Source organism: Schistocerca nitens, chromosome 5, assembly GCF_023898315.1.
Source record: "Schistocerca nitens isolate TAMUIC-IGC-003100 chromosome 5, iqSchNite1.1, whole genome shotgun sequence".
NCBI lineage: Eukaryota > Metazoa > Arthropoda > Insecta > Orthoptera > Acrididae > Schistocerca > Schistocerca nitens.
The window spans coordinates 623,360,319-623,432,407 of record NC_064618.1 but is presented as its reverse complement, the minus strand read 5'-3'; positions in this window follow the sequence as shown (position 1 = coordinate 623,432,407).

The window sequence follows — 72,089 nt, the reverse complement described above, 5'->3', positions numbered from 1 at the left end:
TCTGGTTGCGAGAATCTTACCTTCGAAGAATTAAAATTGTATTTCCATGATGTGACTAGTACTCCTAACGTGCCTGGTCAAAAACCACAAAGAAATGGTTTTACGAGTGCTCTAAGCGCATCTAAACTGCTTTTCGTAGTGGACACGTATTCAGAAACAGAGATTTTGGTGGAGATAGGTTCAGACCTAAGCGTGCAAGCGGTAAGTAATTTCCATTCGAAGAGTATCGTGGTTCCATTACATCTTACAGCGTCGAACAATTCAGTCATTAAGGCATGTGGCAAGAAGACCATGATATTAGACGTCGGCTTAAATAAACAATCCCAATGGAAATTTTTGATAATAGATGTTAGTAACCCCATTTTGATGACACATTTTTACACCATTTCAAATTCGTCATGGACCTCATCAGAGGAGCACTGCAAACAGCTACAGAGGTCGCAGTTGATGAGTACGGAGGAGATCTGAGTTATCTTGGACGAGTTTCCTGGCATTATATCGATACGGAGACAAAGAATAAGGTCCGACACAACACGATGCACTTCATTCGCACCTCACCAGGTCCGCCTGTGACACAGAACGATATAGACAAGCAAATTCACGACCTGATGTCATCTGGGAGCCAATGAACTTCTCCCTTACATATGGTACAAAAACGCAATTTCAGTTGGCGATTACGTAGCAACTACTGTATGCTAAACTGCAGGAAGATACCTGGCAGGTATCTGAGGCCACACATCAGGAATTTCAACAACTCCATGGCGACAGCTAAAGCTATTAGCGTCATTGACTACATATGAGCTTATGCACAAATTCGCTTGGTACCGACAAACGTTGAAAAGATGGCCCCCACAACGTCGTTTGGGTTATTCAAATACAGTTATAGGCCATACGGGTTGAAGAGTGCTGCCCAACTTCCATCAAGTGCTCAGGGACCTCGAATTCCTCTTTTGTTGTATGATTTTCTTGGAGGCCGTTAGTGAGTACCAGGTCCACTCGCGTCACGTTTATCAGCATGTACAAGGAGCGATACTCAACCAAGATAAATATGTGTTTGGAAAGTTCTGCGTCAAGTTTCAAGGCTTTTAAATTCCGTCGTTGGGAGTCACACCCTTGCTGGAATGCGTGGGTGCTGTGTGGAACGTATCTCCACCTAAAAGACACAAAGATTTGAGAAGGTGTCTGAGCATACTGATCTATTACCGTCGGCACAAACCCCACTCGCTGCACTGCTAGCGCCACTGACTGCACCCTTAAAAGGGAAATCTGTGGCCGGAACAAGGAAGATAAAACTACAAACATAGTGAGTGACGGCTGTTGACAGAAACAAAGACGATGCAGCACTTGCTGTACTGCTTGCTCATCCACACCATGAGACGCCTAAGGCACTCGTCCTAGATACTAGTCAGGTGACAAGAGGGTAGTGGTGGTGGGGGGGGGGGGGGCAGGTGGTCCTACAGCAGATGATAGATGGATCATGGCAATCATTAGCATTTTTTTTCTCAGCGTCTCACCGATGCTCAGAAGAACTGAAGCGCCATCGTCCAAGAGTTATATGGCATTTAGGTCACCATCTGGCATGTTACGCCGTCCGGTGTGGCCGTGAGGTTCTAGGCGCTACAGTCTGGAACCGCGTGACCGCTACGGCCGCAGGTTCGAATCCTTCCTCGGGCATGGATGTGTGTGCTGTCCTTCTTTGTGGTGGGACAAATCTATTAAGGATTGCCGAATGCGGGTCAACAGTGTTAACTTTGTCAGCAATGCAAAGTAGCCGGGCATATTATACAGAGAATTATTGTTAGTGGCTTCACAAGATGGTCTGAGGACATTACCGCATTTACAGTGGCAAAGACGCTGGTTAGTGGCCGTATTAGATGATTCTGGTCTGTGCAGAAAATTACCGAGATTGAGCCAAGCAATCTGAAGCACAATTATTTCAGGAGTTGCTTCGACTATGCAGTTGCTCACACATTCTCGTCACCAGTTACGATCCCGCAAGTATCTGAGTAACTCTTCTTGAAGACGGCTCTGATGCGCAGTGGTGAAGAGTGGACGGATACGTTGCCTTTGGTACTGCTCGGCTTAAGGAAAGCTCTGAAAGAAGACGTAGAATATACAGTGGCCCACTTGGTATATGGGGAAAGGTTAAGACTGCCCGCTGAACTTACTATGCCCACGCCTCTCCCGGTGGAAAACTGGTGTTTATTCATACGTATCTGTTCATATCTACACATGTCTGACAGAAAGATGATTCCGTTCAGTCACTTTTAACTCCACCATACTCTGAATACGCGGTGATATAAAGAAGACGGCAAACTTTTAAAATTTATTGGAACGGTCACGAGGAGATGGTTTCGATCGAGCACTTGTAGCGACCTGAATGTCTACCAGGAAATCAGAAGCAAAAACTGGACATGTCCGAAAGAACAGACGCCACTCATTCATATAACTGATTCGCCTCGATCGGCAATGAATCTATCACCTTTAGCGCGGATGGACAATTACGTTCGACCTCTTGCGGGATTCTCAAAGCAGCGAGCATGGAGGACATGGACAGGCACTGCAGGTAGGTGGCGCTTGGTGGTAATGTGGATCGGACGAGGAACCGACCGAGGCAGTCCCCGCAGTTGCCATAAACACTGTCTGTGGGTGGCGCAGTGATTCATGCAACTGTCTAGTAAGCAGGAGATGCCGGGTTTGGATCCCGGTCCGGCACACATTTTCACTCGCTGCCACTGACTCCATATAAAATCCCGATGCAGCTGACATCAATAGTTCCTTCCTTTTTCTTTTATTTCTCCCCCCTCTACCTTCAATTTACATCTTTCTATTCTGTTTGATGCCCTTTTTTGACCTAGCGACATTATGTTCTGTAAACTCTGACTGTATTACAAGTGCTTAATAACAAGCTACGTATGCTACCATTATTGATCAGCGCATCACTCAGAAAATCCTACATATCCAGATCTCAGTGACAGACAATACTAATTAAAGAATGTTAGTTCAATTATGCAGTTATAGTCTCCTGTGAACTTCAAATAGTTCCTCAGTTAACAGACAATGACAGAAGATATATTATATATGCATTCATATATTTTTTGTGGGAAGTTGCCCAACGAAAGGAATGTGGCAGCGATAACAATTTGCGCACAAGCCCATCTTGCCACAGCTACCTACTAAGCAGCTGCTTTGGCAGCGTTCATCGTAATATTTGTCTGATGTACCGTATTGTACCCAATGGGAGCAGAAATCTGCTATGATTCTAGTTCTACAACCTTGTGCCACAATGCCACATATTTCAAGAATTTTTATTTCATCGGTTGTAATTTTTTCTCCTGAAACTGCTGATCTGGAATCAGGATAATAAAAAGTTTTGTGATTTACATTTGTTTTACATTTGTAACCTCCCCCTCACTTATAGACCTTAATGACAGTGAAAAATTAAACCGCGTGCACCTAATGGAAATTTGGGAAAAGCAATCGTTAATTTGTCAGTAAAGAGGGAGGAAAGGGTTACGTTTAAATGAAAGGAAACATGCAAATGAAATTAGTGGAAATTAATTTTGAGAAAAGGGTAAAATTAATAAAGAAAATAAATGTGCGGTCGTTACGCCAACAATTAATTGGCGTTAATTAGATATTTGAGATTTGGGGAAAATCACGGTCGCCAGTCCTATGGACAACTACTATAATAACTGAAAATGAAAGATTAATGGACATATAATTAGCACTAAAAGCTTGTCAACCTGACACGTGTTGTGTAAAAAATGAATGTTTGTCAGAAGAAATAAATTTCGCTACACTCTGACTTAATTTAGCAAAAGAATTAATAAAACCAGAAAATTGAAAGTTAATTTAGTGACTGAAATTAATAGTGATCTTTCTTTCTGAAGTACTATGAAATTCAATAAAATAAGGTTAGTCTTGAGCTACCTCAACAATCATTTCAAAAGCTACTTGAATCTACGCAATTTAGAAATAAGAGATTTAACTTTGAACTTGAATTAAATGATTCTGAACAATTAACAATAGTAAAATTTAGTACGTACCAAGCTGAGCTGCAGTCACAGGTAAGCTACAATATGGTAACAAAACTCGCACTCTTAATTTGTGCTTGTGTAATCTAAATATTTTAGCCAGCTATGAATACTTTAACTGAACTTTGAAATTACAGCAGTGAAATGGAATGAAATTACTTTAATGCCGGCATTTGAATTTCAACGCCACTCGGGTTCATTCTGGAAAACGAAGGGACCCTGCTTGCTAATGCAACTGGGACAACGAGCAACAAAGGTTCATGCTACGTTGCTATAATTTTGTGAGGCAAATTGAACACTTTGAAAAGCTGAGGTCTGCCATACAGTTCGAAAACTTTACGTGCTTCCAGTCTTCCTTGTTTGTTGATTGAAGGTTTGAAGTCGTCGATCGATGGGGTGGCGACAGTCACTCAATGTCGGCCGTCGCTGTTACAGAAGCTGGATGTTGGCGCGCCTTCTTCTCGATACAGTCACCAGGCGAAATGGGGTCTTGATGTGCGCCAGCTAATGCTTCCCGTCTGCGACACCGTTTCAGAAACTATCATAGCAAGTCGAGCGCAGTTACATGCTGCCAAACCCCGAAAGCGCGGCAAATCGCGGGAGCGTCACACAACAAACCTGCTCCACCGCCCTATTCTGCTCGCGCTCCATGCGGCTGAGTTAACACTACCTTTCTCTTATTCCACAGAGATCGTTTGGAGTGGATTCTAATAACTAAAACTTTGTCCTCATCCACAAACTTTTCTGTCTTAGAGAGTTTCCTTTGAAAGGATCTCTCCATCAAGGTAGTGACCACTTGAATTTCATTCTTCCAAGAATCAACTTTTCGAGGGATTTGTCGGACTATATTTAGCCACTCACCTTTCTTTACCTTCCAAACCATTAACTGTGTTGGAATACAGTGGTTGGATGTATGTTTTATGTTTGTAACAATTTTTTCAAAGGGCTTTATGTAATCCACACAGGTCATCTGTCCGTTGAAATATTACTTTCAGACAAACCTGTTCATATTCCTGATCATGCACTCAAAATGTTTAGCTTCAGGATGATGGAATTAAAGACTTGATTGACCTGTTGGAATTCCAGGAAATGCTCCATTGGTAACCAGTGTAACTCTTTAAAATGTCTGACAGTAGGATGAGAGCATTTATTGGTCTTGGAGTACAGTCATTAGCAAGTTTTCTAATTATTGGTATACTTGTTGCACATTTGATAGGATCGAGCTTCACCTTTATTACTCATAAAAAGCAACATTACACTTAAGCGCTGAACATGCCATCAGAAGGAGATCACACATGCCCATAGTAACAATCTAGAGTGGTTTTATAGGTTGAACCTGGCAATTCTCCCCTGTAGCCGTCATTAATCACCTTTGCTTTTTGACAGATTGTACATAATTTATGTACCTGTTACAGGTTTCTCCGTAAGTTAGGAAAGTGGCAGTATGTTCCAATCTGCAGCGCATAATTGATGATCCCAAAGTGGCCACGTATATAGTAACTACAAATGAACACACACCCCTGCTCAAATTGTGGATTACAGCAATAAAACAGAACATTCTTGGATGGTGTATAATGTTATTTGAACATTGGATTGGAATATAAAGGAATATCAGTTGACATACACGTTCGTACAGATCTTGCACCGTCCGCCGCCACAGCCAGCATCATGATGATTATTGCCTGAAGATGTCAAAGTTACAGACCCAAACTGGATGCTAACTAAAATAAACATCTGTTGCGTTGGAGACTGTTTTACTGAATTTTAATATTTTATCAGGTGTAAGTGCAGCTTCACACTGCTCTGCCTAGGGTCTGCTACATGTAACTGTGACACGTTCTTTCGCAGCACATTCAGTATCTTCTATGGGCATCGTTCTTCATCAACAGCACCTTTACATCTACAGATTGTTCAGTTACTGCCTGCATATGATGAAATCAGCAGGCAACCTTGATAAAATTTCAGCTGTTTTATTACGCTACCCTTTCAGGTGAATAGTGTCAAAATCACAATCCTGGAATGCTAAAGCGCAGCATACTAAATGTACCTTACCTTGCAAGACATGAGGAAGCTAAATACCTGATGGTACAAATATACTTGGGTATTGGTGCCTGTCATGTGAAATGCCTAGACAACTGCAACGGCCTCCAGACCGGTGACTGAATATTCTTTTTCACAATCCTACAAGATTCTACCCTCAAAATCGATTGTACAGACTGCAGATGTACCATCTGTTACCCCCAATTTGCAATAAAGAAGCTCCAAGATCTACATATGATGCATCCATTATGAAGCTGAAACCAACTCTCATGTCAGGGTAGAATTTGTTAGAACCTTTTGATATTATCAAAATCACGCAATCCTGAGACCAGTGCCACAGCATGTTTGTCCTCAGTAAACTTAGAAGTGGTGCTGAGTTTAGCAGTTGACCTAATATAGAGTGATTCTACCAGTATGAATCCTTTTAATTGATTCCTCATACGAGGAGCAGGAAATTTATTCATAGTACTTAGTTTTGCTTTGCCTAGCAATACACCATGCAATGATAATAAATGATCGACAAATGTGAGTTTCTTGTGGGCAAATTAAAATATCTCCAGCTTGGGCGTTTCACCAGCCTGTGTAATATTACGTAAAATCTTTCTAATTAATTCAATATGAAAGTATCATGTTCAGTCACGATCAACAAACCATCTAAAAACAATGTCACCTGATGTAGAACAGTCAAGCGCAGCTGTAAGGACTTTTAGGTCATATGGTGACACCCTAAACTGGTAACTCCTTTGGCATGAATAAACGTTGTATATTTTCGTGATTCCACAGCCAGTGGCGCCTGCGAATATCACATTTGTAAGTCGAGACCAGTCAGACGTCTCACCCCGTGAAACTTTTGTATTAATTCATCGACATTTTCCAGTCTGGTGTGTTAATGCTCCTTGCGTCCGACACTAATGTAAGACTTACATAAGGCTTGGCAACTGCGAGACGTGCTTACTATAGGCGCTCTCAAATGGTTCAGTGGTACCACAAGCTAGCATCTTCGTAAATTTTTTGCCCACTGCAGCTCTTTTCGACCATGGAATGGGGTATGAACTATGACCAAAGGTTTTATTGTTTGACGTTCAGATGGCATGGGCAATCATGGAACGAGGAGATGCGTGCGAACGGCGGTCGCGAGAGAGAGTTTGGAGGAGTGCTATGGACCCGGCGGACACGGTGTGGACATCGGCTCGTAGTGAGTCAGCTGCTGCTGTCTTGGTTCGGCTGCGACTGTCTTTCGTTGAGGTGGTCCGTGGAGCTGTAAACTGGTGGCCTCGCAGCTATTGGTACCACTGTGTACACTGCCTGATGCTACCAATTCCGGCGAAGGAAAACGGTGAGCCTTGCTGCGCTTCGAACAAACTCGAGTGCAACGAATGTTCGTGAAATGCCGGTTTCGATCACAAGCTGATTGTGAAAGTTTCTCTCTAAACGAACTTAATGCTTGGAACTGTGTACGCGGGTTAAAGTGTCAACGGTGTAGTAGCCTCAGGCTTACTCTTGAACGTGACTTTCTTTAAATTAGTCATATGATAACAGAGCGGAAGCAATACTGAGTTACGAGAAATCGCTTAGGCCTATGTATGGGCTGGTCTGTTAAGATTCACGATTGTAAACGCTCTCTTGTTGCGTCGTTATTGCTGTAATTACATTCGTTGAAAGTTATTAGTGCAGATTGGCAGTAACTTGCTACATTCTGATTTCATTCTTGTCAGATAACGGCGTTTAACATTGTGTGAATGCTCTCATATGTCAAGCTTTCGGTATGACCAACTATTACTCCTTAATAATGTTATAAAAGTTCTGTGTTTCAGTGCGCTACCCCTCGGCTCCTGTAATTTATCGCTGTTCCCTCTATGTTGTTGGCAAGCAGTTCAATGTGTTATGGCTGTCAAATGGTCTGGGCCGATGAGTTGATGGAAGAGGAAATTGCCCAATGCAGTAACCCTATTTGTAATATTACTGTTGCAAAGGAGAACGGGTTAACACCTTGACTTTGATTATGAACTAAGTAATTTACACAACAGTTGTGTTAAAGTTTTTATATTTAAAGGTTTCTGTTAAAATGCCTCGCTTAATTTGCTTGCCACTAGGCAACTAGACTGTATTTAATGGTGTGGCTACCAGTATTTTCTTAGATTTTGTGCGTGTGCACTGAATTCATTTAATCACGTTTTAATCTCTGTAAATTATTACCAGCCAGTTATTGAATGCTTTTTTTTACGATTTTAGCCAGTTGTGTTTCTTGAGAAACAATTGTTTCAGAAATGAAGTGACTGACCGTCTTAACTGCGTTGGTACTCTTGGTATTATAAATTTAATCATTCAGTAATGGTTCGTTTTAAGTTTTGGCACAAATTCATGGAGTTGATAGTAGTGCAAGATGTTGATTGCCTTAATAATTCCTATATATTCAAAGCAAACACCTTACTTGAAATACGGCCATTCTGAATGTTCTTGGGGTTTATTAAGGCTATTTATGATACAGTGTTTTTTTTAAAATTACCTTTTTTTGAGAGATTGCTATTTTAAATGTATCTGAAGTTGCTCAAGATGTGGGAGATCTGAAAAAAAAATTCGCCTTAAAATTTCATTATGATAAATACACGAAATTAGTTTACGTTGATATATCAAATTAAGCTTGCCAATTGTTAAATAAATTTTCTGTTAGAATTTTTTAACTGTAAATAGTGTTGCTGTTGTTAGCTTTGGGTTAACCTTCCACACCCAAGCCCTTGTGCTGGCCTTTGTCACCCCCCTGGTGAAACCTTTTTTAGTCATTACTCATCACAGTATTTACTGTATGATTATCGTTACTTTTCCTATTTTTTGATATCGATGGAGTTGTGATATTTTGTCTGGGGCACAACTATTCTCAATTAGAGCTAATTTCTCAAAGTACCGTATGGATTACTAGAACAAATGCAATGATTTCTTGAAGCAAAAAACACACATTTGTTCCCTGCAAAAGATTTTTGATTCATGTGATTTCACCATCCATAATACTGGTTTATCATCAGAATTTCTGCTGTATCTGATTAAGACAGTTTCCGCCAGTTAGGAGAATCCTAGGAAGACTGAACGATGAGAAAGCGATCGGGAGCAGAAGAGCGGCTGAAGTGCAGCGAATTACGTGTTCGGCTTTATTTCACTCACTGTCAGGCACGAACCCACGCAGCAATCGATCCGGCGTGGGTACTGCGTCGGAACCAGTCAGCGCATCTTCCACGTACAGATGCACGTCATGTGACATATTCTGTGGAAAATCGGGACCGTTACATTAGCACAACACCAAACTAAAGTCGTACACGACGTAAATGTTACTGAAGTTGCCGGTGTTTGAGGGATTTAAGTACTTCCACCAGAAATTCACAATGTAGTATTTCACCCTCTTCCCTATTACAGCATAATTCGCTTTCTCGAGCCACGAGAATATTTGCAGTAAACCTTGACGGAGCGACGTAGTGAACTGCTAAGTTAATAGACTCACAATCTGCAGGGCAGCGGTTCAAATCTCCGTTCACCCATCGTGATTTAAGTTTTCCGTGGTTTCCCTAAATCGCTTAATGTAAACGCTGGGATGGTTCCTTTTTAAAAGAAACAGGCCGTTTTCTCCCCCATCATTTCCCGAACTGAGTGTGTGCTGCGTCTCTAATGACCTCGCCATCGACGGGGCATTTTTACAGCAAACCACTTCCCACTTACCTGTTAAGTTACATTAAGAAGCCAACAATGTTTCAAAATACTTTAAGAGGTACCAAGCAGAACGGAGATATGTGAAAAATGCGTAAACATGATTATACTCTCAAAGCTCAAAAACATAACCTCAGTTTAAAAAACTGAAAGCGCCGAAAGCGCCTGATAACAAAAAAAAAAAAAAAAGTACTGAGGTCGCGAGTGATAATGTAGGTGGAAAGCTCAGCCTGAAGCCGGGATGAAATCAAGGCCAAGCCGGTTACTCTGCCAGATCTAATCAAGCGGTGATCAATCTTCGCTAACGTTTCATCTCTGATGAATATGTTGACAATAAGACTCCATTCTAAACGGGAATTAAACAAAATGATTTAAAATAATTTGAATTTTTTTCGTTCGGTTTTGGGTAATAATGACAGCTCAACTAACATACCACGAGTACTACTTTATAAGATTCACAAGTGTTGGGACAAATAAATAATTTTGTTTCCATGTGATGACAGAGCGGAAGCAATGTTCAGTTACGAGAAAACTGTTTTCACCATCAATCACAAACTATTAGAACAAAATGTAAATCTATTTTTAAAATAAATAGTGGTATGTGGTACCGAAAATTTGACTTTTATATTTTAAGCTATTGAGTTAGCGTTTCGCAGATTTTCAACCGAACGTCACGTTTTGTTAATACACTGAAGCGTCAGAGAAACTGGTATAGACATGCTTATTCAAATACAAGAAAATGTAAAGAGGCATAATGCGGCGCTGCAGTCGGCAACGCCTCTATACGACAACTAGTGTCTTGTGCACTTGTTAGATCGGTAATTGCTGCTACAATGATAGGTCATCAAGATTTAAGTGAGTTTGAACATGGTGTTACAGTGGGTGCACCAGGGATGGGACACAGTATCTCTGAGGCAGCGCTGACGTAGGGATTTTCTCTTACGACCATTTGGCGAGTGTACTGTGATTATCAGGAATCCTGTAAAACATCAAATTTCCGACATCGCTGCAGCCGGGAAAAGATCCTGCAAGAACGGTACCAACGACGACGGAAGAGAATCGTTTTACGTGACAGAAGGCAACCCTCCAGCAAATTGCTGCAGATTTCAATGCTGGGTCATCAACAAGTGTCAGTGTGCGGACCATTCAATGAAGCATCATCGATATGGGCTTTCGGAGCCGAATGCCCACCCATGTACCCTTGATGATTGCACGACAAAAACTTTAGTCCTCGTCTGGGGCTGTCAACACTGACATTGGACTGCTGATGTCAGGAAACATATTGCTTGGTAGGACGAGTTTCATTTCAAATTGTATCTAGCGGTTGGACGTGTACGGGCATGATGACAAATTCATGGATCCACAGCACCTGCATGTCACCAGGGAACTGTTCAAGCTGGTAGAGGCTCCGTAATGTTGTGGGGAGTGTGCTGTTGGAGTAATATGGAACCCCTGATAAGTCTAGGTACGACTCTGACTGATAACACTTGCGTAAGCACCCTGTCTAATCACCTGCATCCATTCATGTTATTCCGATGAACTTGGGCAATTCCAGCTGGACAATGCGACACCCCACACGTCCAGAATTGCTACAGACTGGCTCCAGGAACACTCTTCTGAGTTGAACACTTCCGTTGGCCGTCAAACTCCCCAGACATGAACATTATTGAGCATATCTGGGATGCCTTGCAACGTGCTGTTCAGGAGAGATCTCCACCTCCTCGTACTCTTCCGTAAGAGTAGCCCTGCAGGATTCATGGTGTCAGTTCCCTCCAGCACTACTTCAGATACTAGTCGAGTCTATGCCACGTCGTGGTGTAACACTTCTGCGTGATTGCAGGGGCCTACGCGTTATTAGGCAGGTGTACCTCTTTCTTTGACTCTTCAGTGTAGACTGAAGTACTTTTATCCGAAATGAAACGACAGACGTAAAATTTACTACGCAGAAGACACGTCGGGTAAAACCACTGCAAAATTAAGCTTTATGTTTTTATATCAGTATGAAAACTGTAAGGTGACTAGTATCTGAACATAATAAATTCGCTGAATCGATCGTGCAGATGGATAATCGTTTGGCATCAAATGGAGTTGTATGTTGTAGTATTGCCTATAGTGTGGCACAAGTTATTAAAGGTTAGATCGTTGTACACACACTCAGCAAGTACTGAAGGACACTGGGCATACAATCCAGATACTTCACAGCACCTTCCACTGACTTCAAAATGTGTTTCTTGGAAAGATCCCTCTGAAGTGATGACTGCTCTAATACTTAAAAAAAGTAACGTGTGAAGCACGTTTCGAAAGCTATTTGTTACTGTGTATGCATCATTGAAATGGATAAATTCGATTACTATGCTCCCATAAGATTATTCTTGACGGATTATCATCAACGATCATTTCATATATGCTTGACATTGTCAAGTTTGGGGACGATCTAGATTAATGCAGAAACAGAAGTATAACTTCAGACAGCGAAGATCGATGTTGTACAACATTAGATGTGACGACCGGTTCCAGCAAACTACATTACCATCATCAGATCTTTTGTAGTACATGATACGACATAATAAGCATTTGGTCAAGATTCATTGAAATGTACTGCAGACTATGTTATGATGGCAACGTCGTTTGCTGAAACCAGTCATCATAATAAATGCTTTTCAATAGCTGTCTGAGCCGGCCGCGGTGGTCTCGCGGTTCTAGGCGCGCATTCCGGAACCGTGCGACTGCTACGGTCGCAGGTTCGAATCCTGCCTCGGACATGGATGTGTGTGATGTCCTTAGGTTAGGTTTAAGTCGTTCTAAGTTTTAGGGGACTGATGACCACAGCAGTTGAGTCCCATAGTGCTCAGAGCCATTTGAACCATTTGAATAGCTGTCTGAAGTTGTTCTTCTGTCTCTGCAACGATAGTTTATTCGAAGTCTTCGTGGTTTATAGGACAGCTGCCATTTCGTTTTCAACAGTTGCGATATAGGTAGATGAAATCAAACGTTGTACGCACTACTCTCGTAGCTGTTTACCCAAAACCTATAACCACAGAGGGAAAAGATCGAGTAGTCGCGATTGGTGGTGTAATAGCTGCAGCATAGTCATATCAAAAGGAAGAATGTGAAAAGTTAATCATCTTATTTTCTGCAATACTATGATTTTTTCTGTAAATGAGTCGTGTCACCACTATTCCACACGATTAATCAGATAGAAAAACAAGGTAGTGGCTGTAAGCCGATGGTCAATATTTTCTGCGACACGAGACAGTTTCTTCCCACCGATTACCGTGCAGAGTGTAAACCAATAAGTGTGAAATATCATAACATATACATTATTGACCACTTTTGGAGTCCTCCACCTTCCATCTATATTTAAAAACAATGGCAGCAGGAAAGCGTTTGGATTCAATGCATAACTTACGACGGTCACAGAAGGGACCTTACAGATTAACTCTTCAAGGATAAAATCTACCTAGTGGAAGAAGGAAGAAAAAGTGGTAGATGTATTAAAATAAAAGAGTACTATGTTTAAAAATAAGTATGTTGATGATGTAAACACTGGAGTCTTACATTAACAAGCCAACACAGTTACAGATTACCCATACGATAGTAACCAATCTAACACAGTAGAGAAATTTTGATAAGAAACTTTAATTTAATTAATTCCTACTATTTGCACGCAGTTAAAAATGGAATAGCACAAAAAATAATTACCAATACGGAAATAGCACACTCTTGTATATATTAGTATCGTTACTAACTAACATATAATAAGTAAAACATTATTGAAACTGCTAATGTCATTTGTTTGTCTGCCTTTCCTATACAGATAAAGTCAATTCCTTTTCTGAAACCACAGTTACAATCTTTTTCAGTTCAATCTTCGTGAAGGTGTGTAAAATAAAGATGTCCTGAGCTCGAAGATCGGCCCGAACATGACAGTGACTTACTCGTAAAGTTCCCGCTGGAGGCGGTGTGCCATTCATTGTCTCCCCTCTTTTAAATGACTTATACCTTCAGTTACAGGGGAACCTAAAGTTTAAGCTGGACTCCGACACTTGGTAAAATTTAGCATTATTCGCATTAACAAGTCATTGCTAGAGGCAAAAGAAGCAACAGGTGATTCTAGTACCGACTGACTATTGAACCTTTGAATTCGTAGTCTGACACTTAAGCAGCTTTCTTCTTAATTTTATTCGTTTTCATTTTTTAAAGCCATACTTCCATTCCTTAGAGCCTCTCTAATCGTCTCGCCAAAGGGGACTTCATGTGCCTGATTTCGTTGATCCTAATTTTTGATTTCAGTTACTTTGTACAAATGACGGACTCCTTATTTAGGGTAGTTGTGAGTTAATTTATATGAAAACAGACTTCTTAACTATTTCAGTTTAGTATTCCCTAAAACTCAGTAAACATACGCAGCTAAGAACAAATGAACTATTAAATTAAATATGAGTTAGAACTTTTCTACTCTCTTGGGAAATCGAAGGATGCAGTTCAACCCTTCCATTTCTAGTCTCTGGCTACTGTAGCATTTATAAACTTAATGAAACACAGGTTTTGAAGTCTTGTATAAATAACGAAGTCAAATACATTATTAAATTAAAACACCTCTGCTGGTGAACTGAAAGTGGTTAAATTTCACATATCCCTGAAGTGCACAATTAGAAATTTATGCATCAGTTGTTTCTAATTTGGATGTGAAGCGTTCTTAATTTGCTCCATGTATATAGTTTCTGCAAAATCCAACAAGGATGTCTCACTACCGGTCATCGATAATGTTTACATTGGTCCCATGAGCAGCAGATATTGCAGAGGTGGGGGTGGCTTGCGTCTTTCAACGATACAAATGGCGTACTGTAGGCGCAACCACTACAGAGGGGTATCTTTGGAGAGGTCATAAAACATGTGGCTCCTGAAAAGGTCAGCAACCTTTTTAATAGCTGCAGGGACAACAGTATATATGATCACTGGTCTGGGCTTATTACATCAGCCAAAATGGCCTTGATACTCGGAACGACTGCAAGCAAGGAGAAACTGCAAGCGTTACTTTTCCCGAGCATATGTACATCTATGAAATGATGATTTCATTCTCTTCGGTGAAATATTTCGGAGATAAAATAGTCCCCCATTCGGATCTCTTAGCGAGGACTGTTGACAAGGATGTCATCATCAGAAAGAACAAAATCGGTTTTCTGCGGATAGCAGCGTGAAACGTTAGATCTCTTAGTCGGACAGCTAGGTTAGAAGACTTGAAAACTGAAATGGGTAGGCTAAGTTAGGTACAGTGAGGATTAATGAATGTCGGGAGCAGAACGAACACACTTCTAGTCAGGTGACTACAGGGTAATAAATACAAAATGGTAGTAGGTGAATAGGTCTCATAAAGAATAAGAAAACAGAAATGCATATAAGCTACTATGGGCAGCATAGTGAACGCATTATCTTAGCCAACATAGACACGGAGCCAACACCAACCAGAGTACAAGTTTTTATGCCAACCACTGCTGCAGATGCTGAAGAGATTGAAAAAATCTGTGACTAAATACAAGAAATAATTGAGATAGTTAACAGAGAGGATAACTTCTTTGTGATGGGTGACTGCAATCAGATAGCAAGAAGAGGAAGAGAAGAAAAAATGATAGCAGGATATGGACTGGGGGGAAAGGAAGGAAAGAGGAAGCCGGTTAGTAGAATTTTGCACTGAGCACAGTTTAATCATCGCTAACACTTTGTTCACATAAAAGAAGGCTGCATACTTGGAAGAGACTTGGAGCTACAATTGTAAGACATAGATTTAGGAACCGGATTTTAAACTGTGAGCTATTTCCCTGGATAGATGTGCCCTCGACCCATAATTTATTGGTTAAGGACTGTAGGTTAAAACTGGAGAAATCGCAAAAAGCTACCAAATTAACGATCTGGGGCATGGATAAGTTGAAAGAACCAGATTTTGTTTACGTGTTTGAGAGGGAGCATTATGCAACTATTGGCTACAACAGGGCGAAGGAATATCGTAAGAGACGAAGGGGTAGCTTCGAAAGATGGAATAATGAAGGCAGATCAGGTAGGTAAAAAGACGAGGCTTAGTAAAAATCCTCGAATAACGCAGTAGATGTTGTTGTTGTGGTCTTCAGTCCAGAGACTGGTTCGACGCAGCTCTCCATGCAACTCTACCCTGTGCAAGCTTCTTCAACTCCGAGTAACTACTGCAACCTACATCCTTCTGAATCTGCTTAGTGTATTTATCTCTTGGTCTACGTCTACGATTTTTACCCTCCACGATTACCTCCAGTACTAAATTGGTGATCCCATGATGCCTCAGAACGTGTCCTACCAACCGGTCCCTTCTTTTCGTCAGGTTGTGCCACAATTTCCTCTTCTCCTCAGTTGTATTCGGTACCTCCTCATTAGTTACGTGATCTATCCATCTAATCTTCAGCCTTTAGCACAACATTTCGAAAGCTTATTTCTCTTCTTGTCTAAACTTGTATTTACCCATGCTTATGTACAATATCTGTTCTAAATATAAATGTCTCAATGATCGCTACTTTCTTATGCTCACTCAGAGGCAGGGCGCGCATGATTGAGCATGTGATTCGATCGCCGCGCCGTCTATAAAGGCTTAACTCTTCATCCGCGCGTGCGCTGTGGAGTGACAATTTTTTTTCAGATTTGCTTATCTGGGGCATTTGAGTTGTGTTGAGTTTTTATTTTGATGCTCATCGTTCATTTCTTATTAGTATTGTTTCTCTTGTGCTTAGTGTTATGACTATAAGGTTGTTGTCAGGCATAGCACTAAGTTTCTCCTACATCAGCCACCCCGTATGTATCGTTCTGAATTTGTGCTGATATCGAATGAAATTTACGATTCCATAGAATGTGATTGACGCAAATAGTAAAACGGAGGTTGTTATGGCTCTGAGCACTATGGGACTTAACATGTCTCGTCACCAGTCCCGTACAACTTAGAACTACTTAAACCTAACTAACCTAAGGACATCACACAACACCCAGTCATCACGAGGCAGAGAACAGGAGGTTCTTACTCCGCGACAGAAGTGACAAGCATTGGTATTCTACCATGGTTGAGTTAACTGCGATAAGCGTCAGGGCAATATTATCAGTTCGATTCCATCTGGGAAAAATGTTGAACATGTTGTTCCAGCGGCTAAACTGGCAGATATGGAATCATTCGCAAAAAGGAAAAAGCGTCGCTGCAGAACTCGCATAGTTCAAACGACGAATGTGGAGGAGTTAGTGTACCAACGGGTAGAAAATTATCACAAAAAAAAACTCTGCGGGGAATCATAGCTGCTGAGGGCAGATGCAGCGCCCTTCCGCGGTCTCCTGTGGATGAGCAGCTACCTCGTCCACATCACTTAGAAGCTCTTAGGCTAGAAGGTCACCATGAATGGTTATTTTCTTTGAAATGATTCTAAAACAGAGCGCTGAATGTCTGCAGTTCATAATGGGATTCCATCTACGAATGAGGCGGGATTCACACAGGATGGACTAAAAAATTTCACGGTTGCCTTCCGTGGGTTCAGAAGGTTCAAATGGTTCTGAGCACTAGGGTACTTAACATCTGAGGTCATCATTCCCCTAGAACTTAGAACTACTTAAACCTAACTAACCTAAGGACATCACACACATCCATGCCCGAGGCAGGATTCGAACCTGCGACCGTAGCAGTCGCGCGGTTCCGGATTGAAGCGCATAGAACCGCTCGACCACAGCGGCCGGCGCTCCCGTAAGCATAAGAAAACTTTCGAGTGAGCATGAAACCAAGGCATCTGATTCGCTTTGGTTCCAATGTGTTGATAGAAATGATGGATGCGAGAATCAGTCGGTGATATACTTTGGGAGACAAACTAACAAGGGCTGTTCATTAACAACTCCTGAACAACAAATTACCCGCAGAGAAACAGTTTTCGTGTCTTCTGCTTGACGTGGCATCAACCCGTTTTCTACCCTCGTGTGACAGTCATTGACAGAAGCATTTATTCAGCCTTCAATTTGTCGAGGACGTACGACTGAACACCCTCCCGGTTCGTTTAATTTTAATCCCGCAGTTTTTGGCTTTGGTTTTTCACATTTCATTTGTGAATGCTACCAAATCCCAAGTGAGTCACGTGTATCCGCAGGAATTCGTCTTTATTTCAGGAGGGCTGAGCAATATGTAAGAATAAGGGTCGTCAACAATGGCCAATTCCAACACAGATGGCTATTAGCTGACAGAATGGTCAATTTTCAATAACTATTTGAGGAGTAACTTTTGAAAACGAATAGTAGCAGGGAAAGAAAATTTCGGAGAAAGCGAAAAACTTAATGTCGTAGAAAGTAATTTACTAATTTTTTTGATTTATTCCCAAAATACTCAGGTAGTGATATAAATGAGTTTACTAAAGCGTAAGTTATCTGTTTTACTTTCAAGATATGAAGGCTTTTGGGATGGACTTAGTATTGTTTGTGTTCTGTCGGACAATGTGCCTCCTTATGTAAGCCATTTTGCACATTATGCACTCTGTTTATTAGTTTTCAGTAACGAAGAACTGGTAAATACATTTTAGTTTTTGAAGGGACTTTTAACACCAAAAGTACAAAAACGTATACATATTTGCTTCATTCCCAATGAAAGTGTTCACACAATTTTCCCAAGAATACGCTCCACTTCTAAACAATTCCAACCAGTATCTTGCGCAATAAGTTCGTTGCATGGAACTTATAATCTTGCCAAAAATCTTGAGCACTTCATTTTCTTTGCAATGTTTGCCACATCTGAGGTTTGGCGTTTTTTCTACATCCTCTTCCTTGTTTAGTTCAAGCCTGTTCAGAGATACCACCCTGAATCTATCTGCCAATTTGCTAAAGCTGCATCCGCATTATCCTAATGACAAAACAGGTTTGAAGTATCATAAGAAAAGTAGTTGATTTTCACACCAATTGCTTTTTATTCTACTACGTAATTCTTCAAATGAATCCTTTTTAGATCACTCATAGCATTTAGAAGCTTCAGTTTTTACATAGGAATCAATTATTTCCCAATTTTCCCTCAAAATCCTTGTTTCACCCACTTCTGCATAAGTTCCCGGTATGTGTTTGCATTCAGTATTTCTGAAATTTTACTGTCTTTTTTCTACTTGGCCAAAAACTCGGTCACCAGATAAAAAGTGTCCTTGAACGGGAAAGCGTAGAAGTACACGTCATACAAGCTGAAGCTCCTCTTCTAACTAAAATAGTCTAAAATCGATGAAAAATATATATTCATAATTATACTTTCCATCTTAGGAGAACGGAGTCCATACCACTTTTGACTCATGTATTTTTAATATTCAGAGTGAAAAAACATCATACACAACAATGCTGTAGCACTGAAAATGAACATCGATCAGTAACTGTTGCTCAGCTAAAAGGTTTCAATTAAGTCCACCAATATTACATTTATTTCCGTAAAATGAAGAACAAACCATCTTCAGTCACAAGTTGCGTTTATTTACTGCACTATGCATTACGAGCCCTGGAGGCTCATCTTGAAGATGAGCCTCCAGGGCTCTAAATGCATAGTGCAATAAATAAACGCAACTTGTGACTGAAGGCGATTTGTTCTTCATTTTACGAAAGTAAAACAGTCGCGAACGAAACACTGAAGAACTATGAATAAAATTAAGTTACATTTATGTACAAAGATTAAAAAACTACTTCACGTCAACGTTTAAGCACAGCTCTCCAGCATAAACAGCATAAAATAACGCCTATAACAGCTATAGATGGATATCAACGTCTTTTATGTATTTTATGCCATCAGTCGTCGCTGTGAGGAAATCTTAGAAATGACCCTTTTAGCCACGTACGGGACAAATCGATACGACATGAGCAACTGTCTGTCGTTCCGCACCACAGTCAGAAGATGGTGATATTTGCTCCACTTGTAGAGAGTGTCTGCACATCGTCCATGGTCTATTCGGATGTGGTTCAAGGTAGTCGAAATTGCCCGAGGCTCGTTGAATCCAGGGGATTTCTTCTGAATGCAAGGCAGCTTCAGACATGGTGGGGGAACAGATATGTTGCCAGCAGCGTTTCCATTCATCGATGGGATTGAATTCAGTTTCCATGAGAGTCCTGGTTGTGATGAGAGTGGGATGTCTTGATCTTAGTCTTTCTCTCCACAGGGGATACGTCACCCCTTATTGGAAGGTCGGTATTATTAGAAATCTTCTGGTATTCAGCAGTAGCACGCTCTTCCACTTGATATCAGGAAGTAGAATGTAGCTCAAGAAAGGTAGCCACTAACAATTAAAAAAGGCCTCGTTAAGTTGTCCGTTATCTATTTTACGTGTGGACTATTAAGCTAGACAGGTGTACAGTACTCTGCTGCTGAGTAAACCAAACCGAGTGCTGATACACGGAGAGTGACTGCTGACGATCCCGAACGAGAACCACAGAGTTTATGCAGAACGTTACTTACTTTCAGCTGAGTAGATGTTCGTGTCAAGTGCTCCTTAAAAGAAATTGTCCTGTCGAACCGGTCCCATGTTTTTTCGGTGCATATTATGATGAAGTTTTTCTCCTTCAAAATAGTCATCGAGGGCTCTGTGTGCCAACCTATTGGACAGGTGAAAACATGAGACTTCTGTTTTATTTGAGTTTGGTTGTAACTTCCATTTGCGGAAATAATGGCATAAGATATGTTGATCAGAAGTTAGGATTCTTCAGTTCTTTCAAAAGCTTTGTGTTGGGTAGCTATTGCCCAGTCGTATGCGTAGCTAATCGTTCTGGTCTGTGTTCAGGGATATCAGTTATACATAGATTAAACAAGAGAGGAGCAAGGTCGGGTCCCTGTGGTAACCCATTCCACAATACTTTTCCCAACTAGTGACTTCTTTTGTAGTCAGTTAATGTCCTTCCAATTAACATGTTATCAATTGTTTTGTTGTCAGTTTGCATGGGACCAATTTCAATAATTTGTAATGCAGTCCATGCCTACAAACTGTTATATGCTGCACTTAGATCGACCAGAGCAACTGATGTTTTCTACCTCGTTTGCTATCCTACTTCAATAAATGTTGTTAAAGATCTGATCAGCGCAGCTCCGTCCTGGACGGGATCCAGCTTGCTCAAGAGGTAGGTTCTGAAATATTACTCGCCTAATCCGACTGTATAGAATTCTTTCAAGAGAGCTTATAGACCTCAATAGTGCAACTGGGTGGTTTTTCTTAGACTGGTCTGGTGCCTTGCTGTTCTTGTGTATTGCTTTGATTTTTGATTGCTTCATCTTTTGTGGAACTGAACCAGAGGTCATAATGTCAGAGAAGAAATCCACCAGTCACCTTTTTGTCTAGTTCCCACTATGCAGAAGAAGTTCTGAGTAGATTCCATCACTTCTCGGTGCCTTTCCGGGTTTTACAGTTTTAAGAGCACCAGAAATTTCAGGTACAGAGGAAGCTCTTGAAAAGTCAGATTGTTCATTCGTGTTCTTTTTTAGTTTGAGTTTGCGTCTGATGTATCTTGTATGAGTTTTATCCCTTGGTGCTCTTGATGTGGACAGTAGATGTGATGCAGTCTTATTAGCTGATAAGCGTGTGTTATTCCTTACTTTGTTTCCATCCAACTTCCTTAGTAATAATCATGCTTTTCTACTTTATTTTCGAAAGTTGAGTGACTCAACAGTCTCAGTCAACCTAGTTCTTCTGGCTGTGTTGAGGTTATGAAGTAGGTTATCGGCTGTTTCCGGGTCACCGCTTTTTAGAAAGTCATCACACTATTTCTCAGTAGTTTCATCCAAACCTGGTACATATTGCTTCCACTAGCCCCTTGGGATGGCCTCTGCTGCGCTTATCATAGCTCCAACAAGCCCCTCATAGCTTTTTGCTGTTGAGGAATCCAACCAAGATATTTGTACAGATGTTAAACAAACACATCACACTTTACTTACGTGAAGTTCCATCTAGGTTATGGAAAGGATGAAACGAGTGGTATATTTTCCCCCATTCAAATTGAGATTGGACGGTGTTGGCTGTATGGGAAGTCTTATAATACCAACAGCGAACTTTGGAGAGGTAATTTATTTTCATTAGTTGCTACAAGTTTATATGCCGACTGGCTCTGCAGATGATGAAGAAATTGAAAAAATGTATGATGAGATAAAAGAAATTATTCAGGTAGCGAAGGGAGACGAAAATTTAATAGTCATGGGTGACTGGACTTCGAGAGTAGGAAAAGGGAGAGAAGACTACATAGTAGGTGAATATGGATTGGGGCTAAGAAATGAAAGAGGAAGCCGCCTGGTGGAGTCTTGCACAGAGCATAACTTAATCATAGCTAACACTTGGTTCAAGAATCATGAAAGAAGGTTGTATACATGGAAGAATCCTGGAGATACTAGAAGGTATCAGATAGTTTATGTAATGGTAAGACAGAGATTTAGGAATCAGGTTTTAAATTGTAAGACATTTCCAGGGGCAGATGTGGACTCTGACCACAATCTATTGGTTATGAACTGCAGATTAAAACTGAAGAAACAACAAAAAGGTGGGAATTTAAGAAGATGGGACCTGGATAAACTGAAAGAACCAGAGGTTGTAGAGAGTTTCAGGGTGAGCATAAGGGAACAATTGACAGGAATGGGGGAAAGAAATACAGTAGAAGAAGAATGAGTAGCTCTGAGGAATGAAGTAGTGAAGGCACCAGAGGATCAAGTAGGTAAAAAGACGAGAGCTAGTAGAACTCCTTGGATAACAGAAGAAATATTGAACTTAATTGACGAAAGGAGAAAATATAAAAATGCAGTAAATGAAGCAGGCAAAAAGGAATACAGACGTCTCAAAAATGAGATCGACAGGAAGTGCAAAACTGCTAAGCAGGGATGGCTAGAGGACAAATGTAAGGATGTAGAGGCTTATCTCACTAGGGGTAAGATAGATACTGCCTACAGGAAAATTAAAGAGACCTTTGGAGAAAAGAGAACCACTTGTATGAATATCAAGAGCTCAGATGGAAACCCAGTTCTAAGCAAAGAAGGGAAAGCAGAAAGGTGGAAGGAGTATATAGAGCGTCTATACAAGGGCGATGTATTTGAGGACAATATTATGGAAATGGAAGAGGATGTAGATGAAGATGAAATGGGAGATACGATACTGCGTGAAGAGTTTGACAGAGCACTGAAAGACCTGAGTCGAAACAAGGCCCCGGGAGTAGACAACATTCCATTAGAACTACTGATGGCCTTGGGAGAGCCAGTCCTGACAAAACTCTACCAATTGGTGAGCAAGATGTATGAGACAGGCGAAATACCCTCAGACTTCAAGAAGAATATAATAATTCCAATCCCAAAGAAAGCAGGTGTTGACAGATATGAAAATTACCGAACTATCAGTTTAATAAGTCACAGCTGCAAAATGCTAATGCGAATTCTTTACAGACGAATGGAAAAACTGGTAGAAGCCGACCTCGGGGAAGATCAGTTTGGATTCCGTAGAAATAGTGGAACACGTGAGGCAATACTGACCTCATGACTTATCTTAGAAGAAAGGTTAAGGAAAGGCAAACCTACGTTTCTAGCATTTGTAGACTTAGAGAAAGCTTTTGACAATATTAACTGGAATATTCTCTTTCAAATTCTAAAGGTGGCAGGGGTAAAATACAGGGAGCGAAAGGCTATTTACATTTTGTACAGAAACCAGATGTCAGTTATAAGAGTCGAGGGGCAGTGGTTGGGAAGGGAGTGAAACAGGGTTGTAGCCTCTTCCCGATGTTATTCAATCTGTATATTGAGCAAGCAGTAAAGGAAACAAAAGAAAAATTCGGAGTAGGTATTAAAATCCATGGAGAAGAAATAAAAACTTTGAGGTTCGTCGATGACATTGTAATTTTGTCAGAGACAGCAAAGGACTTAGAAGAGCAGTTGAACGGAATGGACAGTGTCTTGAAAGGAGGAGATAAGATGAACATCAACAAAAGCAAAACGTGGATAATGGATTGTAGTCGAATTAAGTCGGGTGGTGCTGAGGGAATTAGATTAGGAAATGAGACACTTAAAGTAGTAAAGGAGTTTTGTTATTTGGGGAGCAAAATAACTGATGATGGTCGAAGTAGAGAAGATATAAAATGTAGACTGGCCATGACAAGGAAAGCGTTTCTGAAGAAGAGAAATTTGCTAACATCGATTATAGATTTAAGTGTCAGGAAGTCCTTTCTGAAAGTATTTGTATGGAGTGTAGCCATGTATGGATCTGAAACATGGACGATAAATAATTTGGACAAGAAGAGAATAGAAGCTTTCGAAATGTGGTGCTACAGAAGAATGCTGAAGATTAGATGGGTAGATCACATAACTAATGATGAAGTATTGAATAGAATTCGGGGGGAGTATGTGGCCCAACTTGACAAAAAGAAGGGACGGTTAGTTGGACATGTTCTGAGGCATCAAGGGATCACCAATTTAGTATTGGAGGGCAGCGTGGAGGGTAAAAATCGTAGAGGGAGACCAAGAGATGAATACACTAAGCAGATTCAGAAGGATGTGGGTTGCAGTAAGTACTGGGAGATGAAGAAGCTTGCACAGGATAGGGTAGCGTGGAGAGTTACATCAAACCAGTCTCAGGACTGAAGACCACAACAACAACAACAACAGTTGTTACGGAGCATAGATCGAGGTTATGCTCCTGTCTCCAATATGCTGATACAAACTATTCTTTGCATCAAACATCAAATATAAGCAATTGTCTTCTGCCCAATTTACAATGGCTTCACCATTTGCATCACTTTCCTCATACTTCCATTGAGTATGATGGCTGTTAAAATCTCCGAGATATATGGCTGGGTGTTGCGCTGCCGGGATATCCTGAGGAGGCCAAGAGACGGCTGAGGGTTTGTATACATTAGTTAATGTTAGTTCTCCTAATTTTATTGTAGCTTCGTGTACGTCACTGAGGTCAGACACACAACATAGATGTGCATTCTTGACTGACGATCGTACGTATGTTGCCACTCTGTAAGCATGTTGGTACGTTGCTCCTAGTAATTCAAAGCCTCGAATTTTTCTTCTCTGATTCATTTGCCCTTCATTTTCAATATGAGTTACATCAATGTTGATTTGACATATCTTGATGACCAGTCCAAAGTTTATAGCTGGAGGGTCTTGAGAAGAACCATATGAGTCCATGTCTTGAGACAAATTCATTTTAGCCAGGCCATAGGATAGGTGTATTTGATTGCGTCTGCTTCTTAGCTTTAGATATTTACGTTTAAGTGACTTCTTTAGTACCACCCAGGGGACACGTGTGAGTTATGGTATGTCACGGACGCGAGCAATCATTGTCTCCCATCGTATTTCATTGTATCCATCACTGCGTAGCAAAACAAGGTGAAATAAATAGTTGGAATTCATACGTTGGATTTATTCATTTTAGAGCACAAAATGCTGTCTGCAGCATCTGATACTTTACACTCTTTTTTTTTTTGAAGGATTTAAAATGTTTTTTGACAGGATCTCATTGTAGGAGTGTTAGAGCGTAGCAGAAAATACATGAGTTCATATCTAATTCAGTTTTGCCCACTAGTGCACAGCAACCATTTCGAAAAGTTGCTCGTCATTGTTTCTGGACATATGTTCATAGGACCCATGTTTATAATTTTAATCATCTCCTGTGAGAATATGGGACATTTTAAACACCACGTATACCTTTCTTGTGGTACTTCTTGTGTGTATCGCAGCTGCGGATATATACGCACACATATCACTCTTGAGATAACGCAAAACGTCACTCACTGTTTACAGTTCTCATCTGGTGCGTGCGCCGTAATACCTTAAACGTCAGTACGTCCTGGGGAGTCGCAGTCGTCTGATGTAGGTGCCCGCAGCTGTCCCCTCCTCTGTGCTGCTGTAGCCGCCGGTCCCCAAGTTGGTGCTTAATGTCCAGCGTTTGTTGTTCTTGCCCAGCAGTTCCGAGAAGCATCCAACCTCTTGTTTCATATGATTAATTTGAGGACGTCCATCTCGTCGCTGACGTCTGGTATGTGCTGTAAAGCTGCCTACGTTTCCTGGCTGGATTGGCGTCGGCTGTCTCGACCGCTTCCTTCAGCGAAAGCTATGCGGCCAGCTCGTTCCGCCGTCAGCGGCTAACGCTAGTCCTGCCGCCATGTTGGATTTCGCTAGGTTAATATGACGATCGAGGTCGTTCCACACAGCTACATAAATTCTGGTGCTTATGGGAAATGCAGACAAATGAACGGTGCTCCAGATCGCACTCCACCATCTGTGACGTATCGGTAAATTCCGCCTATTTTTGTGGACTGCGTCTCAAACGTGAGAAGCGACAGTACCCTGCTGCTGAAAATAAAATTGCTCCTAACTATTTTCCGCGTCGAGAATATAAATATTTCTGTTTATTGTTCCAACTGTAATACTTAATTTCCAGACGCATTTCTTCTCTTATATTTAAAGGCATCTTCAATGGAAATCTTCGGTGGATTTCTTGCATTCCCGGAACCACAATTTTTAAGTCTGTTGTGAAATGCCTGTCGCTATTGTAAACATTCTAAAGCATATTATGTAAAGAAACCGAATTTCGCAAATAAAGAATTATAAATTATGTTTACGGGAACGTGAAAAATCCACGGTAGACGACTTTAATACAAATGGCGAAACGAGTCTGGAGATTAAGCATTCCTATTGCAGAAAGGAAAACGCGTTTTAATTTATACAACCAGAAAGTGTTTATGAGCTTGTTCCTTCCGAACACGTCATCAGTAGTACCTTGAAACAACATGGACACGCATATATACTGTTCCTCTCACTTTTATTCATCTGCCACAAGACATTACCTCTTCGTATGACTAGAAGACAAACCATTTTCTCACATGTGTCATTTAAATCTGATGTATCCTGCACAGCCTCTTCACATATTGCGAGAAGTATGCTATCAGTTTGGTACACAACCTTTGCACGTTTCTAACAATATCGCAAGATCTTGAATATGGATGCGCTACAGCAACTGTGCATGCAAGAGCTTCAATGCATTAGTAATAATAGCCAACCGTTTACCAAATAGAGATTTATAAAACCTTGACCATATTTTCAACAGTTTTAAAACCGTCTTCTTCAGAAGATGTAGGACCTATTAACAAGATTACGACGTTGTCTGTATAAGTAACATTAAAAAAAGCAAAATTACAAGAAATGTTACAAATTTTTTTTTTTGAAGAAGCATAATCACTTGACATCTATTACCAAAGTGGGAGTCTCTCTCTAGTACATATCATCCACCTAACGATTATGTAAATACAATATATGAAAGTAGTCCCTCTGCTGTATGACTTCTTCTTCAAACTACATTAATTTTTTTTAAAATACGAATATAACATACTGGACACAGAATTCAACAATATATACACTAAGCCACTTTGATTATTTGTATAAAACTGACATTTAAATATAAAACATGGTATTAGATCACACAGAGCGTCAACGTGTCACGTTAAGAGCTGGCGACATGCACCGACTGGCTGAAGAGTGGAGGCACTAGTCTTATACATACTAAGATGGTACCATCTTAGTATATATATAGTTAAGGCTCACCGGCCACTTTACCATCTTCTTCTTCTGTGCGAATGCACAAACAGTGCCCAAACTCTTACGGGAATCGACAACGCACCTCGAGTAATGAGTATAATGGGCGGGGGCACTACGAATGTAGTGCGGGACAATACGTTGAGAATGTGGGTTTCGCTGGAGGCGTGCCAGAGATAAATCCCTGCAGTCGCACTATCCTCTGTGTCCTCGGTGGTTCAGATGGATAGAGCGTCTGCCATGTAAGCAGGAGATCCCGGGTTCGAGTCCTGGTCGGGCACACATTTTCACCTGTCCCCGTTGACGTATGTCAACGCCTGTAAGCAGCTAAGGGTGTTCATTTCAATCTAATGGCACTAGTCTTAAGTTACCTCGGCTAGGTGGCGCACCTGTGCGTCCTGTATGAGCGTATCTGCTGTGAGCAGAGTGTGTGATTTCACCAGTACATATTATTAACATAATTAAAATATTAACCGCCGGCCGGGTTGGCCGAGCAGTTCTAGGCGCTACAGTCTGGAACCGCGCGACCGCTACGGTCGCAGGCTCGAATCCTGCCTCGGGCATGGATGTGTGTGATGTCCTTAGGTTAGTTAGGTTTAATTAGTTCTAAGTTCTAGGCGACTGATGACCTCAGAAGTTCTATACCGCTCAGAGCAATTTTTGAAAATATTAACCAAACAGCTGAGAAGAGAAAGAGAAGAGGGTGTAAAAAAATGTGTAATTTAAGTCAAGCAGGCTCATGTAAACATAGCAGACTCTTTACAAAATATGCAAACCGCACGAGAAGCACTTGTACGTGAATACCCAATCATAAAAGTGTCATTCTAAGGGAAGTGTTTGTACTGACGTCTGAGCAAATATTCTAACAGGTAGGTATTATAAAACAATCAGAATAACAATAAACGAAGCCTCACTAACCAGAGTATATGCCTAGAAATCATGCTGTTATAGGTAGACTAAATGGACACTGACAAATGAAAGGGGCAGGGGAATAGGTCTAAAATGGTACATTACTAAAATGTTGAACAGCAACCAACTGTGGATGGCAAAGTACATTGTAAAATAAGAAGAGAAGTAGTCTCACTGAACACAGAATTTGGAGAAAAAAAAGAAAAAACACTATGCGTAGGCCTGCACCGAGCGGTCAACTTGGCTACTCGGCCAGTAGTATAAGCTTAAAGCCTTCCAAGAAATGACTACTCTCAAGCTGAAGCAAATCGTTTAAAATGTAGCCATCGTGTTTCTCTAAGTTTTTGAAAATTTCAAGCTCTTTCCATGAATTTAATCTACGTCCCTTTATTTATTTGTGTAAGATTACGGTATCCTCTAAATCCTTCGGAGTATAGCAATAAATAAATGTTTTGCGAAGGTGGAATTGCGAACATTACTACCTTTCTTTTCTAATATATGTTCTCTATATCTCACCTTGATTGCTCTACCAGTTATTCCATTGTAGTAACTGGGACAGTTAATTCAGATTATTTTGTAAATGCCAGAATTTGAGTCTGGATACTCATCATTTTTGATAGTATGCACAAGATGTTTCTTTAGATTATTATTAGTAGGAAAAGTTGCTGTGCCTTTATATTTATTCACCAAAAGATGTTTAATCCTATAGCACACACTGCCTAAAAATGGGACGGAAATGAATTTGTTATTGTACTATTTACTGTAAGTGGATCTGTTATCTTGTAAAGCTGAACATTTTTTGGTAGTTTTCTTACAGGGGATACAATCTACTAAATTTTGATTGTATCCATTGTTATTAGCAGTAGACCTTATTACGTTAATTTAATTTTGTAAGTGACTAGGAGACTAGCTGACGTTGTTATGGCACGATTGATAGCGGAATGAAAAACGCCAAATTTTTTGCTCTAGAATGAGAAGAATCACGTGGGGCAATATTACCTGATTAAGATGGCATATGGAAAACATTAAATCTGATGCTGTTACATGCTACAGATACGTTAAGATCGATTCTTGCCTCTGAAGGCAATGACCAAGAATTAGAACAATTGTTCAGTACTTTCTATAGTTTCCACGAGAAAACAGGCACCACAAAAGAAATTCGGAATTAAAACGCGGAGCTAAGCTCCCTCTTCTTTGAAGAGGATACCTCAGAGGTCATGGCGGGGGTGCCATGACGTCTGCATATTATTGACACCTACATGTTCAGCATGTGATTACGGCTTTGGATGAGCGCAGGTGTCCGGAAACCGCAGTTATCATGCAAGATAGGGCAACACCTCATGTTGCTCGCCCAGTAAAAATCTGCTTAACGAAACCTTCCACGAGCATGATATGTATAGAAGTTTTCCAAATGCTTGACTTGCAATATCGGTTGATCTGAATCCATGTGACTTTGGCATACCTAATAAAATGCGTTTCCCAACGACGCGTTCGATATCTAGATGATATGAAGGACAGTATAAAGGAAGGAACACGTTGTTCAGATTCCACCGGAACTGCTGCCACCAATTGTTGATCACGTCATTTTACGGATGCGGCATTTCATCGACGTCTCCACTGCACGTATTGAATAAATTGTGTAAGTGGTGATTAATAACCAAATCAACAGTGAGCATCAAACATTTGTTTCATTTTATATGTCCACATCTCTTTGCTAATCCACTATATGTGGAACCATTTATATACGTCTTTTTTGCATTCACAGCGCCAGATTAGCATCTGGTGGCTAAAATTGGAACTAATCTTTTTCCAGTATAAAACAGTTCCCCATTAATGCATTAGATTATATACCGAGTTTCGCTGCCACACGTAATTACACCCCGCAGTGGACCTCCATGAGTACCTGCACCTTAATTATCTTTAGGAATACTGTTGGCCATAAAAATTGTAACATTATGAAAACGAAACATGAAAAACTTTAAATTGGCTTGAAGTCCAAATTGTCGGACACGTAAATGACCGGCATTTCAACGAAAGCGCAACAAGTATTTGGTATTAATATCATCTGCATTATGTACTTAGGGACAAACGTATCTGCTTGTCTGCTATTGGTAATCTCTTCACGTCGTCTGTGTGCATCAGCAAAATTATTACACAGTTGAGTTGTATGTAACAATAGGCATACTCTGCAACGCGTTCTTGCTAGTTCGCACTTTGCAGTTATCGGGCGCTGTTAGATTTTACAGACTGTGAACGTGACCTGCTCCTAGATGAGATGTAGTTAAATGTCTAGCTCCTAAATATTCTTGTTGGTTTATAGTAGCGTGGTTGCAGCATGTTAAGAACTGTGCAACACCACTAACAGAGATTTGAATTCAACATTACGAACGACGCAATGCAAGCACTGTTTCTATAACCTGAGTAACTTGGATTGCTCAACTAAGGATGAAAACTGATTTATGTAAATAATAGTGGAACAACTCTTGCATCTAATGAGAACGGTAGTGCAAATCGTTCTATGTGTAGGCAACTATACTTCACTTACATTGAAAACGAAACAACTGCGAAATATTTGTGTACTTTGTCTGAATAATACGATGTTCGACGAAAGTGAAATGAGACTGCAAGGTTTGTAAGTAGCTTATAGAAGTGGTGCATTAGTTCACAAAGGACTTACAAGCTTCAACCGTGTCAATAGGCTGCACCTAATTTCGTCAGTCATTCAACTCAGTGGCATGTGACCAGTAGTCTACTACATTCGAGTCCTAACGTATCGGTGTAAGGAAGGAGAGTAGCAGAGCTCCTTAACAGCCTGTAATTATGTAATCTCTTAGGTTTCCCAGGAATGACTGGTTGATGTTGTGCTTCTGTGTGTTTAATCGGAAGCGTACCGTTAATTAACCTGCAACTGTTCTGCTCTGGTTTCTGTCCATTTCTAATTGTGGAGGTATTTTTTATTTTGGTTCTTTTATTCGTTGCTTCTACGTGTACATAATTCTATTTCGAGGGTTGTTGATTCTGTCTGTTGCCGTTTTATAGTGCTACATATACTGTTCAATAGGTGCTACTACCTATAGAGCCGAGATGACTGGGTGTTTGTGTTCTCATCATTTCATCTTTCATGGAAGTGGCGAGATTGGGCTGAGCAACTGTTGAGAATTTGTGTGGGCGCTGATAACCGCGCAGTTGAGCGCCCCACAAACCAAACATCATCATCACTACCTATAGAGCAAAGTCCGGACATTGAACGATCAGTAACACTGAACAGTAAAGTTGTGCAGTACATTTAGCGTTGCCTCCAGACAGTGAAGTGATATTGCGCAAATTTCGTGTCAAATATCGGAGGTGCGAACATCGCAGATATGGATCCCAGCTATTATTTGGCCCTTGTGTTCGATTTGCTCTAGCGGAGAGAAAAGATCTACATCTACATCCATACTCCGCAAGCCACCCGACCGTGTGTGGCGGAGAGTACTTTGAGTACCTCCACCGTTTCTCCCTTCTATTCCAGTCTCGTATTGTTCGTGGAAAGAAAGATTGTCGGTATGCCTCTGTGTGGGCTCTAATCTCTCTGATTTTATCCTCATGGTCTCTTCGCGAGATATACGCAGGAGGGAGCAATATACTGCTTGAATCCTCGGTGAAGGTATGTTCTCGAAACTTCAACAAAAGCCCGTACCGAGCTAGTGAACGTCCCTCCAGCAGAGTCTTCTACTGAAGTTTATCTACCATCTCCGTAACGCTTTCGCGATTACTAAATGATCCTGTAACGAAGCGCGCTGCTCTCCGTTGGATCTTCTCTATCTCTTCTATCAACCCTATCTGGTACGGATTCCACACTGGTGAGCACTATTCAAGCAGTGGGCGAACAAGTGTACTGTAACCTACTTCCTATGTTTTCGGATTGCATTTTCTTAGGAGTCTTCCAATGAATCTCAGTCTGACATCTGCTTTACCGACGATAAACTTTATATGATAATTCCATTTTAAATCACTCCTAATGGCTACTCCCATACAATTTATGGAATTAACTGCTTCCAGCTGCTGACCTGCTATATTGTAGCTAAATGATAAGGGATCTTTCTTTCTATGTATTCGCAGCACATTACACTTAAAATCATGAAGGAGTGTTACAAGAAGAAGAGTGGTACAATATGAAGATTTGCGCGTGAAAATTTACGAAATTAATTGGTAATAAGGGAACAAAATGATAATCGGAACCTTCGGAGGATGGACGCTCGCTCATTTGATATACTGTACTTTCGTATGTAAGGAAGAGGACATTTTCCCGAGACATTACTCTCGTAATTCAATACCTTCCTATAGTTCTTCATCTACGAATTTAAATTCTTAACTAATTGAAGGCTACCTGCAATTGGATACATTTATTTATCAACTGGTTTTATGGGCACTGAATTGTGCTACACGATGAAACAATGTAAATTAAAACTTATCACTTTAGTGACAGGAGGCAGGCACTAATTGAAGAAATTGATACTGAATATTCATGTAGTTACGAAATATGTTCAATGAGAGACGTTCGCCCCCAAATTAGCACTAATTTGAGCACATGGTCGTCTATATCATTTCCTGCCGCTGCTTAAAACAATTCTCAATGTTGTTTTCGTGAGGCCTATAACTGTGTACGGTAACATAAATTTTGTTCATATGAACTTTTCCGCATATCTATTGAAGAAACGTGCGTCGTAATATAGATGGCCTGCTTCGTACCACTACGTTTAACATTATGACAAATTTGTCAGGAAAAAAAATATTCACAGCCACGTGTATTTGGGAAACGTGCAATGAAAGTTTGGCAATCGAACTTCGTTATATATAGGAGTCGCACGCCACCATGTGATTTCGAGACAGCTCTCAAAAATACCTAAGTAAATAAAAAAAGTAAATAATTGTAAATTACGAATCACTGCCGCTGTTTATAGACTTTACAAAACATTTAAATATTAGTATATGATTATTTGATGGGATGATATTTCGCCTTGTAACAGGGACTTTTTGTAGGCACAAGCTTAAGGGGTGAAACATCTTATGGAGTACCAGGCGGCATCTACTTCCTCGGGAGACAGCCAGAGCGGTCACAGACAGGAACAATATCAACCAACTGAAACTTAAGACAACCTTAGAGCAGATATAGGACAGAACTCCAGACGGCGGTCACTGCCAAGGAAGATTGCTGCAGCATCCGCGGACATAATATACAACTCCCACAGCAGCCCGATACCACCGGAAGCGAACCTCGCAGGCTCGCACGACAGAAAGTCGCAGAGGTAGCGTACAGCTTAAGAAACGTCTACAGCGTTACGGTTGTGCTAGGAGCGCACCTGGCGGGCGCACACCTAGCACAGAAAGCCACGGGATGACCGCCACCGGGGAAACAGCCGCAACGGGCGCCCACTTACGACTTAACGCCTGGAGACGGATACCACACCTAGAAACGGTCACAATGGGCGTGGACGGCATAGTGCACACGAGACACCAGCCAGGCATCGCCGGAAAAGGTTATGAAATTTATCACAAGTTTCCTACAGAACGAATACAGCTTCTAACACTTTCTGCCTCCCTCTGAATGCCAAGTCGTCTGAAGTCTCAATAATGTTAAATGAATTTAGCCGTAGTTTATACCACTTACAATGGAATCGCGTGTAAACTGAGGAACTGTTATATCGGTTTAGCACAGCGAGGGTAAAGTTAAAAGAGCTGAACTGATTAAAGGAACATTTTTATTTACGAAATGGAGCATTCTCCTGAACTTAAACATTGAGTACTTATAAAAATTCTAATAACATGTTTCTGTAAGGACAAACCGTACTATTTATAATTATTCAGGAGAGATTAGGCTGCATCAGGAGTGCAACATGGAGGCACATACGCGCGAACACGAAGTCTCAGATACTCACAGACTTACCAAACACGGTAGTCACCAAATTGTAGCCAAAGCTGAGTCGTTAAAACTGAATTGTGCCTCTCAGCGGATGGGAAACACGAACATACTCATGATCAAGAGGCATGAAATGATTACTTCCTGGGTAAAGAACAAGTTGCACCTCACACGAATTTTGTGAAATGATAGGAAAATTAACGCTCGCGCGGAAGCGAATGACTTTAAAGTTACAGAGTGTTCCTAACTCTAAAACCCTGAGCTATCTCCGCCCAAATCGCCATCTAAGTGGGCTCAAAATCAGCACAACATACTCTCCGCCAGCGCAGCTACTCGTCAGTGGCTCGTTAACCTCTATAACCAATCTGCCTCGTGGACCGAAAAGCCCGGAGGGCACAAAACGACCAGTCAACTACACAAAATCCTTAGTGGGCATCTCTTCTAATCAGAGGACAGGACAGACGACGCCTGTTTCTGCGTTCTAAAAATTTCCGTGGGATCAACGTCAAAAATTTGAATGAATGGGTCCCCAGAATTGTGGATCTCAAAGAGCTAATCGAAATAGAACCTGTTCCAAACCCCTCGCAGATAACGCTTCTACGGCCCGCCTGGGTTGCACCTCAAGCCAGCTTTGAAATTTCAACTTCTGTTTCCAAGGCTCTGCCGCAAAGATAAAACAATAAAGTCCACTAGAATTTATTTTGTTACGTGCTTTTGCAATTGCACGCTCATTCGTTAAATCCAGCGATCAGCTATGTTTAGGACAGGTGTTTACAAGTACATGTTGCACTGAGTGACAAATGTAACAAAATGAAAATATAACATATCAAATTTCAGATCCTAGCCTGATGTTTATCCCTGTCGTGGAGAAAATTGAAGAAGCACAGCTAGAGAGAACACACTCCGCACAACTTCATAAATCCTCAGAATTATAGAACTACAAAGTTATGTGAAACGTGGATTGATTACCTACCACGTTTCAACTGAAAATTACATTTTATTATGTTTTTCGAATGCCATGTACCTCAATTTTCAGTTGGAAACATACGAACGGAAATGACCAGGATAGGTTAGCTTACTCATGCACTACAATTTAGTTTAATAAAGAGTATTTTATATATTGTTGTTGTTGTTGTGGTCTTCAGTCCTGAGACTGGTTTGATGCAGCTCTCCATGCTACTCTATCCTGTGCAAGCTTCTTCATCTCCCAGTACTTACTGCAACCTACATCCTTCTGAATCTGCTTAGTGTATTCATCTCTTGGTCTCCCTCTACGATTTTTACCCTCCACGCTGCCCTCTAATGCTAAATTTGTGATCCCTTGATGCCTCAAAACATGTCCTACCAACCGATCCCTTCTTCTAGTCAAGTTGTGCCACAAACTTCTCTTCTCCCCAATCCTATTCAATACCTCCTCATTAGTTACGTGATCTACCCACCTTATCTTCAGCATTCTTCTGTAGCACCACATTTCGAAAGCTTCTATTCTCTTCTTGTCCAAACTGGTTATCGTCCATGTTTCACTTCCATACATGGCTACACTCCATACAAATACTTTCAGAAACGACTTCCTGACACTTAAATCTATACTCGATGTTAACAAATTTCTCTTCTTCAGAAACGATTTCCTTGCCATTGCCAGTCTACATTTTATATCCTCTCTACTTCGACCATCATCGGTTATTTTACTCCCTAAATAGCAAAACTCCTTTACTACTTTAAGTGTCTCATTTCCTAATCTAATTCCCTCAGCATCACCCGACTTAATTTGACTACATTCCATTATCCTCGTTTTGCTTTTGTTGATGTTCATCTTATATCCTCCTTTCAAGACACTGTCCATTCCATTCAACTGCTCTTCCAAGTCCTTTGCTGTCTCTGACAGAATTACAATGTCATCGGCGAACCTCATAGTTGTTACTTCTTCTCCATGAATTTTAATACCTACTCCGAATTTTTCTTTTGTTTCCTTTACTGCTTGTTCAATATACAGATTGAATAACATCGGGGAGAGGCTACAACCCTGTCTCACTCCTTTCCCAACCACTGCTTCCCTTTCATGCCCCTCGACTCTTATAACTGCCATCTGGTTTCTGTACAAATTGTAAATAGCCTTTCGCTCCCTGTATTTTACCCCCGCCACCTTCAGAATTTGAAAGAGAGTATTCCAGTTAACGTTATCAAAAGCTTTCTCTAAGTCTACAAATGCTAGAAACGTAGGTTTGCCTTTTCTTAATCTTTCTTCTAAGATAAGTCGTGAGGTTAGTATTGCCTCACGTGTTCCAACATTTCTACGGAATCCAAACTGATCTTCCCCGAGGTCCGCTTCTACCAGTTTTTCCATTCGTCTCTAAAGTATTCGCGTTAGTATTTGGAGCTGTGATTTATTAAACTGATAGTTCGGTAATTTTCACATCTGTCAACACCTGCTTTCTTTGGGATTGGAATTATTATATTCTTCTTGAAGCCTGTGGGTATTTCGCCTGTCTCATACATCTTGCTCACCAGATGGTAGAGTTTTGTCATGACTGGTTCTCCCAAGGCCATCAGTAGTTCTAATGGAATTTTGTCTATTCCCGGGGCCTTGTTTCGACTCAGGTCTTTCAGTGCTCTGTCAAACTCTTCACGCAGTATCTTATCTCCCATTTCATCTTCATCTACATCCTCTTCCATTTCCATAATGTTGTCCTCGAATACATCGCCCTTGTACAAACCCTCTATATACTCCTTCCACCTTTCTGCCTTCCCTTCTTTGCTTAGAACTGGGGTGCCATCTGAGCTCTTGATATTCATACAAGTGGTTCTCTTCTCTCCAAAGGTCTCTTTAATTTTCCTGTAGGCAGTATCTATCTTACCCCTAGTGACATAAGCCTCTACATCCTTACATTTGTCCTCTAGCCATCCCTGCTTAGCCATTTTGCACTTCCTGTCGATTTAATTTTTGAGACGTTTGTATTCCTTTTTGCCTGCTTCATTTACTGCATTTTTATATTTTCTCCTTTCATCAATTAAATTCAATATTTCTTCTGTTACCCAAGGATTTCTATTAGCCCTCGTCTTTTTACCTACTTGATCCTCTGCTGCCTTCACTACTTCATCCCTCAGAGCTACCCATTCTTCTTCTACTGTATTTCTTTGCCCCATTCCTGTCAATTGTTCCCTTATGCTCTCCCTGAAACTCTGTACAACCTCTGGTTCTTTCAGTTTATCCAGGTCCCATCTCCTTAAATTCCCACCTTTCTGCAGTTTCTTCAGTTTCAATCTGCAGTTCATAACCAATAGATTGTGGTCAGAATCCACATCTGCCCCAGGAAATGTCTTACAATTTAAAACCTGGTTCCTAAATCTCTGTGTTACCATTATATTATCTGATTCCCTTTAGTATCTCCAGGATTCTTCCATGTATACAAACTTCTTTTATGATTCTTGATCCAAGTGTTAGCTATGATTAAGTTATGCTCTGTGCAAAATTCTACAAGGCGGCTTCCTCTTTCATTTCTTCCCCCCAATCCATATTCACCTACTATGTTTCCTTCTCTCCCTTTTCCTACTGACGAATTCCAGTCACCCATGACTATTAAATTTTCGTCTCCCTTCACTACCTGAATAATTTCTTTTATCTCGTCCTACATTTCATCAATTTCTTCATCATCTGCAGAGCTAGTTGGCATATAAACTTGTACTACTGTAGTAGGCGTGGGGTTCGTGTCTATCTTGGCCACAATAATGCGTTCACTATGCTGTTTGTAGTAGCTAACCCGCACTCCTATTTTTTTATTCATTATTAAACCTACTCCTGCATTACCCCTATTTGATTTTGTATTTATAGCCCTGTAATCACCTGACCAAAAGTCTTGTTCCTCCTGCCACCGAACTTCACTAATTCCCACTATATCCAACTTTAACCTATCCATTTCCCTTTTTAAATTTTCTAACCTACCTGCCCGATTAAGGGATCTGACATTCCACGCTCCGATCCTTAGACCGCCAGTTTTCTTTCTCCTGATAACGACGTCCTCTTGAGCAGTCCCCCCCCGGAGATCCGAATGGGGGACTATTTTACCTCCGGAATATTTTACCCAAGAGGACGCCATCATCATTTAATCATACAGTAAAGCTGCATGTCCTCGGGAAAATTTACGGCTGTAGTTTCCCCTTGCTTTCAGCCGTTCGCAGTACCAGCACAGCAAGGCCGTTTTGGTTAATGTTACAAGGCCAGATCAGTCAATCATCCAGACTGTTGCCCCTGCAACTACTGAAAAGGCTGCTGCCCTCTTCAGGAACCACATGTTTGTCTGGCCTCTCAACAGATACCCCTCCATTGTGGTTGCACCTACGGCACGGCCATCTGTATCGCTGAGGCACGCAAGCCTCCCCACCAACGGCAAGGTCCATGGTTCATGGGGGGAATTTTATATATAGATAATCATTAAACTGCAGTGTTAATGCCACGTTGTTGCATCATGCCTCGCAGTATCACAGAAACATCCAAAAATGTGATCATTGTGAAACCACCAAGGATTGTTCAAAAAAATGAGTCTGAACTACTTGTGAATATGTGTGAAGCAATATAGCTTTATGATGGTAACCAATAAATTAATTAATTACGAGTAGCAGTAATCGGGAACAAGAAGTGGAAAGATTAATGATGGACACCAACAATGGATTGTTTTATAGCAAACTGCATTCAGAAGTTTGATTTCGACTCCAAAAGACGGCATAGTTACACTGAGACATTATTTAAGGCCATACCATACTTAATTATTATCGAGGCAGCAGTCATCACCTTTCATTAGTTGATATGTTCCACATTGTAACGTTTATCAAATATGTATTCAATGGAACACATAACTAATTAACTAACTACTTCTATGATGCATAGCGCCGTTTCCTTTCCCGTTTCAAAGAGATTCCTGTGTTATTTCCCCGTTTAATTCTTCGTTTTCACCATCATCTCCATTATTAGCGTGTAAGAAGGCCACATATTTCACGGCGCACGATTTTCCAACAGGTGCTCGTAAAAGTTAATACGAACAAAATTCGTATTGCAGTACATTAGTATAGCTATCACGAAAACAACGTTCTGAGATGTTTTGAGCTGCGGCGGAATGTGGACTCAAGTCGATATTTATTTAAGAGCGAGTGTTTGGCATTGAAAATATTTGATAGGTACATGAATTTGCAGTATCAATCACGTTTCACGAATTAGTGCCCGCCTACTTTCACTAAGCCTACAAGTTTTAATTCACATTGTCGCAACGTTGGAACACATTTCAACCTCGAACAACAGAGGTCCCCTTGTAAGTTACGACAGATACGTTCTTAGTAACGTCAACATTTCCTTTCTCCTCGTCCGACTTTGCGCATAGCTGGCCGTTAAAGTTGCAAATGCAGAGAGGACAGCAAATAAGGAAATTTTACTTATTGTACCTACAGAACTGACGATTCGGTGATTTGATGTTATGTAGGGTTCAAAACTTAAAACACAGTGATGCCGCCCCTAGGGATGACAGGGGCTTTAAGCCGGCTGGTTATCGAGTCGAACTTACAGTAGTTTCGATGACAAATACGTGTACATCATTCCATGCTGCTTCAAGCGGAGTTTATCAGTCGTAGATCCTAACAACTGACGGTCTCTCGACACCCATGACCGGATGTTTCCAGTGAATGAGAGACCTGGAGAACTTCCTGGCTAGGGCAGTAGTCGGAATACACTCTGTGTCGAGGTAGGTCAGTATAGCACGAGTCTTATCTCGTTGAAAGATAATGTCACGGAGACCTCGAAGACTGGGCACGTGCACCGGCTTTGACACATCAGAAACGCAACGGCTATGGTCCAAACTACCACCTGTACGAATCACGTTGCTCGCGATGTTTACCTAATGCCGCAGTATGATCATGGGTGCAATCTGCGACTTTCGTTCTCCTCGGAGCCTCGACGCACGGATATGTCCTCTGTGGTATTACACACAGAACCGTTTCTGGTAATATTTTCAAAATTCTTAAAAAATAGGTAATAAGCAATAGCGAAAGATGGCTAATGTAGAAATAATCTATTTAAAAACCTATATATCGAGGAAGCAATGGCGGAAATTAAAGTTGGGGAATGGTATAGAAATTTAGGGCGAAAGGGAAGTACGGGAGACATTAAAATCAATATAAAAGTTGATGACGTCAGCACTGAGCAGTACTATAATTACAGAGTACAATAAATGATTCATGGAAGTAAAGAGAGGAATAGCATTCGGAAAGCAGGCGTTTACGACTAAGAAAAACATTTTAACCTGCAAATATATGAATATGTTGTTGTTGTTGTGGTCTTCAGTCCTGAGACTGGTTTGATGCAGCTCTCCATGCTACTCTACCCTGTGCAAGCTTCTTCATCTCCCAGTACCTACTGCAACCTACATCCTTCTGAATCTGCTTAGTGTATTGGTCTCTTGGTCTCCCTCTACGATTTTTACCCTCCACGCTGCCCTCCAATGCTAAATTTGTAACCCCTTGATGCCTCAAAACATGTCCTACCAACCGATCCCTTCTTCTAGTCAAGTTGTGCCACAAACTTCTCTTCTCCCCAATCCCATTCAATACCTCCTCATTAGTTACGTGATCTACCCTCCTTATCTTCAGCATTCTTCTGTAGCACCACATTTCGAAAGCTTCTATTCTCTTCTTGTCCAAACTAGTTATCGTCCATGTCTCACTTCCATACATGGCTACACTCCATACAAATACTTTCAGAAACGACTTCCTGACACCTAAATCTATACTCGATGTTAACAGATTTCTCTTCTTGAGAAACGCTTTCCTTGCCATTGCCAGTCTACATTTTATATCCTCTCTACTTCGACCATCATCGGTTATTTTACTCCCTAAATAGCAAAACTCCTTTACTACTTTAAGTGTCTCATTTCCTAATCTAATTCCCTCAGCATCACCCGACTTAATTTGACTACATTCCATTATCCTCGTTTTGCTTTTGTTGATGTTCATCTTATATCCTCCTTTCAAGACACTGTCCATTCCGTTCAACTGCTCTTCCAAGTCCTTTGCTGTCTCTGACAGAATTACAATGTCATCGGCGAACCTAAAAGTTTTTACTTCTTCTCCATGAATTTTAATACCTACTCCGAATTTTTCTTTTGTTTCCTTTACTGCTTGCTCAATATACAGATTGAATAACATCGGGGAGAGGCTACAACCCTGTCTCACTCCTTTCCCAACCACTGCTTCCCTTTCATGCCCCTCGACTCTTATAACTGCCATCTGGTTTCTGTACAAATTGTAAATAGCCTTTCGCTCCCTGTATTTTACCCCTGCCACCTTCAGAATTTGAAAGAGAGTATTCCAGTCAACATAGTCAAAAGCTTTCTCTAAGTCTACAAATGCTAGAAACGTAGGTTTGCCTTTTCTTAATCTTTCTTCCAAGATAAGTCGTAAGGTCAGTATTGCCTCACGTGTTCCAACATTTCTACGGAATCCAAACTGATCTTCCCCGAGGTCCGCTTCTACCAGTTTTTCCATTCGTCTCTAAAGTATTCGCGTTAGTATTTGGAGCTGTGATTTATTAAACTGATAGTTCGGTAATTTTCACATCTGTCAACACCTGCTTTCTTTGGGATTGGAATTATTATATTCTTCTTGAAGTCTGAGGGTATTTCGCCTGTCTCATACATCGTGCTCACCAGATGGTAGAGTTTTGTCATGACTGGCTCTCCCGAGGCTATCAGTAGTTCTAGTGGAATGTTGTCTACTCCCGGGGCCTTGTTTCGACTCAGGTCTTTCAGTGCTCTGTCAAACTCTTCACGCAGTATCGTATCTCCCATTTCGTCTTCATCTACATCCTCTTCCATTTCCATAATATTGTCCTCAAGTACATCTCCCTTGTATAAACCCTCTATATACTCCTTCCACCATTCTGCCTTCCCTTCTTTGCTTAGAACTGGGTTTCCATCTGAGCTCTTGATATTCATACAAGTGGTTCTCTTCTCTCCAAAGGTCTCTTTAATTTTCCTGTAGGCAGTATCTATCTTACCCCTAGTGAGACAAGCCTCTACATCCTTACATTTGTCCTCTAGCCATCCCTGCTTAGCCATTTTGCACTTCCTGTCGATTTAATTTTTGAGACGTTTGTATTCCTTTTTGCCTGCTTCATTTACTGCATTTTTATATTTTCTCCTTTCATCAATTAAATTCAATATTTCTTCTGTTACCCAAGGATTTCTATTAGCCCTCGTCTTTTTACCTACTTGATCGTCTGCTGCCTTCACCACTTCATCCCTCAGAGCTACCCATTCTTCTTCTACTGTATTTCTTTGCCCCATTCCTGTCAATTGTTCCCTTATGCTCTCCCTGAAACTCTGTAAAACCTCTGGTTCTTTCAGTTTATCCAGGTCCCATCTCCTTAAATTCCCACCTTTTTGCAGTTTCTTCAGTTTCAATCTGCAGTTCATAACCAATAGATTGTGGTCAGAATCCACATCTGCCCCAGGAAATGTCTTACAATTTAAAACCTGGTTCCTAAATCTCTGTCTTACCATTATATAATCTATCTGAAACCTGTCAGTATCTCCTGGCTTCTTCCATGTATACAGCCTCCTTTCATGATTCTTGAACCAAGTGTTAGCTATGATTAAGTTATGCTCTGTGCAAAATTCTACAAGGCTGCTTCCTCTTTCATTTCTTCCCCCCAATCCATATTCACCTACTATGTTTCCTTCTCTCCCTTTTCCTACTGACGAATTCCAGTCACCCATGACTATTAAATTTTCGTCTCCCTTCACTACCTGAATAATTTCTTTTATCTCGTCCTACATTTCATCAATTTCTTCATCATCTGCAGAGCTAGTTGGCATATAAACTTGTACTACTGTAGTAGGCATGGGCTTTGTGTCTATCTTGGCCACAATAATGCGTTCACTATGCTGTTTGTAGTAGCTAACCCGCACTCCTATTTTTTTTATTCATTATTAAACCTACTCCTGCATTACCCCTATTTGATTTTGTATTTATAACCCTGTAATCACCTGACCAAAAGTCTTGTTCCTCCTGCCACCGAACTTCACTAATTCCCACTATATCTAACTTTAACCTATCCATTTCCCTTTTCAAATTTTCTAACCTACCTGCCCGATTAAGTGATCTGACATTCCACGCTCCGATCCGTAGAACGCCAGTTTTCTTTCTCCTGATAACGACGTCCTCTTTTGTAGTCCCCGCCCGGAGATCCGAATGGGGGACTATTTTACCTCCGGAATATTTTACCCAAGAGGACGCCATCATCATTTAATCATACAGTAGAGCTGCATGTCCTCTGGAAAAATTACGGCTGTAGTTTCCCCTTGCTTTCAGCCGTTCGCAGTACCAGCACAGCAAGGCCGTTTTGGTTAATGTTACAAGGCCAGATCAGTCAATCATCCAGACTGTTGCCCCTGCAACTACTGAAAAGGCTGCTGCCCCTCTTCAGGAACCACATGTTTGTCTGGCCTCTCAACAGATACCCCTCCGTTGTGGTTGCACCTACGGTACGGCCATCTGTATCGCTGAGGCACGCAAGCCTCCCCACCAACGGCAAGGTCCATGGTTCATGGGGGGGATATGAATATAGATCGCAGAAAATCTTTTGTCAGATCATTTGTATTGAGTATACTGCTCTATGGAAGTGAAAGCTGGGCTCTGGGTATATCAGATATCGCGGAAAATGACTATCACAAGCTGGACGGAAAGAAATGCCAACTTGGAAGGGTTGAGGAAAGTCAACGAAGACAGAAAATTACTGAAGGAAATGGAAAAGAGAGAAATAAAATGTAATGGACACGTCATCAAAAACACCTTCATAAGTAATATTTTTGAAGGGGAAGTGCTGGGAAAGAAAGGAAGAGTGTGGCCTACTATGAAATATTTGGAAGGCATCGAGAAGACGATAGGATGTGACAGTTACATGTAGCTAAGACGAACAGCTAATATGACAGAATAGTGGTTGTGTCGGCAAGGTATTAGCTTTTAGATTATGCATGTATGTAGGATATCAGATACAAGATTATAAAATGGATTTTCAAATTGCGAATGCGTATTGACATCAGCTGCACATTTTATTAATGACATATGAGTTAGAGTCCCAGTCCAGCACAGATTTTCGCTTGTCATTAATAAAATGTGCAGCTGATGTCAATACTTATTCACAATTTGCGAATCGGTCTCGTAACATTTACACAGCATGCATGCAGGCATACATGTTTCTAGAATATGGTAAAGCAATGTACAGGCACAATATAAAAAGCCCGCCTCCCTAGCTGAATGGTCAGCGCGGCAGAATGCCATGCGAGGGTCCCGGATTCGATTCCCGGCTGGGAATCCTCATCGACAAACAAGGCGCCGAAGTCACGTCCACTAAAAAAACTGGCACGAGGCGACCGGTGTACCCGACGGTAGGCCCTCGCAACACGACACGACTATACATAAACAGGCATTGTGTAAATCAGAGAGAATTAAAGAATTAAAGGATTCACTGATGTAATAAAGTATTACTGATCCTGTTGAACGGAATGGTGTAATGACCCCATCACATGCACGAAAGGAAAACGAAAATAATGAGGAATTACAGAAATGAGACCAGTGAGAAACATACCTAAGTTGCAAGTCACGTTGCAGACGAAGCGAAGGAATTCGGCTTCCTTGGATGCAAACAGCTCATAACAGATGAAGCAAGGAGGATGTAAGAAGCAGAGTAGCACGAGCATAGAGGGCTCGCTGAAGGATGTCTATTAACTATCAAACATAGGCACTGATTTGAGAAAGAAGGTCCTGAATCGGTTAGGAAATAAATAGGTGGAAAACAACGAGTAGAAGAAGAGGCAGGGTGAAAGGAGAGTTGATAAGGCGCCATGGAATAACTTCCCTGGTACTATAGGAAGCGGTATTATTAAAAATCTGCAGGAGCAGAAAAGTACTGGGATACTTTCAACACGTAATCGAGTGTAAGCGCTGAGAAACTGAACGTCATCTACAAAAGAGATTGCATACAATACACAAGCACGGCCCATTCTTGATTACTCAGGTGTATGGTATCCGTATCATGATGGGCTAACAAATGACAGTAGCCACATGTCTGTTTGACAGAGAAGACAGTGTGGAAGAGGAGAGCTGGTAAATCTTAAGTGGTAGACACTCGAAGAAAGAAGCTATACATCACGCCAGGGTATCCTCCGAGAATTTGAAGAATCATCTCTCGGAGAAAAAACTTCAAATATTTCGCAGCACCATACCTACCTATCGCGCAGACTATTCAGCTAAAATTCAGTAAATAACAGTGGGAACAGACGTACAAGCAGACATTTTTCCCACATTGTGTCTTTGAACGGAAAGTACAGAAACCTTATTATATGTTCCAATAAGAATTATCCGCACTGAATATTGATTCGCAGAGTGTAGATATAGATGTAGATGTCTGTCAGTGATTGTCCATCCAGTATATAGTGATACGTTCTTTCTGTCACTAAAGCTTCAACCAATTCACAGTTTCTGACATACATTCCAATGATCACGTTTTCTGGCAACCTGTTTTACCGGTAGTACGTCGCAATTTTAATAAGGGAGGAACATGAACCGCACACTGCTTCCTAGATTGATGGGTTTTAAATGAAAAGTGCGAACTGGTTTTTTAACACATCGATATTATTAGGTAGAAAACTGCCTCGTTCGAGATTAGTTACTACGTTTGAACATAGACCTCACCTTGTGGCAGTACAAAAATTAATACGAGCAAGGTATGGATTATAGTCTTAATCTACCTATACTATTTAGGTTCAAAACAACAAACAGAGGGTCATTAAGTTACAAGTGGAGCCGTTCTTAAAATTTCGTACACGAAAAAAAATTATAACAGTACAAAGTCGCTAAATAATCCCCTAGAAACATTATCTGATGCCGCCAGTGGTAAGAATTTGAAACTAGTTGACAGAGAGGTATGCCCCAGCAGTGGCATCCGAGGACGTTGAATGGCAGCAGAGCTTCACATGGCGCTCCACGCAAACGGCTGACAACAATGGGCGAGTCGGAGTAAATTGAGATTCCGACGCTCCCACTAAACCGAGCGACGTTCCTCGCACTGAAACACTTAACACGGCACACTGTAGCGTGTATGGCAGACAGATGCTGAGGGAAAATTGTCACACTGAGTAAACTTATCGATGGAAATGTATGACGAGCAATTATTTACATCCAGTTATAGGTGTAGGCGTCGTAACGAATAGAAAAACAAATCTGCGTTTGAAAGAGAGAGAGAGAGAGAGAGAGACAGACAGACAGAGAGAGGGAGGCAGGGTGTGAGGAGGGTAGGCGGAATTTGTGTCCAGGCCGACTTTTTAAAGGTTTGATTAAAATGAAAGCAATCGCCTACAGCATCCACACCACAACGTCTTCAATGAGAACTCTGCTAAATTCAATGCGTCACTTCAGAATTTTTATCTGACAGTGATAAATGACCGTCCCAATTCGAAATCAGGCCGACGGGTAATGGTCAGCGAAGAGAACGAAAGCTGAAAGGAAATTTTCCTCCTACTACTAGAGGTTGAATACAATATTTTAGGAGTGTACTCTACTGTCCAGAATAAAGGACTAATACAAATATTTTGCAATAGAAACAACATCTTTGTCTCACAGAGGTTCTTATCACTGGGCGCTGCATTGATACAAATACTCGTTAATGGTTTTCATATAAGATGGGATTACAATTGGTTTTAAGACATGTTTACATTGCATTAAAGAGCACAAGAGTATTTTAAAACGTATGTCTGGGTACGCTGCCGGATGAAATGAATGAAGTCAGAGATTAAAGTCTTTGGTATACTTGATATGGAATTATTGAAAGCTATCTCTCATTTCACACAAATTGCTCTGTTGGGAGACGATAGGCAGTGTATTGTGTTTACTCGATAATCGTATGCTTTTGTAGACAAGCTTTTGCAGGAGATATATCGGAAGAACGTTTTAGTGAAAATTTGGATGACCTGCTATGCTGTGCAGGGAGGTTCGAACCTATCAGTTAAAATCTGGGAAAGTCATATTGTTCAAACAGGAAAATAGTACACGGATTTATGTCATATTAAACTAAATGTCTTGCTTGAAGGTTATTGGAGCAGTTAGTTGCGTAATCATATCGTGCACATAACATCTTAGACCTGAAGTGACAAACAGATTCCAGCTGAACCAGTTAATGAAGGGAACCAGTGGCCACAAAGCTGTTGTAGAACGATGGTTACATGTGGTAAATGAATTGTAATAAAACTACAAATACATTTGTGTATAGCAAATGCGACAAGAAAACCCATCCGGACAGCCAACTCGTTAACACGCCGCTCCAGGCTACGGGGAGACATGCCTGCTCGGATCGAAGCCGCCTCACGGATTTACTACTGGGCCTGGTGAGTTAGTTGTGGTTTTCAAGAGGTCTTCCACACCCTTCGCACTGATGCCACGTCCAACCTCAGTTAGACGCTACCGAAACATTTATTCACTCAGCCCCTCTGTTGATCAGAGGCACCTAATCAACTGGTCACTGATCATATTGGCAGTAAGACATAAGACGACAGCGAAAAGGTCAAAATACTGAGACTTATATTCTAAAATTACTTAACAGCGTAACATCGAAACAATTTCCCTTCTCATTCATCACACGAACGCCAGAATAACATGGTTGGTAATAACACTTAGCATTCTAATTCTTTCATTATTATGGTTCTGATTTTAATAATAATGCTTTTCTGTTCATTTGCTGGATTGATTCTTCTTTCCTTTTTCATATTTTATGAGGCTAGCAGCATAGAATAAAAACCAATTAACATCTGTCAACAGGTATGATGGGGTACCTGTATGAATGTGTATAGGTAATGAAAAAGCTCTTTTTTCACTTTCATCAGCAGATTCTTGCAGATCATTGAAACAAAGAAATCCTCCGCGTGCCTGTAAAATATTTCGAATGTTACGAAACAGCTTCTTACTACCGCCTCTCCTATGCCAACCTCGCCATCTCATAATGAACAGTAGCCTGCGGTATGCTGCACATACTATTGAATATATGTGACTAACCAATATCATATCTGTACACGTTGTTCCCCAAATTTTTTGATGACCTGAGTGACTCTTGCTGTGGCTCTTTAGTCTGAAGGTCTTATACATTTCGTAAAGCTTACAGCTTTTCGTTACTCTATATTGTGAGCAAGTTAGCTGTATCAGCAGCAGACTAATATTTTGTTGACGTTTAACCGGATATTACTGCGGAATTTTCCATGGTTTTCCAGTATGAAAATGTGAAATAATGTTAAAAAGATGAAACTGAAATACGTGAAATCATACCTAAGCAAATGTGGAAATAGTTTTCTATAACCACCGTTCGAAGAAAGTCTTGCATAGTCTATGATAAACATCAACAAAAATCATACAGAAATCGTTTAACCAATTGTACTACGTATGGAATAAAGACTTATAGCAGTTGGTACTATTCAGTGATGACTTGTCGGAGCTATTTTCAGTAGATATTGTAGCAAGACAATTTAACTGTTGATTTGGAAGATATGTTTTCATGAACTGAAACTGAAAGTAGGTCCGATCAAGGATGCTGTCATTTTCTTTTAGAGGAAAAAGTGGAGTGCCGATACGCGGGCTTAGTAGGGTGAGAAATGTAGCTTCGTTATGTTTTCAGCTTTATGAGCCAGTATTCGTATATGAAATCAAAGTTATGCAAGAAATCTTAATTGAATTATAAACAGAATATACTAAGCAGTATGATAAAACACAAAAATAGAGTAATGGCAGCTCAAAATGAAGTAGGAAAATAAGTAATATCCTTTGGTCTGCTGGCTGCAGTGAACAGGATAAAAGGGTGGAAACGATTTACTGAGTTCAGGTTAACATTTGAACCCTTATTCATTTACTAATCGGCTGAGCCAATATCAACACAAAGGCGCAGTTTTACTGGAACAATAAATCTGTTTAAACATAAAATCAAATTGGGGACAGGAAACTGTTTTAAACACTCTGACTCAAGAAAATTGTACACCATGTAATACCACAAGACATTAAGCGTAAGCATAACCATTGATGGAACAAGTACTTCCAATTTTTAATCAGTTTGGAATGGAATACTTAAGACTAGTAAGACGCCTTATAATAATAACCAAATAAAATTTGAATTTGACTGTATTTTACATCTACATCTACTTGGATACTCTGCAAAGCACATGTAAGTGCCTGGCAGGGGGTTTAACAATTTACTAACAGAATTGAATTTACATAGAACCATGAAGACAACGGTAACTACCGTGGCATAGCTCACTGGATCCCAAGCGCTAATTCTGTATAACATGTATTACGGTATATGAACGTCAGTCACCATCAGCTCATAACAATATGAAACGTCACAGACACAACGTAGCATTAGAAACAGGAAACCATGGCTTCTTAACGCAGCCAGACAGTACAAGAGTACTATCTGCAAGTCTAACAAAGCGGTTTCTGCGTCAGCAACGTGCATTCATAAAAAGCCTATCACTATAGAACAATATTAAAATGCAATGATCAGTCACAGCCATAGAAACAGAATCAGGCAATCAGACAACTGCCTATTAGCAAAGTACTGATACAAAGTCAAACCCTAAATGGCATCAAGCTAACATAACACAGTTTAAATATACTATATCAGCGCACAGTGTGTGAATGGTAATTAGAAAATAATGGTATAGCCACAGCCAATCACAGTATCTGTTCTTATCCGAAGCATACATGCATCACAGTAAAAATTCATTCCATTCGTTCCACTTGGTTAGACATACTATTATCACTGTGCACCAGCTCCAGGATCCACAACACAGGACGCTTAAGATCGCTCAATGTGTGCCCTGCTGGCCCCATAAACAGCATTCACAACTTGCGGCAAGACTCCTCCAGAGAGAGTGAGTAACCCCCGTTCCTCGTTGCTCCGTGCTCTGACCTCTTCCGTGTTCCCACTGTGGCTAGATAAACTCTTCTGCAACCAGAGAGAGCAGACCACAAGGCACCAGGCAGTATGGTCAGCCTCTGACCCAGGCTTGATACTGACAACCAAGCACTAATACCACACATGGCACAACACAGCTGTCGATAAAAATTTCAAAATAAAGTTTTATCTTTTTGTCATGACCTGGGTAAAAAAATACGTCATAAGTGTGAGTAGTTAAACAAAAGAGACAAAGTAGTATGTCTGTCATATAAGAAAATAACATTGACATTGATCACATAAATCAAGAGAGATAAGGAAAGAAACATAACTTAAAATTCTTAGAATGACAGAAAACTTCATCAAAATCTCGATGCAGAAGAAATCTGAAGAAACGAAACAGATAAAAAGGAAATACGGATATGATTTAATGAAGATGAAAAATTGCCAAAAAAGGGAATTAAACAAAGAATAAATTCTGATTGTAGATGAAGCGTATCATATAGGGTCAAAATGAAAGTCTAAAACACTTGAAAAACTATCGTCGGAAATCTTCAAATTTTGCAGAATCATCGCTAAAATTTAAGGAGTTTAATATTACCGATAGATCAGAAGGAATGCTTTACACAAACTGTTTGAAAATTGAAAGGAAGAATAGAGAACAACTAATCAAATTGACAACCGTACAAGCTGACTCCAGATTTACGAGGAATGTGCGTTACGTACGTAAACACCAACTTGTTATGTGCGATTTCTTTCCGACATCGTATTTTGTTCACACCGTGCTTTCAGTCCTTCTCAGTTGTCTTTATTGCTTTACGTTGAATGTTAAATTTATTACTAAGCAAACGACCCCGATGCCAGAAAATATAGTCAAACCCACTGTAAGTTGAAAAAGAAGCTAGACCATTTCTCATGAATTATCTCATGCAGCTTTACAGTACGCAGGTATTGATGCCAGATGTGATTTCACTTTGGCCAGGCTCTACTTCTTTTCTTTCTATCTATTCTGTTTCTTTTCTTTTCATCTCATTTCTTACTTTTAACGTTCTCAACTTGTAACAGCAGTAATAGAGAGGTTAATGCATAATTCGTGTAAGTTATCTACTGACATTGTACACTAGTGTATCTGTTTAGTCAAGATATTTGGTTGTAGTAATTGTTTTGGCGTTTTAAGAAGTAATGTTATAACTGTACCTCTGGTTTTATGTGTAATACTCTGTGAATATAATAATTTGTAAGAATTTTGTGTACTTACTGGTCCATAACAAGAGAAGCTAAATGTAAAACCTGTAGTAAAGCCCCGCTGCTACGGAGTACTTTGGCGAGACTGGAAAAGATATTGTGCGCAAGGCACTTGAGTCCTTTATGGTTAGTGATATAGTAGAGTTCTGTGTTACTGAGTGGTCAACGGCAGGCTTGGTCAGCTATTGTGGTATAAATTGAGGCAAGAAGAGCTTGCGGGTATGTAAATTAGCCTGGGGTGGAACGTAAAGTGGAATGTCGACCATGGCATCATTACTGGCGCGGTTTGATTAAATGTGTGACGACAGGAAGAGCTATATCAGGGTGTGGCTAATATCAAGAACCATGATTGCTTTACCGGCAATTTTATAGTCACTGTAATTTTCCACAAGCTCTACCACCTTCACCAGAATTTTTATCAAAATATGTATATACAATGGGCCACGAACTGAATAGTACCTTTTTGTGGAACCTCCAAATTGCGTGAGTACGAGGTGTGGCTAGAAAAAAACCGGACTAGTACTGGTGAAACAATAAAACGAATGCAATAAGGCTGAAATTCGCGTGGCCTGTCACGTGACTCTCGCTCCGCCTACTGCTCGAGTTTCATCTGCCTCTTGCACTCAGTCTGCCCGTGGCGTCTGTTTTAAGTAGTTGACGTTTTGTCTGTGCGTCGGAAAATGTTGAGTGTACAGAAAGAACAGCGTGTTAACATCAAATTTTGTTTCAAACTAGGAAAATCTGCAAGTGAAACGTTTGTAATGTTACAACAAATGTACGGCGATGATTGTTTATCGCGAACACAAGTGTTTGAGTGGTTTAAACGATTTAAAGATGGCCGCAAAGACACCAGTGATGACACTCGCACTGGCAGACCATTGTCAGCAAAAACTGATGCAAACATTGAAAAAATCGGTAAATCGGTAATCCTTGTCAACTCCTGTTAACTCAGACACTGCTCTGATTGTTAAACGGCGATCTTGTCGAACAAGTTTACCGATTTTTTCAATGTTTTCATCAGTTTTTGCTGACAATGGTCTGGCAGTGCGAGTGTCATCACTGGTGTCTTCGCGGCTACCTTTAAATCGTTTAAACCACTCAAACACTTGTGTTCGCGATAAACAATCATCGCCGTACACTTGTTGTAACATTACAAACGTTTCACTTGCAGATTTTCCTAGTTTGAAACAAAATTTGATGTTAACACGCTGTTCTTTCTGTACACTCAACATTTTCCGACGCACAGACAAAACGTCAACTACTTAAAACAGACGCCACGGGCAGACTGAGTGCAGGAGGCAGATGAAACTCGAGCAGTAGGCGGAGCGAGAGTCACGTGACTGGCCACGCGACTTTCAGCCTTATTGCATTCGTTTTATTGTTTCACCAGTACTAGTCCGGTTTTTTTCTAGCCACACCTCGTATGCTCGTGATCATCCCAGCCACATTCATAGATAGGGTCCCTTCTGAGTGAATTAATTCTCAATATGCTGTTTTTTACTAAACTGATTATTTTGGCAGTAAAACATTTTGTAGTTTTATTAACTTTGTGGAGTGTGAAGTGTGGTTAGTTTTCTGTACGGTAGAAAATTATTTAGTCCACATAAATTTCAATCTTAGTTTTCTAAAGTGTGGTCACAAAGATGGACTGCTTTTAAAAGAATCAATGACAAAAATGAAGTACTTATAGCTATTTGTAAGTAAGAGTTGTAAAACGACAGCAGTATTATTTCAATTTGAACTGGTTTGTAAACTAGTAATTGTTTGTTAGTTTTTATACGTTCTTTTAAAGTGATTTTTTTCCAAGTTGTGCAATCTTTTACAAAGCAAGTTTGACTGAGTCCAGTTAAAGGCTAGTTCCCAGGTTCCCTTGTTAACTATTGAACTAATTTTGGTTTATTCATTATACTTAATGAACTAAAAGTATCTACCATTTTCTTAATTTTATGTGTTAACATTTACAATTGAAGATGGTTCTTCAAACCATGCCGGTTTAAAGGACCCTTTGGAAATTTGGGAAATTTGTGGTAAAGTCTTACGGGACCAAACTGCTGAGGTCATCGGTCACTAAGTTTACGCACTGCTTAATCTAACTTAAACTAACTTACGCTAAGGACAAGACACAAACTAATGCCCGAGGAAGGACTCAAACCTCCAACGGGGGGAGCCGCGAGGACCGTGACAAGACGCCTCAGAATGCGCGGCTACCACGCGCGAAAAGGCTCTTTCTGAGCAAGTGTAGCAATCAGTACAATTATTTATTCTGCACCAAAACTTGTATTATAAATAATAGCCGTATTGCCCGTTTGTACAGAGTAACTTCATGTGCTAATTTCTGAAGTCCGTAATAATCAGTACTGTTTCAAAACCATGACGTTTTATCGCGACAGTTGATTAAAATAATAGCAGTTAGTGCCCATGCCAGTCAGACTTTGTAAGTAGGTTCATATGTCCTACATTTGTTCATTATACTGCATTGTAGTTTTTGCCAATAATACGTGTTATTGTGAGACAGTGTGTATTGCTGCATTTATTCGCTGTTCTGTGTTCTGTATAATGGTTAGAAGTTGTACTGTTTGCAAGGGGAAGTTATTGTATAATATTAAGAGTAACCGTGTTAGAAGAGATTATTTAGGGTATCAAGTGAGGCTTGTTTTCTTATTTAAAGTTTATTTCCGCTTTGCCGTAAAACTAGATATCACATTGCGCAATTAGCCTGGCGACAGCAAATATATATAATTACAGTTTACTTTCGTATTAGTAGAACTTCAATTCTAAAACCCCTTACTTTGCTTTTCTTATTGTGCCACTAACTTCGTCGTTACGAAATTATAGTCAGATTCCTTGTGATTAGGTACATTCGTGGTCAGGTAAAACCCTTCGCAGAAGGTTAAAATTATCGACGATTGCCAATTACGTAAGGGAGGGTAGTGTTATAAACTTTTCTTTTTTTCTATTTCTGTTCTGTTCCTTTCGTTTCTTTTTTAGTGTATCACGGGTCTTCATATTTCCCTAGACGTGATAGTCTCTACGTGAGAGACGCTGCAGCGGAAATTTGGCTTCATCACAGACTCCAAGGAACCACTTCGTTTATTTCGCCTGCCTATAACGAGTGAATGTCTGTCGGACAGGGTTATAAACTCGGAACGTCTGCCTTTCACAGGCACATTTCTCACCGACTGAGCTGTGTGGGCAATGGATGATGAATCGCGTATGGTAAGGCAATAGGGTGCGAAAAGCAGAGGCTCCAATTTCGGGTAACTGTTTGGCACACAGTTTTAATGTGCCAGGGACTCTCAAAGCAAAGCAGATTCTTCTGTAGAGTGAAATTTTTTTCTGGTAACACAATATAGTCCCAGAATTATTAGAATACCTTTTTGCTGTCAATGCATGGGCTTATAACAGTTGCCTTTCACTTTCTCATATTCCTGAACGTCGAATCTGCGTTATTCTTGTAATTACACCGGAGTGTTTCGTTTCTTTCCCAGTCTTGCGTTTGTTGTGACCACGGGTCGCAACCCCAACAAGGTAGACTTCCCTTCAGCTAAGGAGGGTAAAAGGTATAGCTGAGACGCCCAGGAAAAGCGCCAGAAAATTCCAGCGGCTGGCTACAGAGGTCGTTAGCAAGACGGCTCCATTAGCAAGACGGCTCCGATGTTGCGGTAGCCAGGGGCTAGGTGATGGAGTGCTGAAGGGCTGGAATAGCTTGTAAACACAATACTTTAAAACATATTTATTACAACTAATATTTCCCAGAGGATAAACAGTATCTTAATTACAGCTTTAACCGATCACGTCCACATTGGACTTAAGGAAACTCAATCGTAGCTTCTCATTTAAACCTTGAAACGCGCAACTGACTTTAACTACAGATAATTACTGTGGCTACAAGCCAAAGAGTTCTTACAATGACAAAATTTACTTGTCAACAAGCTAAAATTGCAAGACACTAACAAAGATAAACCACTTAAAATTTTTTACAGCATTCACTTAAAGAATTAAATTTCACACATAAGTAACGCTACTGAAGAATTAGTTGTAGCTGACTTAGGCATCACGCTGGGACCAGTGGGAGTAGCTACTGGCACCAGGTGATTATTACATTTAGCTGTAACAAGGGACCACTAAGCCATGACATGCATAACACTCGTCAGCCATCTGTACAAGCTCTATGATTTACGAGTACAGTTACTAAGCTACCTGGACCCCATGAAAGAAATATAAGTACAGAATAAATGAACACACACAGTTCTAAATGAACACGCTCAGTCCCAAAAACGAGCAAAATGTAACTGACTTCAGCAGCTATCGTGCTAATGAAGGGAGCGACTCAGAATAACAATTAAAAGATATAGACGGCCCCGACCAGTCCATCACAAAATTAGGCAATTATTTAACCACTGCGACAGTCTGTCACTAAACTTGGCCCCGTTCAATTCACTTTAATTACTTCACAAGTATCAGGACAAATTTTATCACAGCAGAGATAACTGGACTCAACTCGTTCCTTGAATTCTTTTCCTGTTTTTGTTAAAAAAAAAAGGACGTCGGTGATAGCGCAGGTTTCTCCATAAGAATGACAACTTCCCAAAGAATTTTATCAGAGTTCACCATTAAACAAAGGAATTCTCCGCAACAAGAAGACAAATCAAGTCCGATCCACAATATATTCACGATACGGGTGAGAAGCTACCATCGCACTGCCATATCACAACAGCCATGGCTCCCAAGACGTGCAGAAGTAGTTTCCGTCTGCTATGCCTCAGGCCAGTGGACCATATCGCTACGACGAGCTTCAAAAGACCACGGCGAAACAGGCGTGGTCCATCCGTTTGCCATTGAAGTCTGTAGCAAGTGTAAAACTACCACAAGGAGCGCACCAGACCTGACGCCGTCTCAACGAATCCAACCTAACACTCTTTTCTTTGGCTTTGGCTCACCAATAGAGCACTACTGAGGATCCACTCCCCTCCATCACACCTGCTGGCCGCAACCGAGGAGTTGACCTCTATCGATATGTGAGGCAAAGGGGGTTTTAGCGCAAAGGTAAATTGAACTGCCACGCCAAGGGTCACGAATAGCGCATCTTGGGTGTTTCGGCAGATATTTGCAACATGGGTTTTTCAACGTGTAGCTGGGGCTAGCGCAAAGAAATAGTTACCATCAAGTCAGTCATTCGACAGGAAAACGTCGGTTTGTTTCCCATTACCAACGATGTTATTCTTAAAGTTTTACTTGCCCATTCGACTGAGCGAGCCTACATCAATCTAGTCTGGTGTTTTTTTAAGTCTGCATTTTAAAAGGGACAGTTAAACACTAAAAATAAAAAATAGTCTAGCAGCGACTGAGAAGCACTGCTCTACGACGGCAGTGGTAAGCGTGGGCTATGGCGGTGCTGTCCGCTGCTGCAGTAGTCGTTATGTTTCGTATTTTATAGCGCCTGTTAAGATACAGATCGATAACACGAATATCGCATTAGGCTGATTTGGGAACGTTCAATCGAGGAGACATATAATGTTTGACTTCAAGAAATCATTTTGTTTCTAATGGAGAAAAAAAAAAAAACGCGCCTTTCCCTCGTCACCGGGCGTCGCATGAAACACGAGCAGTGTTTTTCTGGGCTGACTCGAGCTACACACTGCTAAAACTAAATTGAAAATATGTGCCGAAACCCCAAATAAAATGTACCTGATGACTCACAAGGGAGACATACTGCGTAAGTCGCGCTCGTCGGCTTAATCGAAGAGCTCCTGCGGAGAGTGTGCTCCAGGGTTGCAGCCAGGTTCCAGTATTAGTTCCAGTCACAGTTACCACTACAGCTCCAGTTAAGGTTGCTTTACTGACCGGAAAGAATCCACCGGTCTTGGACAGTTCCTACGTCGAATAGAGGGCTACACTGTACCTCTCAGAACTGGAGTGTCGCAGGTTATGAATATTGTACAACGATCTCTTAGAGTTGGGTATTTGTAAGTCATTGAATAAATGTGCTTTTTGGAAACAGAATTGCAGTCACTTCAGTGATTGTGCGTATAGGTATTCGTGTCTGATGTTTGGCTGGATTGGCGCCCCTGTTTGTACTGACATCAGCGGAACAGCCATTTGTTGGTGACGAAGCTTAGCTGCAACATAATGTCGTACTAAAATTATTGCTGTTCTGGTTCGGGGTATTAACACAAAGCCGAATATCACACTAGATGGCACTACTCTGCAAGTCGTAGTTAACTTCTGCTATCTGGATCGACTATAGAATCAAACATGTCTGTTGACAAGGAAATTTATGCTCGCATCTCTCTACACGTGTTTGGAAAAACAACAAAGTCTCTTTGACCACCAAAATTCTTGTATATCAAACTTGCGTCCTCAGCATCCTTTTGTATGCATCGTAAACATGGACTACCTATGCCAAACAAGAACGTCGCCTTAATGCTTTCCACATGCGGTGCCTGAGATCCATCCTCGGAATAACGTGGAAGGACCGAGTGACCAACGAAACAGTGCTATCCAAAACTAACTGCAACAGTATTTCAGCTATCTTGAAGCAGAGACTACTCCGCTGGCTGGGACATGTCCACCGTATGGATCCTGAGAGATTACCACGTGAGGTGATGCTTGGAGAGATCTCTATAGCCAAAAGACCTGTAGCACTCCTGTAAACGAGATATGGAGAGCTTTTGAATCGACACAAACAGATGGGAGGCACGGGCTAGCATGAGACCAGAGTGGCGCGATGATATATCACCTGGAATGTCGAAACATGATGAAGGCTTGTTACACAGATTAAGGCAGAAAAAGCTTCGCAATGCTACCACTGCTCCTGCCTCAGCAGCCAGATACACTTGTGACAATTGTGGCAAGAGATGCCGTGCTGCCATTGGCTTGACAAGTCATATGAAAAAATGCATCCCATAAACACACAGACACTGCAAGAATTATCTCCCAAGATGTCGTGGCCAATATATATATATCCTCTTGTCCATTCCTCTTTCACACACCGCTTTTCTTCTCACACTAAAACATGTTGGAGGTTTCCGAAATATTCTTAAATCGTTTCGCTTTGTATGGGTGTTTACGGCGGCGTCTCCGAGACCATCATTTGTCAGCCGGTCTTTCAACCAAGCTGTTGCTTCTGCCAAGCGAAGGCCAGTGATCGTGTCTCCGTAGTCGTTATTTACTAGAGGCTGGGGATCCGCCCCTTTGAAGCTTGCAAATCCTATTTTCCAGGTCGTCGGATTCTTTTTCCGCCTCTGTGGCACCTTTGGAGCTATTTCTCAAATTCTTTTTCAAATAACAGGCAGATCGTCTGCAGAAATGTCATCTCAAGGCAATGCGGGACTGTGCATTACCGGGCTGCCTACATCCATGATCCAGGGCGGGAATAAACCTGAGTCTTCATTGTTGGAGGTGCGTAAGCTATACTGCCGTTAGTAAAATGTCGGGAGGGATCTCTTTCTTGTAAGTTATGGCTCAAAAGGCGTTCGCTATAGTGTAAAATACAAAAGATTACTTAGCTTTGGGATTTGGTTGAGTATTTTTTGACTTAAGTTTCGTTAACTTCTTTATTAGTTCACTGAACTTACAAAATTGCGCGGCGTTACTTAGCTACAATTGTAAATGGCTCTGAGCACTATGGGACTCAACTGCTGAGGTTATTAGTCCCCTAGAACTTAGAACTAGTTAAACCTAACTAACCTAAGGACATCACAAACATCCATGCCCGAGGCAGGATTCGAACCTGCGACCGTAGCGGTCTTGCGGTTCCAGACTGCAGCGCCTTTAACCGCACGGCCACTTCGGCCGGCTACAATTGTAAAGCTTCATAGCAGATAATATTTTTACAAATTTCTTTACTAGATGTAATTGCCGTACGGTATGTGATTGTGTGGGTGTTGTTTGCAAATCAGTGACTTACAAGAGATACTACACTGAGTATATTATTACGCGACCAATTTTGCCGATGCCGTAACTGATGCAGAAGAGACTCTTCTGAGTTCAGCGTCTTGATGAACGAGCACCTTCACTGCCAGATTTCACTTAGGCACTTTTCCGTCTGACTTGGACGCAGAGGCAATTTGTTGGTACAGAGCCAATGACAGATTCTGCAGCCGCTTCAGCCGCCACCTGCACATTACTATGGTGAGACCAAGCCGCAACAGCAAGACCAACTGCAGGGAAAGTACAGCCATTGTTACCAATATTCAGTAATTACAGTTTTCCGTCAGAAGATTTGTTTGCAGTTATGATTGTTTACCCAGATATGCACTGAGAGGGTACTGCTCTCCCTGCGTATCATCTAGTAGTCACACCCACCAGATAAATGTGTAAGTAGCCTGTTTATGTGTTTGTATGTTGGCAGCGCTTTAGTCTGCATTAAATGATATAGCGAGCAAGTTAACGTCGTACTCTTAATGGACCATGCGGCCAAGTGTCGTACCGTGTTCTTTTAATCATAACGTCATTGACGACCAATCACATCGATAGTAACGCCCAACGTAATTTTAACATTGTTTTAAATTTGAGCAGATGAATTTTCTATTTGACAAACTATCAATATTACGCAGTTAATTGGCCGGCCGGAGTGGCCGTGCGGTTCTAGGCGCTACAGTCTGGAGCCGAGCGACCGCTACGGTCGCAGGTTCGAAACCTGCCTCGGGCATGGATGTGTGTGATGTCCTTAGGTTAGTTAGGTTTAATTAGTTCTAAGTTCTAGGCGACTGATGACCTCAGATGTAAAGTCCCATAGTGCTCAGAGCCATTTGAACCATTTGATAGCTCCGAACCAGACGGCCTGCAGCGTGCATTCCACTGACCCCAAACTACCACCATTTCCGACTTCAGTGGTGTCATGCTAGAGTTTATTGAAGGGCAGGATGGAGGTGTGTTGTGTTTTCTGGTGGAAGCTGTATTTGCCTCGGTACCAATGAAGGCCACGTGTTGGTTAGAAGGATGCCAGTTGAGGGTCTACAACCATCCTGTCCGTATGCTAGGTACACTGGACCTACACCTGGAATTATGGTCTGGGATGCGATTTCATATGACAGCAGGAGCTCTCTCGTGGTTACCCCATGCATTTGTCCGTTAATAAGGTCACTCGACCTGTAGTGCTACCATTCATGAACAGAATTCCAGCGGGTATTTTCCAACAGGATACGCTCGCCCACATAACCGCTGTTGTAATCCATCACTCTTTACGGAATGTCGCCTGTTGCCTTGGCGTTCTCCATCAACAGATCTGTCTTCAATCGAGCACATATGGGATATCATCGGATGACAACTTTAGCGTCATCCACAAACAGCATTAACCATCCCAGAATCGACCGACCAAGTGCATGGAAGTCCAGCACCTCAAAATTGTGGCGGTTGCACAAGGTTACTGATGTACCAGCATTTCACATTTGCAGTTGCTTCTCTCACATTAACCTGTGATCTTGAAACGGTAATCACTTAAATATGTTACCTAGACGACCGTATTCCTGAAATTTCATTGCTCCAATTTTTTTCTTGGTGCTTCCGTCAGTGTCTTGATTCCTGTGTGATATCTGAAGATTAGATAATATGTCTATCGGTTGTCACCTTCGTATGAGGCAAGGGAAGAGCAAAAACGTATGCTCGGAGGCAGGTAGCCCACGGGATGCAAAGCAGTGCAGATGCAGCTGCCGACCCCTGTGGTCCGCCAGGGCGCCCACAGCCGGCTAAGAGCCGCATGCATTTGCCTGGCACACTACCTGCCGCCTCTGAATGGGGCCGTCAGCTGCAGCTGGGGCCACCGCGCCGTCCTCCTGCTGCAGGCGCACTCTGCAGCCCCAGCCGCTGGTTCCACTATCTGGCGCGCAGGTGGGCGTTCGGTAAGTAATGCAAGTCATTTTTTTCTCTGCCAGTTTCGGTTGAAAAAGAGCGGAATTTGTTGTGGGACACCGTGAAATATTTCCGCATCAACACATACAGTTTAATCAAGCTCCGACAGGTGTAAATGGTGTTTTTCCATGCAGCTGACAAATACGAACAAAAGCAGATCAGCCGCATAAGGGAAGAAATCATGAAAAAGACATTTTTATACAATAACACCTGACGCCAATTTAACCGTAACACTAAAGCGAAAACAGTCAAAATACTTTCAGAACTGCAGTCACCTTGTAGACTGATGTATTTCCCCAGTAATCCACCAATAAACCGAAATCTGATACCTGTCCTGCCCTGCCCTGGCTACCCTTGACTGGGCCTATGTTATCGTTCCATTTCATATACCTACAAAGTAGTACAACGAAGTATTTGTACGACTTCGCCGATTCCAACTGTGACTCGTTGATACTGCAGACATAGGACACTTCGCTTTTCGTTTTGTGAAGACCACAATTTTACATTTCTAAACATTTAGAGCAAGTTGCCAATGTGTGCACCGCACTGAAATTTACCAGTATCTCACTTCACAACAGATAATTACATGACCTCCAAAAACCTGAGGTTAATATAAATATTTTTCGTACGGTCACAAATGCATAACGGGAACACCAAGGGTCATCGCGTACACCCTAATTAACATCTCTCGATAAATCTCAATCTAATACAGCTTGCTGCATCTTCGCTAACAAAGACTCAATCCAGTCACAAATTTCACTTGATACCCCATACGATATAATTTTGATAATGGGCACAGGTGTGGTAAATGCTCATCGGAAATCGAGAGATACTACATCTACGTGACTTTCTTTATTTACGACTTTCAGTATGTCATCTGAGAAAAGTGTGAGTTAGGTTTCACATGAGCGATATTTTCGAAATCTGTTCTGGTTGGCGTGGAGGAGGTCATTCTCTTCGAGATACCTCTTTATGTTTGAACTCAGAATGTGTTCCAAAAATGTGTTACAAAAAAATTTACGTGAAGGGTATTGGAAAGTAGTTTTGTGGATTACTTCTGCTACCCTTCGTGTAGATGGATTTCACCTGTGCTTCCTCCCAATTACTGGACACAGTTTCTTGTTAGAGCGATCAACGACAGATTACACGTAACAGGGGGCGTAATTCAGTCGCAATATAAAATTTGATACAGATTTCCTTGCGCCCTGGAGCTTTAATCAGTTGTAACGAGTGGGTAAACTCGCTACTGACTGGAAATATTGAGGATAAAATTTCTCATAAGATAGGAGGTATTCTTTTAAATTGTTTCACAAAACAAGTTTCCGGGCGGTTCTAGGCGCTTCAGTCTGGAACCGCGTGACCGGTACGGTTGCAGGTTCGAATCCTGCCTCGGGCATGGATGTGTGTGATGTCCTTAGGTTAGTTAGGGGTAAGTAGTTCTAAGTTTTAGGGGACTGATGACCTCAGATGTTAAGTCCCATAGTGCTCAGAGCCATTTGAACCATTTGAAAAAGTTTATGGAAAAACATCTTCAGTTGTTAGTTTTGGAAATAAGCATGAAGGTAATTCGTTTTGACATCAGAAATACCATGTGGGGCTAGAAAATTAATTTTAGTTTGAATGATACACGTAAATGTCTTATATGAAGTTCGATTTTCTACCTGTTGTTTCCCGTTTTGAACACAAGGTTCCTTACATACTTGCTGTGCTACCTTTTAGATGCTTTAATATGTAATATACACTAACCGATTTTCAGTACCTATCGCTGTACTGTACTTCATTTTATATTACTTACTGCATGTGTGAAAATTAAAATTTCTACAAAAATATTTACCATTTTGAATCAGTATAGCTGCTATATCCTTCCATGCTTCGGCCGTCTTCAAAATGTTCTTATACTCTTCATCGCCTGTATCGTACGAGGTGTTGCACTTCCTCATCTTCATCAGATTACCTTCCATTCGGAAAGTGGGTGCATTCAGCGACTGTTATTTGACTTATAGAGTGCAGCAATCAGTCGTCCTCTTTTAGATTTTATTACGTAAATCGAGATTTCGGCTAGTAGCTAGCCATTCTCAATGCACTATCTTCTATTGTCAATGCATGTAAGTCACTGTGGTTTGGCCGTCAGACACAGTTCTTTGAATACTATTGTATCATACAATAGTATTCAAAGAACTGTGACTACGCCCGAACAAAAGGGACTTACATGCATTGACAATAGAAAATAGTGGAATTAGAATGGCTAGCTACTAGCCAAAATCTATATTTGCGTAATAAAATCTAAAAGAGGACGACTGATTGCTGCAATGTGTAATTTATAACTTCCTCATCTGTTCAACAAGTTTTGCTGTGTGTATGACTTCTAGAAAAACGAGAATAATGGAATGTATTCGAATTAAGTCGGGTGATGGAGAGGAAATTAGATTAGGAAATGAGACACTTAAAGTAGTAAAGGAGTTTTGCTACTTGGGGAGCAAAATAACTGATGATGGTCGAAGTAGAGAGGATATAAAATGTAGACTGGCAATGGCAAGGAAAGCGTTTCTGAAGAAGAGAAATTAGTTAACATCGTGTATACTTTTAAGTATCAGGAAGTCGTTTCTGAAAGTATTTGTATGGAGTGTAGCCATGTATGGAAGTGAAACATGGACGATCAATAGTTTGAACAAGAAGAGAATTGAAGCTTTCGAAATGTGCTGCTGCAGAGGAATGCTGAAGATTAGGTAGGTAGATCACATAACTAATGAGGAGGTACTGAATACAACTGAGGAGAAGAGGAAATTGTGGCACAACCTGACAAGAAGAATGGACTGGTTGGTAGGACATGTTGTGAGGCATCAGGGGATCACAAATTTAGCATTGGAGGGCAGTGTGGAGGGTATAAGTCGTAGTGGGAGACCAAGAGATGAATACACTAAGCAGATTCAGAAGGATGTTGGTTGCAGCAAGTTGGGAGATGAAGAAGCTTGCACAAGATAGAGTAGCATGGAGAGCTGCATAAAAACCAGTCTCTGGACTGAAGACCACAGCAACAACACGACTTCCAGTAAGTGCACTCCACACTCACCGATACGACAGATCTGCTTTCCGTCGCTACTGGCTCAGCAGTCGACGTCAGAACGCCGTGAAAAATGCCGCTGCAGGAGTTCACTGCCGGCGACCGCGGCGGCGTATCTATCTTTTGAGACGCACTATAGCTCGCCACAGCTGATGGCGGCTGGCCGCGGCGGCAGAGGGGCCCCTGTGTGACTGACACGATTCAACAATACGCATTTCAACGACGCTGGCTGCCAGCCGCGGCTCGAGGTCACAGACCGTGCGGGTAGACCACGTTTTGTCTGGTAAGGCCTTAAGTGCCAGGAACGGGGAAGCATCTGTGCGGAATTTATTTGCGCGTTACGATGCCGATCGTGACAAATTTTTGCTGAACATCGTCACAGTCGATCAAATACGGCTTCATCACTTCGAACTGGAATCAAAACGTCCAGCAGTAGACTGGCTGCGGCTCGAGATTAGCCGAACGGTGTAGGGCACTGCAGTCATGGAATGTGCGGCTGCTCCAATGTGCGGCTGCTCCCGGCGGAGGTTCGAGTCCGCATGGGTGTGTGTGTTTGTCCTCAGGATAATTTAGGTTAAGTAGTGTGTAAGCTTAGGGACTGATGATCGTAGCAGTTAAGTCCCATAAGATTTCACACACATTTGAAAATTTTTTTGGACCGGCACCACACCACTCCTCCTTCGAAGAAAAAATTGAAAGCCGCACCGTCAGCCGACGAAGTCGTAGCGACGGTCTTCCGGGACCTTGGTTATTACGATGTCGTCCCTCACGGAGCAACGACCAAGTGTGAAGGGTATTGTCCTATCCTCAGGCAATTGAGGAAACGACTCCAGCGTGTTCGTCACTAAAAAAATGCAAACTAACTTCTCCTTCTCCGTGACAACGCAAAGTGTCACACAAGTCTGCACACCCGAGATTAGCTCAGAAAACTTCGCTGGACTGTTCTTCGTCATCCATTGTACCGCCCAGATCTGGCATTTTCTAACATCCATCTAATTGTCCCATAGAAAGATGCCCTCCTGGGGAAGCAGTACTTGGATGATGGGGAGACTGCGATTCAGCAAGACGTTTGTAACCTCCCAACAGTATAAATAATTATAGCATTCACATTCGGTGTAACCTCCCAATAGTTTTATTAAATCCGTAACCTCGGAATAGTTTATTATTCCGTAACCTGGCAATAATAACGTGACTAGCGTCCCAATAAAAAATGTGACTCATACATATATAACCTTTCAATAATTAACTGACTGTGAATCTAAACTGGTAAATTTGGACGTCAACAGTGCTGCGTCATGGCCTTGAAAGATCATTCTGAATAAATTGAAAATTCTTACCTCAATGATAACGCGTATATATCTGCTCCTATAAGAAATTTTTCTGGCGCAGCCCAGTGCAATGCTGGCCGCTAGATTTCTCATGTATAAAAAGAAACAACTAATTTTTCCTTACGTTAATCGAGATGACCATGGATTGCAGAAATTAGTAAATTCTTTAAATTCAGATGAATGATTGTCAAAAAGTTAATTTTATAGAAAGGATTATTATTAAAAGATTCTTTGAAATATTTACATTGGACTTGATATAACAACAATACAAATTTTGTTTTAACAAACTACATATGCGCGCGGCTGCTTTTACCTTATATTACATCGCTCAGGCACCGCCATCGCTCCCCACTGGCCCAACCAACTCCACACACACAACTGCTAGCTACTACTTACTACTACTGCCACTGCTCTTACTGCAGCCAACACTACTCTCTGGTCTGAGATTCTATTATACCGTAGATATCGCAGGCAGTGCGTGAGCAATCCATCGAAATTACATCTGCTCGAGTGCGCTAGCAACAAATTCCTTAGTCATGGACCTCTTACACGTTGACTCTCAAATCGACCAGTAGAGTGGTACCATGCGCACATACTGGCCCTCACAGTAAAGCGGCGAAAGGCCCTCGCATTCAACGGAGATTATGTTCGAAAATAGCGTTTTATAGCCGAAAGGGGAATAATATGGTGTATTGGAATCCTGTATAAAACCAACCTGCTTTCAGAAAAAAATGTTGAACCCCTTCCTATTCATATACATTTAGGACTAGTTGAGACAGCAAGCGTTGCCTGGGTATTTGTTTGTAGCTCTGCCTGAGACTTCGTACATACGGCAGATACTTTGGACTTATAAAGCTTCTTTGTATACAAGGTTTGAAGTAGTTTCATTGCTTCATTAACACGGGAGAAACCACTTATCACTGGCCGTGTGAAAAACAACTAACAGTAACGCAACACTCAGCGTCTGACCATGTGCTGAGTTTCTGGTCATGACAAAGCATAAGCTTACCGGGAATTGTACACGTTTAAAGTTAGCTGGTAAACTGTTACGAATAAGCGGGATTCGGGGAATAAAACTCGCTCGTCCGCGCCATTTAACTTTAAAAATTTCCTCTGTCATGTTCCGTTGGGGAGAAGTAACTTTGAGCCTCTGTGGGTGACGGGTTCTCAGGAGTGATATAATGCACAACGTACTTAATTAGACTTACGTTGAGCCATGCTTTCGCAAGGAGTTTCTAAAGAGCAAGTTAAAATCTGATGTTCACGAGCTGCAGCAAGTCTCGCCTCACCGTCATCGTGAATTCGTAGCTCAAGTCTTCGAAGGAAGCACTTGAGCTACGAATTCACGACATCCAGAAACATATGGCCCAATATGCCAATGTTGTTGTTGTTGTTGTTGTTGTTGTGGTCTTCAGTCCTGAGACTGGTTTGACGCAGTTCTCCATGCTACTCTATCCTGTGCAAGCTCCTTCATCTCCCAGTACCTACTGCAGCCTACATCCTTCTGAATATGCTTAGTGTATTCATCTCTTAGTCTCCCTTTAAGATTTTTACACTCCACGCTGCCCTCCAATGCTAAATTTGTGATCTCTTGATGCCTCAGAACATGTCCTACCAACCGATCCGTCAAGTTGTGCCACAAACTCCTCTTCTCCCCAATTCTATTCAATACCTCCTCATTAGTTGTGTGATCTACCCATCTAATCTTCAGCATTCTTCTGTAGCACCACATTTCGAAAGCTTTTATTCTCTTCTTGTCCTAACTATTTATCGTCCATGTTTCACTTCCATACATGGCTACACTCCATACAAATACTTTTAGAAACGACTTCCTGCACTTAAATCTATACTCGATGTTAACAAATTTCTCTTCTTCAGAAGCGCTTTCCTTGCCATGGCCAGTCTACATTTTATATCCTCTCTACTTCGACCATCATTAGTTATTTTGCTCCCCAAATAGCAAAATTCCTTTACTACTTTAAGTGTCTCATTTCCTAATCTAATTCCCTCAGCATCACCCGAGTTCCATTATCCTCGTTATCCTTTTGGTGATGTTCATCTTATATCCTCCTTTCAAGACACTGTCCATTCCGTTCAAGTGCTCTTCTGTCTCTGACAGAATTACAATGTTATCGGCGAACCTTAAAGTTTTTATTTCTTCTCCATGGATTTTAATACCTACTCCGAATTTTTCTTTTGTTTCCTTTACTGCTTGCTCAGTATTCAGATTGAAAAACATCGGGGAGAGGCTACAACCCTGTCTCACTCCATTCCCAACCACTGCTTCTCTTTCATGTCCCTCGACTCTGATAATTGCCATCTGGTTTCTGTACAAATTGCAAATAGCCTTTCGCTCCCTGTATTTTACCACCGCCACCTTCAATATGGCAATATCTATTATTTTTGAGAGATGCATATGGGGCTTGCAGATGGCATAGTGAATCGGCGAACCTGGTAGCGAATATAAAATAAAACATCTCAATTGCACGGGTGTTTGGCGAATTTCATTGCTAAAGATCCGACAGATTCTTGCCATTGATGTCATCTACAGTGAATCAGTTTGCACAGATTGAAGTGGAAAGACGCACAGCTCGTTGATATTGACAGCTAAGAAGAAAGCTGCTATACTTGCTTATGCATCAGCTGTTCTCAGCACCAGAGTGATATCATAATTTTAATCAGCCTGCAATTTAGAGGTTGCTGAAAAGATACAAGGAGAAACGCAATGTTAATGGAGACAATGGACGAGGTAAACAGAGGGAGTCTACTGTCAAACTAGATAGGATACTGAAAAGACTTTCGCTTATGAATCGTCATCTATCTTCAACTCAACTAAAGCGAGAAGGGGAAGAAACTTGCGACCTCTGAGTAAGCGGTAGAACTGTTAGAAACAGACGCTGGCAGCATGACTCGCTGCTGTCGACCTATAAAGAAGCCTTTATTGATAAAAACAATGCAACAGCAGTCACATGAACGCCGGAGAAGTGGAACACGGTAATCTGCTCATTTGAGTCTAAATTTAATCTGCATGACTCCGATGGCAAAGTATTCGTGTGTCGCAGAGTAGGTGACGAATTGTTGCCATCGTGTACAACACGAACAGTCAAACATCCAGCAGGGTAGGGGTCTGGGATTGCATTTCTACCCAAGGAGTAGGTCGTCTGAACTTCGTAAATGGTACTGTCAGTGAAACGAAGCTTATGACCACAATAAGAGACCAGTTTGGAGATGTTTCCAGCTGCAGTTTCCAGGATCCTTCTGCTCTTAGCCACAGAGCTTTGAAGGTAAGACTTGTGATCAGTGTTTGTATAAAGCATGAAACAGATGTTGTTTCAACTCAATTGTTACACATATCTGCATTTAAGGTAAAAACTTCCATTAGACTAAATGGCAACAGCGGATTCAGATGAAATAATTTTGTATGTACTAAAAATTTTCGGAGTTCTGTCGTAAATTAGTTTTCATTTACACTCATAGTTGTGAAGAAAAAACAGACCAGATGACATATGAATTTCTACCCAGTTCCTTAACAAAATTTAAAATACAATTAACAACTCATTTTATGTAAATAAATCAAGACGTAACAAAATGTTAAAATATAATTAACAACCCATTTTGTAGAAATAAATCAAGAGAATACAATAAAACCGATACAGCTTACATTGTATATTTGCTTCCTATAGAATCAAGGCAATTTATCTGAGATATTCAACGATTACAACGAAAATGTAATCGTTGAATACGATACAGCTTACAGTGTATATTTGCTTCCTATAGACTCAAGGCAATTTATCTGAGATATTCAACGATTACAACGAAAATGTAATCGTTGAATACGATACAGCTTACAGTGTATATTTGCTTCCTATAGACTCAAGGCAATTTATCCGAGATATTCAACGATTACAACGAAAATGTTGATTTATAGAAGGTGACGCAATAAGTAGCTTCAGCACTGTAGTACACAGTCACTGCCGTTTGCAGCCCAAACGTGTCTCAAACTGTTGCTGGTGTTTAGCCTGAACTGTGGATTTTCACTTGACCACAAGTACAGGGTTATTCGTAAGGGTTCCGGAAGATGACTGCGTGCAGACCACAACCTATACAGAAAAATGACATAACAGTGTGTAAAACATCTGTCCAGGTTTGTATTCGTAATAGGTTCATCGCCGTACTTGCAGTGCGTACTTCTCGCGAGCAGTCTAGTTAGAACTGATCAAGGCCCCGCAGTCCCGTAAACGGAGTACGGTGAACAGCGGACAAATTGAGTAGTGGCCATTGTGATGATAAACTTACGTGTGAAATCTCCTGTTGCTTGCATCTCAGTGTCTCAAAAGTTGTGTAGTTACAATAAACTGTGACATGTCCTGTGATTTACGAAAATAATTCACCTCTTGCTAAACATAGTTCTCTAAACGTAAGACAGAAGTAGAAGTACTATCCTTCGGCATTCTGCAATTTATATAGTTCATAAAGTAACAACTTCCCTCGAAATGTTTCGAACATAGAGACGGGCTTTTTGTTGCTCGGAAATTTGACTCCTGACAGTCTGTAACCATTTTTCTAAAATGTCAATGATAAAATCCGTTACAGTTGTAAAATTTATTTATTTGTAAAAAGAAAAGCACTAAGCACTCACCAGTTTCAGGACATTTGTCCACTTCAAAGTGCATCCGTAAAATTTTAAATGAATAATAATACCTATCCACATGTGTAAGATAATCAAAGCTAAACAAAAACAACAGAAATTCTTAGAGAAGACCCACTATACTTGCATTAAAATGTGAGTCCACAATGGATGCATAACTAAGGTTAAAATACCTTAAAATATGTTAACAGCTTTTTTAAAAGCTGTGGTTTTCAAACAGAAAAGCTGCTAATAAATGCACATTGATTATATGAACATAGCGTTGTAGACAAATTTAGCGGGCAAGTACACTAACATAGAAAGCGAATGCTCGAATTCGGTTTAATGGGAGAATTTGAGGAAACTGTGTTTCATCTGTAAATGAGACCCATATAGGACACAAGTGATACCCTTTGTTAGGTAACGTTAGAATGTTTGAGATCCGCATCAGACTGGATCAGAGAAAAGCATCGAAGCCGTTCATAAGCGGGCTGCTAGATTGCTGATGGCTTCGAGCAAAATTATATAGCAAATACTATAGAGATTCTTCGGTAACTCAAATGGGAATCATTGGAAGGAAGGCGACGTTCTTTTTGAGGAGCAATACTGAGAAAGCGTAGAGAACCGGCTTTTGAGGCTGACTGCGGAACCATTCTACTGCCGCCAACACGCATTACGCTTAAGCACTGTGAAGGTTAGAGAACTTTGAGCTCGAATGGAGGCGCGAAGACAGTCGACTTTTCGTTGCTCCATTTGCGGGTGGAACAGAAAAGAAAATGACTAATAGTGGTACAGTGTGCTCTCCGCGACACATCATATTGTGGCTTCTGGAGTACGTATGTAGATGCAGATGTAGATCTAAAAATATCGACGTACTTATGAAACATAATATTGTTTCCTTTCACGAACCTAATAGTGCAGTTAACCGATGCACAAATCTTCACCACATCTCTACACGTGAGCTGGAACGTGTAGACAATACAATTACGACTAAGAAACACCAAGATAAATACAACACTGACCATCAAAATTGCTACACCACGAAAATGACGTGCTACAGACGTGAAATTTAACCGACAGGAAGAAGGTGCTTTTCAGAGCATTCACACAAGGTTGGCGCCGGTGGCGACACCTACGATTTCTCATACACAAACAGCAGTTGACCGGCGTTGCCTGGTGAAACGTTGACTGTTAGCACAATATGGAATCGGTGGGTTCACGAGGGTAATACGGAACGCCGTGCTGGATCCCAACGGCCTCGTATCACTAGCAGTCGAGATGGCAGGCATCTTATCCGCATGGCTTTAACGGATCGTTTCGATCCCTGAGTCAACAGATGGGGGCGTTTGCAAGACAACAACCATCTCCACGAACAGTTCGACGACGTTTGCAGCAGCATGGACTATCAGCTCGGAGACCATGGCTGCTGTTACACTTGACGCTGCATCACAGACAGGAGCGCCTGCGATGATGTACTCAACGACGAACCTGGCTGCACGAATGGCAAAACGTCATTTTTTCGGATGAATCCAGGTTCTGTTTACAGCATCATGATGGTCGCATCCGTGTTTGGCGACATCGCGGTGAACGCACATTGGAAGCACGTTTTCGTCATCACCATACTGTCGTATCACCCGGCGTGATGGGATGGGGTGCCATTGGTTACGCGTTTCCGTCACCTCTTGTTCGCATTGACGGCACTTTGAACAGTGGACGTTACATTTCAGTTGTGTTACGACCCGTGGCTCTACCCTTCATTCGATCCCTGTTAAACTCTACATTTCAGCAGGACAATGCACGACCGCATGATGCAGGTCCTGTAAACGCCTTTCTGGTTACAGAAAATGTTCGACTGCTGCCCTGGCCAGCAC